The sequence below is a fragment of the Varroa destructor genome, unplaced genomic scaffold (assembly GCF_002443255.2).
Source record: "Varroa destructor unplaced genomic scaffold, Vdes_3.0 BEIS01000004.1, whole genome shotgun sequence".
NCBI classification, from domain to species: Eukaryota; Metazoa; Arthropoda; class Arachnida; order Mesostigmata; family Varroidae; genus Varroa; species Varroa destructor.
In genome coordinates, this window is record NW_019211457.1 from 65132 (window position 1) to 137220 (window position 72089).

General features: G+C 40.1%; 1 protein-coding gene and 1 long non-coding RNA gene across 4 annotated transcripts in view; one reads left to right on the forward strand and one right to left on the reverse strand.

Moving 5' to 3' along the window:
- Positions 1–24979: 24979 nt before the first annotated feature.
- Positions 24980–38876, reverse strand: LOC111249562 (uncharacterized). Its single transcript, XR_002672973.2, has 5 exons — positions 38736–38876; positions 31136–31645; positions 30457–30582; positions 29899–30073; positions 24980–25650 (listed from the first exon to the last, which is right to left on the reverse strand). It is a non-coding gene; the product is annotated as an uncharacterized LOC111249562 (long non-coding RNA).
- A 28055-nt stretch (positions 38877–66931) lies between these two features.
- The window catches only part of LOC111249803 (uncharacterized), a 40798-nt gene continuing 35640 nt past the window's right edge, over positions 66932–72089 (forward strand). For 2 of the 3 annotated variants that reach the window (XR_015326512.1, XM_022804143.2), the window contains exon 1: positions 66932–68151. Coding sequence is in view for 1 of the 3 variants with exons in the window: in XM_022804143.2 (XP_022659878.1) it covers positions 67806–68151 (346 nt within the window). In the remaining 2 variants the exon portion in view is untranslated. The remainder of the gene's footprint in view (positions 68152–72089) is intronic. The other variant, XM_086987254.1, reaches the window with a different exon arrangement.

Genomic DNA, 72089 nt, shown 5'->3' on the forward strand with positions numbered 1-72089 from the left:
TAGACGATGTTCAGATTTAACTTCAATTTTGTGTCATTGCCGTATCAAAGGAATCATGACTGCTACAATGACGGGAAAGATAGTTTAAAAGTACGCGCTTCAAGCTTTTAATTTGGCGCTACGGGCAAGCACTTAATTGGCTGCTACGGTGAGATAGGTATAGTTTCAGCTTGTATGTGGCGCGAAAAGGGGGCAGCTAAAATTCTCTACCGTTTTCAACCCATTGTTAGTCCGAAGAAGCGATACAAAACGTTGTACCCGGTAGTGTATTGTCAATAGTTGTACATGAGCAAATCATGACTACGAGTCATAAATCATCTTGTATGTTTTGAATTTAATTTTATCTATTTTTCCTTCAAGATCTCATAGTTGCTTACAGTTGAATATTAAAAAAGACAGGATCTAAATCACTTTCGTTCACTGCACGATTACATTTTCCCAATGTAAATATCCTTAGCACCCATAATAATTGTTTGTCTATTCAAGACGTTCCGAATTTTCATAAATAGAATAATTTCATCGAAACGGTGAGTACCGAAACTCAACAGTCCGTGGCGTCGGCAAAGTCGACTCGGCCTGCTAGAGCAGCTCTTTCAGAATGCAGGAGAACGTTGACCATTATGCTTGCTTGAATCTTCTGAAGAAAACCCAACGTATTATATGCATAAATAGCCGTTCTGATTGCTTTGCCCCACGGGTGCATTTCGCCTTCCCGTTTGCGAATTCCTGATAGCGACCGCGGTAACCTAGTCGAACTACCCCCACTGATATTCGTACAGATACTAGACTAAAGATATCTTACGTGCCATTTCTAACAAGAAAAATATCTTTATAGCGTTTGTTTACCAGAAGATAACTGCTTGCTCCACCTGAGGCTTCCTGCCGGGCATTGTCAATATTTGACGCGGCCGTGAGAGTTCGGTCCATATGCGAAGAAGTCGATTGTACGTATAATCCTCAAAACAAATGATCCAAGACGTGTGTTCCACCTATAAGCTTACTAAGTTACAGGTCAGCTAGCTTATCCGAGCTGGCCGAAGGGATCGAACCGCACAGACGTTGGATCAGGCGCCTACATAAATACTATTGCCCACAACATTGCTTGGCCTGCACTCGAACCTTTACTGATTGATCACTGGTTAGATGTGCCAGGAATCATTTACTAGAGAGCTGCACTACAATGCTAATTTACGCATGACTTCCCCCTGTACAAAGCATTCACAAGGGCATCGAGATGCATAGAGCTGCAAGCGATTTCCATGCGTCATTAATATGAGACGCATCGAGGGAGTACAATAAAACCTTTTGCTTATTATATATATACAGCAGTGTTTTTGTAGTACGTGTACGACATTTTGCATTGGCATAGCTACAAGCAGACTATGGTTGAACTACTTTTATGCAGCCGTATACTTGATTCTTTGAACATCCAACTGTTGATGGCATGATCGGACACCCTATAATTGCCAGATCAAGGAGCTTATGGACTTATATAGGTTTATCGAACGAACCAATTTTAAGTTCGGCTGAATTAGAAATAAGCCCCGCCTGAAGAGTCATAATTCAAAAAATAACTGATAGTTACTTGTATTCACATGTAGCTACTGCGTTAAAATAGCCTTGATTTTCTTCTAGCTAATACATATTTGCCCCTATCTGGCTAACAAGATTATATATTTCTAATAAAATGTAATTTTAAGGCGGTTCTCACAAAGACTCCGCAAAATATATATAACTTTTTGTTGTAGCTTTTTGAAAATACATTTATTAGATGTATTTAGTAAACTATCTAGTAGTATTGGCTAGAACTAAATAATAAATATGTTCGTTAAATAGACTATATTTGTTGCGTTTGATTTATGTGCTGAATGATATATTTTATTAAATGATATATAATAGCAACGATTTGGGGCCTAAGCGTGCCTACTTCCGAACCAGTTAACACAAATCTGTCCTTTAGCTGGTAACGCTCAAAAAACGGCCGATATTCTCTTACTTATCACAGTCAAATGGCAACTATGATGGCTAAAAAATGCGGTCCGACAGAAGCCGTCCCGCTTAGTGCTTTTTTTCTCTTAAACGACATGCCTACGAAAATACAATGATTTTACATGCTTTCATCGCCCAACGCCGTGAAATCGTCTCGACAGATAGTACTGCTGCGAAAACAATGGTATTACCAAACGATAGGCGCTCTTTACGTGCAAAAAAAAGGAAGTAGAAGAAACAATAATCAAAACGTACGAAACATATACGGAACCTTAAATGGTTCTCTTAGGTAAAGCGTCCCGCACCTTCTATAAGGGGCACTAAAATTGAACGCCTATCTGTGGAGGAGCTAATATATCGAGGAGACCCCAAAATAAGAATATAGCCTCTGCATATCTGCGTTTGCGGACCATCGGTAGATGGTGGTGCCCTTCTCAATGATCTGATTCCGTCAGCGCGCTCTGTAGCAAACGTTCTGATGCAGTTCGTTAATCCTATTAAAATCAACTGTAAGTATGTCTAAGTATAGAGCATCTCACTATTTGAACAAGATATTTCTCTTGACCTTAGCATATCCACTTGTAATCATTCTTATGCATTATATATCGGCTAGCGCCGTCTTTTAGCGCCTGCTTGTAAAAGCTGTGAAAAGACCTTTTTGAAAAAAACATGGCTATTTCTTTCCTCGAATCGCGCCCTGACAGGTGCAGAAATAAACTGAAGTACATCAAGGTTTTACGCAATCCATATATACTGCCTACTGCATTCGCTTGAGGTGTTAAAGTTTAGAAAGGGCCCGGAGAATTTTTTCATGTCAAGGGGGGTCTTCACATGTAGTCGAAATGTGCGGACACCGTGAACCGTATAGCATATAAAGATTCTGTTATCCAAAGTTTATTAGCCATACTAGCTGCTCCGAAGCCTAATAATGGCCACCCAAGCGCGTCGACATACGGAGTATCTGCGCGACCTACAGCATAGCGTATGCTTGAAATCGGCGGAACTTCGAAAAAAACGACACAGCGTTTGTGTCATATAGGACAGAAAAGAAGAGTAATATCAACTACTAGAGATTATGAACAATCGAAGGTATAGTCTTCTCTTAGATATTCACACAATTTAAATTGATTTAAAGTATTTATAACTTGGGCTTCGCTGAAGACGCTTAAATCAGATCGCAAAATAAGCTGCCCCTTATTACGCTAAGAAGTCGTTGTTATTATGGCTATTTGATGATCGTGTATTTATGTGCAGTTAAAATCGTGGAATTAAGTCGATAGGGATTACACATATCTATGAGTAACTATTAGTACTTCTGACTGACCCACAAAGTCCGCCCGTATCGTGCAATTGATACATATTAAAAAGTACCGAGTGAGAACTTTCATTCAAACAACAGAGAATAGCATTCATACACATACATGGTTATAGATGTAAATGTCGAACGTCACTAGTAAACCTACCTACAAAGGTATCTGAATATACCCAAATTAGATACCGCATTAATGACCGATATACATATAGAATATCAAATGCGCAACATTATTTCTAATCTTTATTCGAAAATCTTCTGGCGCGCCTATCAACCATAAACGGCTAGCAAAGTTTGCCGACTTCCGAGACTTCCCCTGTCTTATTTCCTCTAAAATCAATCTCCAGCGGCATGGTCTACTGCCATCGGTTTCCAAGTTCGTCAGGCTTATCTCTCGCTATGCTTATTGCTCGTTCTCGCTCGCGAACAGTAAGAGCGGCTTAGCTCAGATATGTCTCATCATGATCCATCTTGACCCCCCTGGAGTAGGTCGAAATGTTCTATGTGGGGTGCTCCTAGCTAATTCAGCGGGTTGTTGTTACACGGTTTAACTTGTAACTGTTCGCCCCTCCACCAAGCCATACACATGTCTAACAGGCGGAGGAAGAAGCGTCGAGGACCGTCATTTATCATAGAACTGTGCTGCGGAATTCTAGATTTACCACACTTTGACCGAGGAACATTAGGGCGTCAGAAAGCGCGGCGTTTACTTACGGAAGAAATGTTGCAAGGGCTACCATCAAAAATTAACTTATTTGATCTAATGAGTAGCCAGTTAGTGGCGCCAGCAACTAAATAAACACTCGATTGTTGACAGGGCTTAACCTTCCGGATAAAGTAATTGTTTTTATGGTAGATGTAAATCATAGCAATTATGGGTCGCCTATAATCTATAATATAGCCGAGTGATCAGATCAGGTCAGAATCCTAGCTACATTATATTTATGCCAGTGCATTTTAAGAACATCAGAATTAAGCCTTCTTAACCTCTAATTAAGCTTAAGTCAAAAGCAAGTTCAATTATTTTTAAAAATTACCTTTACTGTTCTAACTGTATTTATAAACGCATGTTTTAATAGGCGATACTTCGATAATTGTTTTGGAAAGTTAAACTTTGGCTAGTTCGTGTAGTTGTGTACTGCTTTCAGCATTTCATTTCTATATATATTGCACTGCTTTCCACTCTAAGGGTTTCAGGACAAAAAAAAATTTATATCTGGCACCTTCGTTTTCATCGTTAGAAGGTACCTTCTCAGTTTCGTTAAGAACGTCTTTAATGACAATAAACTTACCAGCTCTTTATCTAAACAAATGTTACGGTTTGATTATCGTTCAGAGCCTAACAGTCGCGTTGATTCTTTTATCAATGAAAATATTTACCAGCTGAACACTGACACGCCACTGAACTGATTCAAGTTCCCATAGAACAATAAACTTAGAGGTAAAAAATGGGTAATCAACCGTTTGAAAGAGAACTTCGGACTTCAGTTTGCTTTCATAGTACGTTTTGAATCTGATATGCGCCACGGTATTAACGATAATAGTAACAGCACTAATTATATATTATTAATGTAAGTAACTGCTGCTATCATATGTGTATGTATATATATATATATATATATATATATACATTGGTGGTAAAATTACACTCAGAATACAATACCACGGCGAATTCAAAGTGAAAAGATGGTTGGTTTCGGCGTATTGCTATTGCTTTCACTGTTAGTTGTATACCGAAATTGTCCTGTCTGCTTTTGTCGATTAAGTTATTTTCGGGACAATGCCATTCGTCTAAGTTGACTTCTCTCGTTTGTTACTATCCGGATCCTTCAACCGTGTTCTCAGCATTTTAACTTAGCATGCTTGTCCTTTCTCGTTGCCTTGTTTCCCAGACTTTGCATCACTGAACTCTGCCCCCCGAACTTGAATCGACTTCGAATTTGGACGCCATCATTTTGTTTATTGCCGTCAGCTACCAAAAGTCTGTTATGCTGAATGCGAGGAGTCTGTTGCTACCATGAGAATGGGGTGGGATCGGCTAGCTCGTTCGTTACTTGCCCTAAAATGGCCTTTTTGTGGTCAGAGAGCTTCTAAGGGGAATGGGGAAGAACAAAATAAACCGAAAAAAAAAACAGGATTTAGAGGGATGTCACGTCTAATTTAAAATTAGTTTAAAATTTCGCTCTGTCGATATATTTAGGCTTCTTATATTGTTTCTATCTATGTTGGATAAGTACTTTTAGGGTAGATAATTACTGTAAACTTGATCAAAATGTTTGTGTCTATTAAAATGAAAAAAATACACCCGGAAGCCCCTGTCACTGCGAAAATGGCTGACTGTGCCCGAGGGATAATCGGCTTAATTTTGCAAATGCGCTATTGGTTATGGCTTTGATCCATATATATGCCCTGAAAATCCAAGTGCCCAATCGGGCTTGAAGGGCATTGGATACTTTTCAGAATACTACGCTAGGTGACGCCTTGCATAACTCTCAGATATAGATATGCGAGTCAATATCTGTAAAACAGCACGCAAAATTATTTAAGGCTCTGTCGAGCGACCGCACCGGGCGTAAAACTCGAAACATCTACATACGAAAGGCATTTCGGGTGTTCTCTATAGGAACCCACAATTTGACTTGAGAGAAACGAGTGTGTTCTATTCTCTATGGACCAATTGGTGGGCTTGCCTATTGCCAAACTTTTCCCCTACTCACAAGCTTAGAATGCATTTAAAATGACACTATCCTCATAATAAATAGGTAGGAAATTATTTCCCAATGGCAACAAGTGTGATTTTTACAGATGAAACCCTGACACGAGACCTAGCATCAGTTGGAAAAATTCAGTTGGGGCACAGGACGTGGAGTGCTCTTCGAGATATTGAACAAAAGCCCACAAGCCTATCTAGGCCCTTTTAATCTTCGTAATTTTCCGTAAAACTGAACAAATGTATTAAACTCGCGAACAAGTTATAGCGGGTGAATTTGAAGCTGGGCTGGATCCAGTAGCTAGCTATAAGTGTAATCGGAAATAATTCGCGGTTTATTTATTTTTTTTTATTGCACTTCCGTTTATAATTAGACGAAAGGATTACAAATCATCTCGACAAGGATTTTTATTTTTTTATATATATTTATATATATATATATATATATATATATAAAATAGATATGCGAGTCAATATCTGTAAAACAGCTTATTTTTATTTTTTTTATTTTTTTTCAGTTTATTCAAAGTTTACTTCGAATCGGTCATAGATTTATAATTGCCCTAAGCGCTTTTTGGCCAGACCGCAGTTGAAAGAGCGTTCATAGTTTCGTGCGTTGGCTCGTGGGAAGAATATTACTAACTTAATTAATCCTACGTAATTCTTTGCTTGCTGATTAACTGACGTATTCTTTCTAGCAGTTACCTAATGAGAGCTTTTCATGCTCAGTCACGATAATTCACAATTTTAAAATATGAATGTGCATGTTTTTACCTATCTGTCATCGCAAGTCGTACAGATTTCAGTCAAGGCTATTTTCTTGTTCAGGGTGTACAAAAGCATGCATTTGATTCATTCTAATACGATTACTATTCTTTATGAGGAATGGACCATGCATATACTGTTGTATATGTACGGTAGCTCTTAATGAGTTCCAGAAGATCAGAAAGGGAGGTTAAGTAGCTACTGTGTACTAGTATCGAGTAGTTTTTATTCTATCAATGGTGTACAGACTTCCTCAACAGCCCCACTGCGAAAGGATATCCCTTGACGTTCTTCCGCTTTTAAGCGACGTGTTTTCGCGGCTTGAGAACTAGTCATACACTATTATTAAAACACGAGAACACTACTGAATAGGACTTTTGTCACTTGTAAGTTTTGTTCTTTGATTCTCAGATATGATTCTGACCGCCCTTGTGTATCATTTATCGCAAGGCCAGTGCATTACCTTCATCTGTATTGAACAAGGTAACCGGGTACGGCGTTGTACAGTCGTCATTACTTTCTCACGACGACTGAATCTTAGAGTGCCCTTTCGTGGTATCATGCCTCACTAATTATTTTCATTTCAGCGGGCTATCTAGAAGCTTTTTTGCGGAAGCGCGACGTCTCAAAAACACCCATGAAGGAAATACTAAACATAACGGCCGGTAACCTGAATAACCTTGACGGTTATGTACAAACGTCGAGGGGAGCGAGTTTGTGTAGCAGTTCAAATTGTCAATCTTTCAGCAGTACTGAACTAGCAGTTTTTATAGTCAGGTTTCCGTTGTGCAGGTTCCATGACGATATGGCTTGTAGAAACCTGCGATTTCGCTAACTGAAGAAGTTCCGTCATAAAATCTTTAGCTATCCTACAGAGGTTATTTGATTTCCCAAGTACTCCTAGAGCGTACAATGCCAGCGGCATTAGACAACTTGCTTCCAATGCGCTGGTGCTTAATTTGATGTGTGAATCGCTGCTATGTTAAATTGAATTTCTACAAATGTTCGTAATTATTAGCGAATTCGTGCATATGTCTAAGCCCTGTGTTCCAGCCTAGGATTGATCCTTTTGAAATTCTGATTCGTAACTTTGCCTTTTGCTATGTCTCTCCGACAACGAATCGGAGCTGTTGCAATTTTAGTACTATCCTATACTATGTCTTCATAGGTAGCTATTGATTTCAAGATCCATTTCAATATCGTCGCATTACGTTACATATACAATCATAAAAATAGCTCTATGTATACGGAATCATTTAGAGTGAACCGTTCGTAATAGGTATGTAGTAATATTTCATTATACAGTGCCGTTGTTTTTTACGTCAGGTTGATTTAATTTTATAGTAATTCTTCTAGGTGAATCAACGTATGTTGTCGATCGGTTAATACTTTGGGTCTTTCCAAATATGGAGCTCGTTTCGTACACACACCATCGAAACATCGATCTATAGGACACTTGACAACATTTAATAACAAGTAAAAAACAAAACAAACAAATATAAAAAATGCGCGCACGAAGGGAAATTGAGTTTTCCCTTTTTAACCTACGTACTATTTTGACCGAAACAGACGTAATGTTCTGAAAATGGACTCTGTACTAGCTTGCATTACTTACTTTTTATGCCTCAGTTGTATGAAAAACAATATTGACAAGGAGAAGATGTACTTTAGCTGTCTGGTGGTTTTTCAGTAGGGCGCATTGTTAAATAAATATGAACGAGAGAACAAATAAGTGTGAACCCTTTTTCCCCCATAAAATGTGTTTTTGCTTCCTGCTTCTAGTAAGAAAATGTTGCTTTGCTTGTAAGCACTACTGCATGACGATACATGTTCCATTGCACTACCTTGAAACCACGACCAACTTCGCCAGTGACCCCCCCCCCGACGAACCTTCCAATTGAATTGGTTGAAATGCGCTGTTCGAGGGTTGTTAATGAGTCTTCTTTGCGATGCGCACAGCAGAACAACTAGAACAAGCCTTTTTTGTGGTATTATGCTCTATTGCTGTTCTTCAACAAGTCACTGGTCGAGCTTAACAATGAACCATTTTACTTCCTTGCAGTGTTTTAGATTCAATATCTCATAAGTTATTTTCGGAAGCAGAAAGGTTCAATTAGACAGTTAGATACGTTATCAAAATACAAAAAGCTGCAAGCCCAGCTGTGTTACTGCAGTTACAAAAATCATGAGCTTCGCTTAGCCATTTTGAAACGATAACGGCATTTCGGTAACGGATGATCTGCTGAAATACCGTAGAATTATATCATCAGTAGACTTGGCGTGGTTGTAGACGACAGGCGTCATTATAACCAATATCTACAGAGCGAGCTTACAGGTCAAAGTCAATTTCTTTCCTGCGTAATCAAAGAAGTGAGTTCAGATTTTGCTGCCGATACCCAGGGAGCACCTTTGGATAACTAACCGTTTAATGTCATCGCGCAAATGAAGTCTAAGGGGAGCTGCAGATAAGGAAACAAGTTGCATATCGATAAAAATCAATTATCAAATGTGTTCGGTCTTTCCAAAAGAAATTGGAGTATATTTCGCCTTGTACACCTAAGCTGATGTTATAATAAGTAACGTAACGTATGTATATTGTCTCCCTGCTGACGCTCAGCTTATTTTTCGTAAATATGTATTTTCTGTCGTTTTGTATCAACACGTTTTTTGCTATAGACGTAGTTCCGTTTACAGGTCTGCTTGCACATTTATTGACATCCCTGCATCAAATCAATGTTTGTATTATATAATGTCTGTTATAAAGCTTGCATCAACGCGATGTTGTAACATCTAACTTTTTCATACTTTTTAAAATTAACTGTTTTGTTAAAGAAGTATAAAGAAACGGTAAACATGAAAGATCGAAATCATAATCGTTACCTTGTAGCTACTTTTGAACGCTTTTTGACGAAGAATTTCGCTATTTTTACTTAAATCGGTTACTAATCTTTTTTTTTTTCTTACTTCTGAATTGATTTCCAAATCCCAAATGAATAATATGTTGTCTTTCGTTGCCGCGTCTTTCATCTTAGTCTTTACTTTATAGCCTATCGAAATTGTCGCATCTTAAAGAGAGTAATTCAAAGATTAGAATTCCATGTTTAATTTTGTAACAACATGTTGGCAGAATAAGCAAAGAAAGAGTTTTCCAATTGTAGTTAATAGCAACTAGTGGCAAAAAGTATTTAATCAATAATAATAATGGCAAAACGTACCCACCATGCTAATTTATTGTTTTTAGTACTCATTAACTTTTTAAAATGAAATTGATTTCTCGCAGATATTTAAAAAAGGGCTCTTTTATATTTTTATTCACAACTCAGAGTCAAATTAGATTATTGCACTTTTAGAAGGGTTGATTTGATTATAAGATGCGCTACCGGATAATACGTACAGGATGAGTGGCTTGACTCCGGACTTTCCTCTTTTAAGATGTTTTTAAAATCGTATTAAAACAAAAAACAGATATACTAATGAAATGTTAAAAATGCGTTTGTGTTAATATACTCTCTGTTCACCGTGACTACCATTCTGAACCGCTCACAGATTTACTTTAGATGTCTATGTTAAAACTGTACAGACGTCTTCACAAGTGAACGAGGCGATATAGTTGTGTTTACTTCAGAACACGCTCGGACTCTCCAGCAGCCAACTTTGTACGACCCAACTAATATGAACTCGTGTGCCACCATGCTGAAAAGTTTCTTCCGGGAGATGCTTGGTCTTCTTTAGGAACTATAGCCTGACATGTTTATTTACTGATGATTTCTCCATTATATGACAGCTCCTTCACCGGACGCCACACGTGACTTTGAAGGTTCTACTGGCTTCACATGTAATATATATAGTAGGCATATCCATATGAAGCTTCAGCGCTAGAAACCTGACCAAAAGAGAAGGATTGTCAAAAATGCATTCCTGTACAACGTCGATTAAGTTTCGAGTCTGTACTTTTTTGTTTAATGTGCATTTTCTGCAAATCTGTGCCAGAACCATTTCTGCTTCTTCCCTGCAGTCGCATAATTATTCGTGGTGCCGTACGCTGCGCACGATCTGAGGCAACCGAAAAAACTTAATGTCTCGGGGGGGGACGCTGGGCATTGAGAGATTAAATAATAGCTGCTTTCCGCTTAAAAACAGAGGACGAAGCGCCGCTTTCTGTCATGTATGAAGGTTTCTTCACAATTTCGTTGAAAAAAGCGGCTTTTGGTAGACGCATTTATGAGAGTGTGCATAGCCAGTCAAAATAAGTCCAAATTTGAGTTACCACATGTACAAATGAAAACAAAAATGCTCGACAAATATTTATCTGTCATTCAATTTATGGTTGAGTTAAGCGCAAACGTGAGTATGGGAAAAAATTTTATGTACTACAGAAGCTGCTACCCAAAATTTGCTTATTCAAGATATTTTGTTCATCGTATTGAATTAAAATATGTATAGAGATGACCGTGTTATTTCGAAGTATTTGACAAATCGAATAGAGAACAAAGACCTTGCTGTTTTTTAAAAGGTTACTATTAGTTTAGTTTTTGAAAAAAGATCATCATAATTAACAATCAGAGCAAACAGATACTAAAAAAACATTCTTAATAGAGATTCAGGCTTTAGCGCATTTAATCCACCAATATATAATAATAATAATAATTTACCTTTCTAGCGTTGAAGATCCATCCACACTTCTCAAGCATTTGAAGATCGAAAGCAACTCAATTATGCAAATGTTCGCACTGTGTAAATCTTGGCTGAACATATTATACAGCTTAATAAATACGACGATTTTTATGAACTGGTTTTTATAAACTGCTGAACGATAAAGGTTGATCTAAGTTTACACTTAATTAGGCATTTCTATCGATGCTTTAAAATAATTTTTACGCTTTGATATTCGGACGTAACTGTAAAAAATTTCTACGTCAGAATGGTCTCCTTTTGCTGTTCAATAGGTATTTTCCTACTGAATTCGCAGTACAGTGGCTGCTCCTAATTTCACGCTAATAGGCGCAGATGGCCTAGTCGAGTTTCCATCTGCTAGCCTTCTAGTAATCCTAAGGTTGCGAAGGCTGTACCCAACGTTTGGCAAAGCCTCATTCGGTTACTTAGCTGCTATTGATTACACTGACTGCGGCCGCAGGTATGTAGGGTTTTTGGAGTAAGACAGATTGGTGAAGTTTTACCAAAACGCTCCCCGCCAGCCGTGTTCCAGTACTCCGGCGTTCCCCCGTCTCTACCGGACTTCGATATAGCAGCAGTAATACTTCTAAAAGCTCGAAGCGCTTTTCATTGTTGAGTCACGATTTGGCTGTACGCGCATTCAGCTTCCGAGTCGTACCGTGAAACGCTCAAATGAAACACCATATGTAAAATCAAAGAGTAACTATAGGCGTTTGAATAGTACTAGGGATGGATACTTCGGGTTTCTAATAGAACATGCACTTCCCTGAACAGCCATATCAAGTTAATGGGTTAATATACGTATAATTAATCAGTGCGACCTTTGCATTCGGTTGGACTCATGCATGATTTTAATAGTGTTAGGTGCTACATAAAACCATGTTCAATAAGACGATAGAGGGAGGAAGGGACTAGTAAGGCGGAATAGTTACCAAAATCGACTGCTTCATGCGTCGCTTGGTTCTTTTAGAATGGCTGCAGATCAGTTAACTAAAGGGCATGGTCTTGATAAATTGATTGGCTATGGTATGGCTAAACCGTTAATAACAAGGACAGAGCTCTAACGAAGCTCTGGGGCACCTACTATATCCCTGAAGCATATATCCATGTTAGGTGCGATCAGTGTAGCAATGTGACTGGAGCACTGCTGGAATGGCAAGTCCTGGGGTACGTCTAATAGTATTATCCCCTGCTACAGGAGCCACAGGTTTGCAGGACTCTGTCCTGTTTTTCGTAGTGCGGTACGGATACTAACTGAAAATTCCAGAAAGATAAAAAGGGAAAAGAAAAATAAAATAGAGTGGGGATAGATTGGGATACATAGCACACTGGAGGAATGCGCTATATAATCAAGGTAACTACGACAGAAGCCTTAATTTACGAAAGAGCCGCAGAGAAATATGTTAATCAAGAGTCGTAGTGTCTCATTTCAGTTCGCTCGGATCTCTTTCAGTATATGGGTAGAAGCCGGGATTTTACGTCTGGGGCGGCAGCAGCAAGGCACCGGCGCCGAACAGCCAATGGTAACGGCAACCTAGCCGATCGGGATCAGAGGCGCTAGGTGGTTATAACATTATTAAGACCAGATAAGACCCGCCGTTGCCTTTTTGGACACTAGCGACAAGCGGCATTGTGAGCGTGTCCCGTGTGCGCGATGCACGGGTACGCCTGTAATCGGAGCAAAACTGGAGAATGTGCATTGTGTGTGTCTTTGTGGAACACCGTAAACTCGAATGTGTTTTATTACAACAGTGACCCGCGTTTGACTGCACTGGTGCGTTTGGCTAAGAAACTAGTCCACAAAACAGGGTGCGATGAAATTGGGTTGACGGGAAATGACGAACAGTGTCTGGATGAGCGGACATTGCCCCGCTCGGATGCAAGAAACATGCTCTAGGGGCGCCATTTACTGTTGTAGTTAACGGAAGCCATGAAGCCAGCCTTATAAGTTTTGCCGGGTCTCCTTTTGGCTTGGAGGCAATTTTTTGCTGAATACCGTGTATTATAAAAAAATTTACAGGTGGCAAGGCGTGTTTTACTGAGCATTTCCTGAAGATCCACATCTAACAAAATACATCCGACTATTCGGCTTACCTCAGGCATACATGTTATACGGGTGCTAGCAACCGTAAGATTCAAATTTATTAGAGAAATTCTATAATAGGAAAATTTCTGGGTAATTCTGTAGAAAATTCAATAATATTAGACCTTATATATTAGGCTGTTTAATTGAATGGACCGTTTTTAGAAACGCGCTTCGCTGATAAGAAAAACTCTCGTTTCTCAAACAGAACGTAGTTTTTCATTCGGCTGGATCGTTAACGCGAGTTTAATATTAGTAGATAATTATGAAGTTTCTACTTTTAGCAATTAGTACATTGCTGTAATTCGTTGAAAGTTAGTCGAGCTATTAAGTTCAGCCGCCTTAGGTGAACGCGTAGCACGAGCTCGATGACATGTACATAAAATAGAGAAATATTAATGCAAAGAAGTTAAGAAGGAGACTCGTGTCAAATCCTACGACTGACAAACTGGTCTACAGGTTCTAAGAAGCTTTCAAGTAAAGCGAACCTTGAATCCTGGGGTTTCTGTTGACTGACACTCATGGGCCAGTGGGCTAGCAATCAACAGTACACAATGCGACTATCAATGACAACGCGAAACTATACTGAATTGGCTGGAATTAAGGCCATAATCTAGGACTCTAATGCTAAGCATCAACTAATAGTGACAATCATTGTGACCATCGCTCTGCATTCATGTAAGACATTATAAGTCTCCATTGATTAACGGGGCAGATCAATGATCTACATTTATTTGCACAAATGAACGTATATACTAAGTGTGCAACCATTTTTTTATGAATTAATGTTTAAACAGTATGATTTCATATGAAACGGCCTAATACAAAATGCCATAAAGGTCCACATAATTTCATAAAGCCTTTATTTGTTAATAAAGTGATATAAGTATTTTTGCTTGTTTGACACATGGGCAAATAGCGACTAACAGAGACATTTGGTGCAAGATAATAATAAGTGATTTAGTTACAGTACAAACTGATGGCTCCTGCTGTCGGAAAACCGTCTGCGTAGATCGGGTTTCGGTCAGATGTAACCGAGTGGAAGGCGAATATAGAGAAATCAGTATACGAAAAAGATCTATCTACTATTTTTTTTATAACACATGCTTCCATTATATCATTTTTTAATGTTATAGTCTTTCAAACTCAAAATTGTTATTCTATTATAACAAAAAGAGAAGGAACGCTAATTTCATTTTTTTTTTTGTAAATCTGACTTCTAACAATATACACTGACTGTGAAATCCATTGACATAATGGCATTAATAGTAATTATTAAGCAATGTGTCATAAAAAAAATATTCATAAAACGATGTGTCCTCGCGTAAGTTCGTAAGCAGCGTTGATGTGATCCATCCTGTTAGGCATTACTTCTGTATGAAGTTACCCCCTTCAAGTAATCGCACCCAAAGGGAGCATCACTGTACCACAGATATTGAGCTACATAAAAAAGCTGACTAATATCCATGACCTTTTTCGTCAAGAAGATGAAAATAATAAGTAATAAAATGCTGATGGTAAACTTATTTTACGGATAGAGAACTAAATAAAATAGAGTCGTGTGTAAGCAATAAATCCCTTTATTGTACCTAGCGGCCTGCAGATGCCTAAAATGTAACAACCATGACTATTTTCCTTCCCCTAGTCTGTGTGAGCAAGTGAGTCAGATGAACGTCGTCCAGGGACGGGAAAAATACCTCGCGAGTTTGCGATGTCGGCGATATGAAATGGGAGAAATGGAGGGAGCTCCAAAAACGCAGCCCAACCAGCCGATCCTAGAAGCCTTCGCAAAGTGTTTCGGCCTTTGCAAAAGCCTCGATGCAGAAAGGCCCAGAGAATACCGTCTGCATTGTCAATGATAATCGCAACGAAGTTCTAAAGACATTGCTGTACATCGTAAATCGACTACTACGAAGCGGGGAGGCAAATATGTCCCGACTGCCCCGGTAGAGGAACCCCTCAAACGAGCTCTAACTAAGGATCGCTGAAATTAGAGAACAGGGGCAAACCGAAGCGTTTTCTCGTAGGGTAATGACAAATGACTGTCACTATCATATAAGAACACAGATGTTGTGCAAAGAGTAATCGAGGTTATACAGTCTCATTGTTTGCACGTGATTATCGATTGAATTGAGTAAATAAGGTAAAAGGCATAAGCCACTCATAAAAAATGTGGCAATTTTGTGCGAACTACCTTGAGAAATATATTACAGTATGCGACTTTTGCTTCGCAGACAAGCGATTGTCAGCAATAATATTAGTAGAATTTATATGACGGAATTCAGGCGTGGTCCTCCGGATGATGAACTCGTCGTATATTGTTTTTATATTATTTCTAGCGGTTTGAATCTTACCGATCTAACAAAATTTTTCAAATTTTACATACCATTTTACTGCGCTAACAAGGCTTTGTCGCTCAGACTGTTGGCTTTCTTTAGCCCAAACCGAAATATATCTGTGTACGCATGGTATATATATGGAAAAAACATCTATATCATGTTGTTATTACTATAATTAGTCGTTTCCTAAAGCTTAGGAATGACTTGTACTCAGGTAAAAGAAAAAGTTTACGAACTAGGTCTCCGTACGATTTTTATTAAACGAGGAAAACGTGGTTTGTGTCACACGCCGAAGATACATCGATGGCTTGGATATGTTATTGTATTGTAGTGAGCTACTCCAACTAGTTATTATTCTCGCTAGACCACTGCAGCAAATCTTCGCTTGTTCGCCCTAAGTACACGACTAGCACACTTCAACGAAAATATATTCAGAGATTGTGCAAGTTTATCATATATATATATATATATATATATATATATATATATATATATATATATATATATATGTGGGTCGAATAACGCATGGCAATAACATGCTTCTCCAATTAACCAGTCGGGAAGATACCCTGGCGGGAATATCAGTCACACTGCTTGCGGCCGCGTGAGCATAGCAGCATAATCATCTAATGAACACACAATGCTGTGCGTGACATCTTGCGAGCCCCCAGCTTAACTGAAACCTTAGTAAAGTGGAATTGTTGCCAGTCGAGGACAAACCCAGAGTTTACTGCAGATCTTCACCCACCTGATAACTCTAGGTTCTCTTCTCCAAGAGATTCCTGTGCCTCTTGTAAGGGTAGTCCTGTACGGAGCGGTGACTGGCAGACAAATCTCACGGACTTTTTCGCAGATGGGACAAATTCATATACCAGCTGATGATCGCAGGCAATGATAGTTACTGGAGTTGGACGTGGTAGCAATAGCAGCCGTTTGCCGAATCGGCCCTGTCTGAAAACGTTCCGCGTGATCTAGTCGTGTGTTGCTTGTCTTCCATGACCTTCTGATGAACTTTCTATTCGCTTGATGCCGAATTCGATGAGGCCAGACCGCTGAAGAAGACTGCTTTGGGTCTACATACTAGCACAAGCTTAGAACAGAATAAGAGGGGCAGGAGAGGTGGGAGCGAGGACAAACTGGGACAACCACTGCCTATCGCGTTGGTACCAGCAGACATGAATTGCTCAAAGAGCTACCGTAGTGTGTCTAGCAAGAAAAGACGAAGAGATTAGAGTGGGAAGCAACAATAACGACGAGTCAAAAAACTATGGAACATCGGCATATCAAGGAGGGTTAATTGCGACTACCAAAGGAGCTAACTTCAAAGGACAAACGAGGAGTCCGGTTATAGCTTGTGGACGGAAGAAGAAAACGAGTGATACGCCGCTGGTACTGGTGATTTTCATTGGGGTTTTGCTTCTAGATGAGGCATGGTATATAGAGCGCGTAACGGTATGTGGTCTACGAGAAGATCCATTGTACGCAGTAAGATTAATCGATGACACTACGAAACCCAATACGTGTTTACGCGAGAATATGACTTCTACCACACCACTTCAACGCTATAATTTTCACATAACGTTGACATATTACCGAACTGTCTCGTGTTAAGATAATTAAAAACCCGGAAGCAGATGCAACAGTAATTCCTTGTAAGGTCATACAGAAGACAAAAACATACTGCGGAGAGAAATAATTAAGAGTTGCAGCGTTTTCAAAAACTGGCAGCGATAAACAAAAAACTCCAATAGGATGTTTGATGTTTGACTTGGGCGGACAGCGCTGATTTGGTTGTTGATAGGAGTCAGGCTGTTCTCAAACTATCGGCGACATCTTGTAGCCGGGTGCGATGCAAACACTGCGAAGATGCTCAGATGATCAACCGCTCCTGAATTCTCGTTTTGGGGTGTTAAAAAATAGTTTCCTTCCATGTTGATTATAAACGTTTGCTAAACAAAAATGTGAAGTACTTTCAACCCGCAATATTTTCATCCTGGTTTCACAATATCAATGATTTCTCGCACTGTTATATTGACCTTACACGCCATTGTGAACACTCAATCAAATGCATTAGAAGGTGGCATGAAGTGTGGAAGTTTTGTGATATCTTTAAAGTTTAGATCAAATACTGTGCGCAAATGCTTAGTCCGAAGAATATGACTCGTGAAGGCTATGGACCGTAAATTTTAATTTCGTCCATGAGAAAACAATCTATTTCCTATAGCAATGAGCGAAGCATGTATCGTTCCCATCGTAATTACACTGGTTGGAACAGATACGTTATTGATTTTCGTTAAATTTCGAAAATAATCAGCAAGCGGAAAAATTCTAGTCGAGATCTTTCATTATTTATACACATTTTAATGGTGGCCAAACGCCAGCGTGGGCAGAATCGCTGGTAACACTATTGTCTGCAGTGGATGATTGTCATCATTTTAAACTGCAATACCGATACTATCTCTCCTTACCAAGTAAACGACATCATTTGATAGTTTGTGATGAATATCGTGATTACCGCTTTTGAATCATAACAGATAGCGTCCACTATGAGATTTCGAAAATAATTCGTGCACTTTAGGATATCAAAGTTCTGTGCATTTAAGTGTCGTATTGAAACGCGTACGTCCAGCTTCCTCGAATACTCTGTCTAACACAAACTTCGACTGGACGAGAGAAGTTTGCGTTTACAAATAAGAAGTTATTAGCCAACGACTCTTATTATAAGTCGTCCAAGAATTATATACATGAACGGCCAGAATTGAAGGCGGTAACCTCTTAAACTACTCATTTTTTAATCCGCTTTCTTTCGTCTTCGTACATCCGAACTCTGTATCTGTTTAGTTGTTACAAAAATCCTGACATTTATCTCCATATAATATAACCGTAGTTCACACCTGCGCGTGTTTAGACCGCATAGGGCCACTTTGGGAACCCAATAAGTTCCTCAAAATTACAAGAAGAGTACGGCCAACCAGTTCGCTGCTTTATGCGAACCTTACATTCTCTCCTTGATTATATAAAAGTATGGCTCCACACCTAAATGTTGATGAGCCCCTGCGTTGTCCCTTGTCAGTCCGAAAGTGTGTCCAACGCTCTTGTATCCTCGTGTTCTATGACGGCCTTACCGGATCTGTCTGGTTCACCCATTGTCGTCATAAGCAAATTGTACTAATGGCGACTGCAATAAAAGGGGCACAGTCACTGGAACAAAGCGCTATAACCTATCGATTAAGAACTCGCCGTCACTCTATACAGCAGCAGCTGCATGATACGGTGCCGTCGTCCGTGACGGACTCGTTGTCGCCAATGCTTCTTGGCGTTACCGTCAGGGAGGAAAAAAACCCGATTCTTGTAGCGGTACGCGCCATCCATTTTTTTTTTTTTGCCAACTAACGCTTATCATAGATGGCGCTGCTGTACTTTCTGATCGCTAGAGAGAGAGAGTTCGCTGTGTCGCAGGAGTGAGTGGCGAAAGAGGTTTCGAAGTAAATTGATTTTTAGTCTGAAAGCCGTCTTTTTTCAGGAAGATAATAGCCGAATAAATAACAGACTGCAATGTCTTACTTTTTTGGTAAGTGCAATAATAATAGTAATCATGATAACAATAATACTAACGGTAACTATATCAACGGGCGATATTAATCGAGATATAAGCAGGAGCTTAATTATAGTCTGAGATGTGCGAGTTTGAATATCTCATAAGGTACCGTGAGACTTAAAAGCTAACCCTAATCCGCCTGAAAAGTTTCGCGACAAGGAGCTCCAGGGCAACAGATATCGTATGTGTACAAACATTCATGTATGGTCCACATGAAGCTCGGTAGAATTGCATGAGCAAGATACTCATTTTTTTTTGTACACGGGAAGACAAAATCAGGCCGCTACTATCATCAGGACAGATGTCTGCAGTTAGTAGAATTACTTCCAAAGCAGCAACTGCTTCAATTGTTACTCTGCAAGCACACACTTTACGAAACTGTCAACTCTAGCTATAGACAAGGCGATCGAATTGCCGACCGGATTTACGGAACGCTTGTTTTCGACGCAGGCTCGCGGCAAATGGAGAACTAAACATGCCGGTATTATGTGTCCGATCAATTCAGTATTTGTCCAGAAATGTTACTGCAATTGGATTCCTAGATAGGCGATGTGCGACAAATCAATGAACGAATAACACCAGATAACGTAGGCTATCTTCGTAAAGAACGTGCAGGTCACAGAAAGCGAGGATTATTTCAGTTACTACTAACTACCGAAATGTAAGGACTGGCGGAAACTAGTTCTGCTATCCGAATTAAGCTGGAACGTCCTCTGGAAAGAAAAGGATCGCCTGACTGCGAAAAGAATGCATTAGCGAGACTGCGGCTAGAACTCAGAAGATCGAACGATTCGTTGAACGACCATGTAAAGCATGTAGAGTTTTTTTCATTACTCCAACAGTATCTAGCGTAGAACGAGATTTGGGATTCGATTAAATTGATTATCAACTTCGAATACTAAAACGTTAGTAGATCTGACGAAAAAAACATATAGGAAAACGGCAGGTGTTTTGTCTAACTTGATCATGTGGAAGAGAACTGGCCGATAGCTGCTAGAGGAAACAAACGATACCTATAGTGTGTTGCTCCCTAGAGAACGGAGTCAACCTATTTTGATTAGTACTTATGTTGTTTAAAAAAAAAAAATTAGTCAAAGTAGTTATAATCTCTACTGTAACCAGCGCCGCTTAAGGAGGAAGATAAGATATTCAGCCTAATCTGGTATCATCGTCTTGTTTATTCATCGTCCACAGCTCGCAGATTATCTCAGATACGCGCCTGTGTTACTTCTCACGTCCACATAGTTACATACATATCATGCGTTTATTCGACTGTCTATTTTCCAGTATCGCTGTGAATAAATGACGTCTGCTACGTCATTGCTGCTCTGAAAAGCTGGTGACTCAATCTCTGTCCGCGCCTGATTTCAAATTTAAACCATTTCATCACTGACTCTCGTTACATTTAGTGGGCCAACACTTTACTGCACCATCAGTAGAGTCCGCCTGCCAAAGCCTCCGGCTCCTGCTTAGCTTTCTTTTTCCGGTTTAGCATTTTAGTCAGCCTAGAGAACTGGGCCCGCTTTTTTTTTTTCATTGGAAGGGGGATTTTTTAGATTGTATCATGCCACAAATGACGATGAAGTACGATCCCTGGTTTTGTGAGCCTTTATAGTAACTGAAAAAGGCGTACACAGCGCATTGACTCCAATCGTAAAAACACATACACATCAGGTGTCTTTCAGAAAACGAACATAAAAGAAAATATGAAAAGACCCCCAAATTCCTTAATAAAGGAAATATGTCAAATACATTGCTTATGAGACGAAAGGGAAAAACCCTGTTCAGCAATAATATCACGAGCGGAGTCCGTTATACGGTGTTCAGTTTGTCGTTGCATTCGTCAAGAGGGCCTGATGAATTTGGGATTACAGTGGGAGTATTCGAGCATCAAATACACCTGTAGGCCCATGTTAGACGACGCTGAAACCAACAATTGGTTCACCTATTTCACCTCTAAGGCTTCTTGGCCCGGGAATTTCCACTTTTTGCCAAAAAAAAAAAACACAGCAGCAACCAGCCGAACTGAGCGATGCTGTAAGCTTATCCAAAGGGTACGACCACCTCTCTTTGCCCCTTGCCTACTTATGACCACCTGCTGCTTGACAGTCGAATGTCGCAGAAAAGTAAGGTGTCCAATTTTGTGTCGAGAACAAAAAGAGATTTCCTTTTGAGCCTCACATATGTATGTATGTGTATAAGGAGACGCGTTTCCTACAAGCTACAAAAGCAAAAATAGCAATTCGTACCTGCTGAAGGAAATACCTAGAGCCTAATGATAATTTTTAGAAAAAGGAATTTGAAAAAAGCAGGTGTCTGTAGTGGTTGTTACCGGTAGCAAATATTTGTTATAATTTTTTTAGTAGTTCCTATTATATGGAATTGACCCATGTTATTGCAGTCCATATGATAAAAATGGAAACTTACCATCCTTTGAACCAGGTCACATTATGATTTACAAGAGAGAGGCATAAAAAACATACTGTGAAAATGTATGGGACATGAAAAACCTTAAAATATTCAGTCCAGCATACGACGAAGGGTAATAATAAAGGGAGACGTATACCCCATATCGACCCTATCGATCATTGTTCTTAGAATCAAACCTTCCCGACTGTCTCCTTTCCTTGATAGGGTATCGTGCGCCGCTTCTTGTAGAGAATGTACTTCGCAGTAAACTAATGAAAAATTAGTAGGGCATCAGTTGAATAGACTGAGCGTTCGCAAGGGCTTATATACAAATATATATGTGTTTTTTGTTAGTATTGAATACAACATTGTCCAGTATTTTTACTATCGCATCACTGTACCCCCTGATATTGATCTCGTTGGCTGTTGAGTATCAGTTACACAACCGTTGAAATTTCTTTAAACAAATTCAATATTCTAAAGCGCTCATTGCTCACAACCTGAAAGATGTGAACCGGAGGAACCCTTTTTCTTTACTTCTGAAACGTCCTGCCTCATTATTCTTCCGGTTCATGGAACCGAAAATAATAATATTATCAACAAAATGTAGACTTTATTGTTGTGCAGGAAAGCGATCCATGATAAAAACATTTTCAGCAATTGAGCAATAAAGCAATTGAGAACAATCAACTGCTCATAACCTCTGAGTGATCATTAATTAGTACGGTGATTAAACGATCATTAGGACTATATTTAATGAAGCGACCCTGAACAAATCACTAACACCATCACAACAGGGTGTGTTGAGTAAATCTGAAGGCTAACCGGCATCTTCGCCCCTGAAATGATTCTCTAATGCGAATTTTATGCTACGATGAATGTTCGTTGAAGACGTATAGCGGCCACCAGAAGACAAATTGATAAAGCACGCTTTTATCGCATTTGGCCTCGGGACAGCTCAATCACTTTCGCGAACTCCTAATAAATGATTAGCAAAAGTTCGTTCATTTCGCATTTACCCCTAATCTTTATCAGTCCTATCAGTATATTAGGACTCTTGCGGCAGTCGTATGAGCAGTCAAAATACAGAGTGATGCAAAAGTCTGTTTCCAGTTTGAAAAATTTTTGCTTTATGTGTGCCTTTTTGTACAGCGTCTACCTGAGATATGCTATTACGACCGCCGAGCGAACGAAGAAGTAGTGGACATCGCCGGGGGCGTTGGTAGCGGGAAGATTCCTTGAACATTTGCTCCTGGCCACAGAACCCAAAGGGACTTAAACGAATTTATGATTGCTATTTACTTGGTTGCACAGTGGATTACGGTGGAGCTGATGTGCAAACCTGCTTTTTCTAGAAAAAAAGAAAGGAAGAGCAGGTTTGCAGGCAGGTACTTACTTGAGCTTCACAGCACTTCCGTGTGACAGGAGGCTCTACGTAGTATTACAGTATCGTCGCTGTATGACTGATTTCGTGGGAAGACCAATTATGTTCTACCTAGAACATAGTTGGTCTTTCTACCTACAAAGTTAAATCTCGATCAAGATTCACCGTCGCCATTATTTACTGTAGTTATATGCTAATAAATTAGCAACTATCCTACGAAATGCGGCCATTAGTTTTCGACAACGTGAATTGCGAGCTCCTTTCATGAATGTGTGTTAGCGCTAAAAACTTCTTGACCAAAACGGTGATTTTAAAAAAATGCAATATTTCCATTTTTGCTGCAACTCAATGAAGCAGAACTTTATAGGATTATAGCAGTATCGTTAGCAAAAACACACGACGTCATGTTAAGTTTGATATTTCTGGAAAAAAACGATCAGAAACATGGAGAAAAACACATTCAAAAATCATTTCAGACAATTCACTTATTTTCACACTACTAAATATGTGTGGGCTTAACTTAAGTGAGGGCTCACGGCATCGATGGCAATGCTGAAGGCCACTTAGTAAAAAGAAAATTTGTTATGTAGATAACAGACCTGAGGAAAATTGTCACCGGAGCAACGCTAAATATTACGGATGGATGGTAAAAGCCGATTAAAGCAAACAACTTGATTAAAAGCCTTCTTATTAATTAATTAGCTGCCTCTAACAAGGTCCTAAATGTATTTTTTCTATACTTGAGTTCGTCTTTCAGTTTATAAATAAAAATCATTTAGCAGTTTACTTGAAATACTGTGTTGTCTTTTTCTATATATATATATATATATATACATATATATACACATATATGTATATATATATATATACATATATGTATATATCTATATATATATATATATATAGATATATACATATATGTGTATATGTATATATATATGTGTACAATGATCTATGCATTCGTCTGGGAGAATCTCGGGAACCACTGCAGCTATTTTGGCTTGACCTGATAAACAGATGCTATAGGGTAGAGGTCTCGCCTCTACGAAAATTAATCTTCGTTTCGACAAGGCAAATATATATTTTTAATATTATTCTAAATATCCTTACAAATTATAGTTATGAACTTTAAACTTACACGCTGAATACCAAGCCCCTTACTTAACTGTAATAGTAATTCCAGGTATTGCTGGAACAGGCCAGTACCCAGCGACATCTATTAGCTAATTCCGTTCCCCAAAGACAACCCCACCTCTGAGCACCGTTATCGAAAACACCTGGTAAAGCTTCTTTTCATTAGCTCGGTCTTGATACGTTTCAAGGGATCTCTCAGGAGGGTGCTGAGATTGCTCTGATAAAAGCCGGCGTCCCCAAAACAATTGAAGTAAAGTAGTAACGACTCATTAAATAAGCGTATTTTTGTCTCTTTTAGAGTCCGTCAGAGCTATTTCCTTTGTGCGTGAATCGATCAGAGCCACTACACAAAGACCAGAGATTTCTGAAGATATCTAGGCAGAAATACTATATATATATATATATATATATATATATATATATATATATATATATATGTAAGACACGCAAGAGGTTGCACCTGGCTAAATTAGGATATTTGTTTAGTTAGTTTATTTATATTTAAAATTTATATTGAAATGAGATTCAGTATTATCTGATAATCCACGACCTAATAATTGGAATGCGCACTTCTCATTCACTAAAGCATGTAAGCAGTTGGTGCTATTATTTATTTATTATTATTATTATTATTTTTAGGGGAAAATAAGTGTGAGCTAAAATTCGTTTTTCCGCTTAAGCACCTCAAAAGAGGGAAGGCCTTTAAACATATTAGCTACGTAACGAATATCGATCAGCAACAAAAATAGAAACATGTAGATGTAATTCTGTAACTTGTTTGTTTCATAGTAAAGATTTTCAAGGCTTCACACTTCGCGCTGTTTCCACAATTACCTCGACGCGTCTAGCAGCGCTATTCAGAAGTAGATGTCAGTGCGTGTTGGAAAAGTTTTGCGCTTGTTTTGATTAATAGGACGAGAACTATCGTCCTTTCTCAATTTCGTCCCGTCTTTATTTGCCACTTGTAAATATTGCTCTGCCTTTTCTCCCTGTCTGAGTGACTGGCTATTAGCGACATACATACAGTATTTGACACTCTTCCTACATATATATATATATATATATATGTTTGCTACACATCCGGTGGAGGTAAACGATATTCTACCGTCTACATTTAGCTGGTTCCCAACAACATCGTTCCCCTGTGTTCCGCAGTGTCTGAAATAGTGCTCAATAATTTAAAAACGAAGACGTGCAAAGAGTCAAAGGCCAGGTTCGGGACCCCGTGTGCGATCCTTAGGGTCTCTCAATAACTGAAAGGGCATAGGAAGAAAACCACCACGTTATGTCCGGACAGAAAGAAGCTTTACGAAGAGAACAGCATTCGAAAACATTCTGACCTGTACGGTCCTTTGGATCGCACGTCATAGCTAATGCTCTTCTAATGCATGCTAAGCGTATGAATCACGCGTTAAGGGGAGCGACATAGCATCGAAGTAACGACAAAACGAGGAGGCTTAAAGACGTTGCTGTGGTACCTGGAAGGGGGCCAGAGTTAAATCTGGATAGGCTTTGCAGACAACAACCCGAATAAGAAAGGCCGATAGTCCCTTACCAATAACTATTGTCGATACATTGCCGGCTAGAATGCGGGCAAAGCGTTTGATTGTTGATTCAAAATGGTGCAGTTGTCGATAGAAGCAAGGTTATTGTGCCCCCGTGAGTGGGGAGGTCGGATTATATGCATTGTAATGTCATTCTACTAGCTCACCAACATTATGCTTAAACGTCCATATATATTGACGTAGCCACCAACATCCACGAACATATGACCTATTAGGATCATATTTGCTTGATGATCGTTTTGTTGGGAGACGCCGTTCTACGGCCTTCGAAATATACCGGTCACCAACCTGATTAATCAAAACAACTATTTTGTTTTCTAACTTGAACATCTAAAATTTGCCATTTATATCCTATCAAATGGAGTTCAAACCCATGAAAAGCTAAAATTCTACCTAGTAGAAATATCCACGCGTAAGATTAGATAGATCCATCAGATTTTTTACATATTTAGCAAACCTTTTGGGTTTGTTGGCTAAGATCGATTCCTGTATGCAGAGTTGCGAGGACGTGACCCGGTCATCGTTGCCCTTAGGGCAAACTACTCTAACCTACCAAGTTGGCAATTATAATCGGTTTGTTAGAGAAGAAACAACACCGATATAAAGAGTAGAGGTAGTAAGCCAAGGGTTCCATCGGCTGTCCCTACTGTAACCTGTATTAAACAGGTCCAACGATTGATGGTAGCGTTTCGTAATAACTGCAACTCGTGCCATACGCAACTGGCGCTTAAATTAGTTGTATAAGTCATTTCAGGTGATCTAGGCTACAGACCGTGTGTAGAAATCAGTTTTGCAACACTTGTGCTGTCTGTTCATTATAGTGCAACGGTAATGAATAACTACACAAAATTTACATATACTTTAGGTTCCTAAGGGCGATACCAGATATAAACTTGGAAAATAGAGAGAGGTGGTCTAGGTTCGAAATCGATAACGGCCCAAGTTATAAAGACCCGAAGCTTTAATGGGTCGAAGCCCCATACATATGAAAAGTACCTTAGACGCAAAGATTACACTACGGTTAAGCACCAAATCCTTAATATCCCAAATAAAAAAACAAAATAAAGAACGGCTTTATGATTGATTTTCGAGATGGAGCAGTAGTAATGCCTTTGCCGACCTAAGTGTGAGGTCGGGCGTAATCACACTTCGCTTCACCCTAAAAAGGATCAACTGTCTGAAGCAATGCTGAACGCTTTAACTACCCGACGTACGACTTCGAAACCAGTGGCGCATAGGACCATATTTTTCTGCGCTGGGAAAAGCGAGCCATCTGGAGTACCTGAATAGCTAACGGAAGTATCAGACATGAAAAACCGAAGCATTTATTCTCTACTGTTTGTGTTTATCGAACTATTGTATGTATAAAAAGGAACTGATGGAGCATGAACGCCATGATTGTTCTCTTATTTCCTGGCTAGCACAAGCAACAGTAGCTTTTGCTAGATTCATCTAGCTATAGCAAAGCCCATGTAATGCTCTGACGCGTACTATAATAGCAAGAAACAACGAGCGTACATCCGAAGTTTCCATCTCAAGCTCTCCAATGAATAATCAGATCTTCTTTCATCGCAATCCGCTACAAATAACTGACAAATATCATTTAGCCAAGCTGTTACTTCAGCTCTCAACGTATGCATCTTCAATTGTTGCATTGCGCAGATCTCGTAATACTCCAGCCAGTTCCCTATTCTAGCTCGTCCATACCTTTGTCTGCCTAATCTTCATTGTTTACCTGGTGGAAGCAGCATCGCGCCTTTATGAGGGAATTATAACAACAAGGGAAGGAATTATCGGAGAGACAAACAGACGCAGGGTGTAGCGAGAGAGATCTCGCCTGGTCCACTATATTACTAGCTAGTAAATTGGCTAATCAGTGGATCTACCCCTCATTCCACTTCTATGAAAATTAATCCACCCAGACAGGGGCAAGATGAGATACTACCGCCATCCGAGTCGTAAGCAGGAAGCAGAAAACGCTGTTATACTCATCGGCGACAGAACTGATAATAATAAGCTTGCACAAATGCAATGGAACTACTCGCAGACAGACACATACAGCCGAGCCCATTATAGTAACCTGGCTAAACAGATAGCTTCCGTTATATGTAATGACGCCTTGCCGACGATGACACAAGCGAGCTTATCACGGACCACTGGCCGACATTACCCAGAGATTAATTTATGGTCAGGACGATAACTCTCTGAGTCGTGTGAAATGAGTCTACGGAATCACCCTGCACAGTGCAGAAAGGTAAACGAATCTGCGTAAAAGGGAAAGTCCTGCTCGATTTCTGATTGGACTAAACAGGGGAGGAGGAGAGCATCATATCGTCCCAAAATATATGTAAAAGACGAAAAATGAGAGCTGGTCGTTCATGCTTTTATGACCGTCCTTACACATATCATCATGGTTACGTTGCGAAATTGGAGGCATAGTGAAGTCGAATATGACGAAGAAGTGACGAAAAGTTAAGATTTCGTATTTCTATAGCGTTTCGGCATGATGATGTGGAACACATTGTAAACGGGAATTCGTACAGGGAGCAGTACAAAAGAGGGATCTCTACTACTGGGGGTACTGTGTAACAAAATGGCGTACCAATTTAACAGAGGGAAGAAGAAGAAGGTTGCTATCTGCTTGTGTACCCGAGGCGTTTTTGACGCTTTACGCAAGGCGAGAGGTTATGCAATTTTTCTGAAAGCAATTGCATAGGCTCTATCCATGCTTTCACGGTAAATCCAATACTAGCACGTACAAATGATGCCGAACGTGCAACAAGCAAAGGCTACACGAATAGTGTAAGTCCTTACAAACTATAGTGAAGTCATTGTGTCGGATAAGTCCAGACTTGGAAGGATAGGCTTTGCATAAAGAACCGAAGCTGCGCTTGCCGTTGTTTAGTATATACGACACACACTTTTATGTGTGCCAGACTGTTTCGCAATAGATATAGAGCGTCAAAATGATAATTTCGAATACTGTGTTAACTAAATAAAATGAATCGGGGCTATTTCAATGAAAACGCAGCACTATCCGTTGCCAGTTGTTTACCGCATTGCTTATAATGCGACTGAAAAATTGACGGAATCGGGGAAACCATTAGTTATTGATGACCGCTTTATCAAAAACCTTCAAAAGAATTGGGGAAGTTACTGTTTCGAGTCGAAGCTGAAATGCGGTTGAATGGATGCATCTAGCAGAATATGCCCGTAAACAAACCTCTATTGTCGTCCATTGAAATTCAGCTGTGTAATACTGTCTCTGTCGTTCGCTCATTGATGACTGTTAAAGGACAAGATCAGGCGGGCTCTAGAGCACGCCTTTCACCGTGTCTGCTTTAATGTATGGCAGGATGTGCTATTCAACTGAGTAAAGCCAACACTAAGTCGAGCTGTATCAGATGTGAAAGCATTTCTGAATACATTCCTGGCGCTTTCAACGGCTGAGAGGCGATCATCACTGGATCACTCAGGCGCATTGGACATCCCGTTGGTCCTGCTAGTCGGAAAGACGATTTACTTTGTTTGGACGAGGTGTTTCGCCACTCGATGCCGCAGCTAAGAAATAGAAAATTTTGATCATGTTTTGGGACGTAAGCTTTTCTTTGAAGAAGCACATGCGCACACCTTCATTGAATACGAAACAGTAGATAGGAACGATTCCCTGTAGTGTTTTAATCGTTATTACGATTATATGGATACTCTTATTGACTGTATTGTTACATGTGAATAAAATCAGTTGCTTCTACTTTGTAGTGCTAAGCTACACTATAATATATATATATCTATATATATATATATATATATATATATATACATGCGTTTGTAGTCGATACATCTAACACGTTTATTCATTCAAAAAGCTCTATTCTAAAATTTCATTTGATAAGGCTCTTTTAAGGCTCTCCGTACCACGTTCGACTAATCTCTGACCTGTACGAATGTTCCGCATTGAATGCCCGACAGTGTCAATGGTCTATACTGAGACCAAGTCATTCATTTGAGGCTACCCAGCTCCGCCCTCGTCGAGACTGCCTACGTTCGGGCCAGATGACTGATGAGCCGTTGCCTTGTAGGCAGATACCTCCTACTCGACTTCTGCTGTCACCTGCGGATTTACGTCGGTTCACAAGTAGGGAAATTTGTCTGTGAATGTCTAGTGAACGTATCGGCGTAGGCAGGAGCGTAGGCGGGTTCTGCTTTTCTCCCGTCGGGTGACAAACGCTCACGCAAGCTTAAATCGAGTCAATTGAAGCTGCAAATATTTACACGCGGCTAACTCAAACAGGTGAGCGGGCAAAATTTAGCGTCATTTTCAAATCATGATCAACAACTGATGGCGAAGCTCCATTGGTGTGTGAGTATCTCAATCAACAAAGTAATTATTACCTGCTTGTTGAATAATGATGAACAGGTACAAAAAAAATTAGAAAATTCCCTCTAATTAGTTAGAGGCTAGAAGGTAGAAAGCTTTATATGGCTGTAATTTACCCCGTAATCGAGCAGACAATTTGGAGGTCGTGCTTCCTTCATTGTTGGCGTTCTTTTGTACTTTTCATCACGGCAATGTTAAGGTGGGGCAATTTACGGTAGAGAATACCGTGTCCCGAGTTCCATCTGTGATCAGTATAAACAACGAGACTGTAACTGAGGCGTAAGAAGTTTTCTTAGCATAAAGCCAAAATCTTATCGAGCTTCGCGACAAGCGAGCTTTCGCGGCAGTCCTACTGGCTTTTATTTCCCTCGGTAAGTAATTGGTCATACGTAGACGCAAAGGAAGTCTCCATAGACATTCGTTTTTGTATGCTTAGCGCGGCACCGCATAGGTGGATAATAGATACGAACACTTCTGTTTTCCAAACCAACATGCTATGGCTTTAGTTTATGATGATTATATCTTTTTGAATTTATTTACTTCTTGCTAACTTCAGTTTTTTCAGCCGTGCATGTTCAGTGACAACTGCCGAATATTAAATACCTAAACAAATATGGAACGACATTAATAATAATAATAATAATAAATGACACCAACTCGGCTACATAAAATATCATATTGTTAGAGCATGTTATAATTAACGAGTTTCAAAATTTTAAATAGGAAAATTAGAATTTTTCACCTTAACAGAATTCGTATAACACATCTGTCTCTTTACCCAGTAACATATATTACCGTTTCGTTATCGGAACAGCTTCTCGTTTTATTTTTTTGACGCCCCATTTTCGCATGCCAGCACGGGCCACCGTCCAGCGGCCATCGTCACAGCGTGGGAACGGCTTCATGGGGACTGCGTGTGTCCTATGAAAAAGGCCACAGTGGTCGGCTCTTCCGCTCCACCGTGGGGTTCCTTATCGAGTACCATGCTCCTTTGCTCTTGACTTTCGCCACGACGCTATCCCTGGTAGGAGTCTATCTTCGCCGGTTAGTTGTACTACTGTTGTTTCCGTTACAGGAGTTTTACCGTCTCACTGGCGACTGGCTACGCTTCGTTCCATATCCCTTTATCCGTTATTCGCGTCGACTGTTTTTCGGTCGTTTTGGTTGTTGGTGTCTGATCGTGGTGCCATGTTTCGCTTTTGCGACAGACCGTGGACCCATATATGTGCCTATCTGTCTGGCAGCTTCGGTTTCCGGATGTTGTGCCCCGACCCATGCTCCGGAAGGCATACGTTGGCGTGGTGGCTGTTATGCGGCAAAAAGGAACAACGACATCGTTCGTCAGCCTTCGTAACGGAACAGAGCAGACGGCTTCGGGTCAGGCGCTAGCAGTTTGATATCATTGCAGCGTTCGCTCGTGAGGTTCTTTCAATTGACGTGTACGTCGTTGAAACTAGAAGCTCCGAGCTTTTGTGGGGATGTTAACGCCTCGCTCTATTGTATACTGTTGTGACCCATAGTCATCTGCTAAATGGGTTGTTATTTGGTGTGAAGCACTTATGATATTAGCAATGTGCTGAGTTATAATACATGTGAACTGCGACTTCTTAAAGGGACGGTTAAGCGCTTTAGCAATTGGATAATAGGAATAATGGATTTTATTTGCTCTTCGTGTTACAGTCTATTTATGGCATACCGGATGTAAAACTGGATTTACTTCGAAATTGAATAGCACAATACAGATATGAACATTTTTCGCGTATTATCCATTGGGTTCACTTGATAAGGTCTTCTTTCAACATATACGGTGTTATTATCTCATTCGAGACGGACGCTGCTGTTACTATGACAACAGAACCGTCGTAGCATTACTGTACAGTTCACTCTATTGTAAAGTAACCTATGAAATAGTCGGCTTGAAAGTTGTTCGAGCCGTATTTATAATATGACTCTACAAAGCTTACCCAACTGGGAATTTCTGTGTAGCTCGAGAGGAGCGTTCGATCGTCTCGTATGTTCTTCATGTACGGCTTCAAACTCTTTATGGCTTCTAGTGTCTGGCGATGGGTAAAGAAAAAGATGTTTCCAACATATTGGTAAGAGATTTTCAAAGACAGACAAAGATCTATTTAGAGACAAAGGTTTGAGCAAAGATTTGTTCTGTGTGTGTGTGTGTGTGTGTATGTGTGTGTGTGTGTGTGTGTGTGTGTGTGTGTGTGTGTGTGTGTGTGTGTGTGTGTGTGTGTGTGTGTGTGTGTGTGTGTGTGTGTGTGTGTGTGTGTGTGTGTGTGTGTGTGTGTGTGTGTGTGTGTGTGTGTGTGTGTGTGTGTGTGTGATCTTCGTCCTGCGATTTGTTTTCCATAGAAGCTGAAGCGAAAAAAATCTGTACCTTACGCCCAATGGACTGGTAACAGCTGTTACAAAGGGAAATGGGCGGAGACGGAATTCATGCGGACGAGCGGTTCATCTAAAGATGACTTCGTTTAGCATAATCAGTAAACTGTTTCGACATTAAATGCAGCGACATATTTTAGCTGCTTTTAGCAGGCAAACGGTGATCGAAAAACATGGGATTGTGAAGATCCTTTCTGCAAGATACCCTCTGGAATATATAAGCGTTATGCTTTGGAAGACCAGCTCCATCCATCCCTAAACAAATTTCGACTTCCTTACTTGGTAATCTCCAAATTAAATAGAGAAGCAAGCGAGGCAGCTTCGGAGCTGCGTGTCAAAGGACGTGGTGCCTGGTGTGAAAGAATTAAGAAATGATTAGAGCGAATTGTTGAATCCGGTTGGCTTGTGTTGTTGTACAGTTACCACGTAAACGGTCCGTGTGTATATCTCCTTGAAGACGACACGATACCGTGGCTGCTAATTATTCCGGCCTGCGTAAGAAATAAGTGAAGCAAAGAAAACAAATAAACGTCAACAATCATCTTTTTTTTTGCGTCTTAGTAATTACATTGATCCGAACAAAGCAGGACGTATTAGCGAACTTCCTTCTCGAATAACTGAAATGACGAATCAAAAAATCCGTGCCGCTGCTTGATGAACGCGGTGCTTTGGCCTTAAAAATAATTACCGTTAATCATTGTTGTTTCAACCGAAGATTGTTTCAGGAATGATCTAAATTAACTGCCTTCCGTGTAATCGGATAAAACAAACGGATCCAGTCGATCATTCGTGGCAGCTTGCACGTTGTGAATCGGCGTCCCATGACCATTAATGAGTCAGACTAATAAACCATCACCCAGCGCTCGTAGCCCCTTGCTAGCTAAGGCCAACCGTCGTACGGAGCCTAGTTAGATGTACTAGCATACTGGTGCTTTGGTGCACTGGAGTAGAACTATATGGAGCGTTTTGGAGCTTTCATGCAGCTGATAGACGCTGGCTGGTACAGGAAGGGGGACAGATTGGATCGAATTCTGTTCACATATTTTGATAAACAGCTGCAATCTATCGAGTCAGTGAAGGTAGGCTCATTGGCCGAGTAACCCGGAGTAGGTGCTTCGGCGGATTCGGTCGACCGACGGCGAAGGGTGCACTTGATGACAGAACTATCATAATCGTTAATGCAGTGGTATTTAGTGCGGAACATAATGTTAACGAACTTCAAATTACCCGAAATTATTCAGAGTTTTCAACAAGCAATAAACTTTATGTATACGTATCTTATGTGAAGATGTTTTTACATTAATACTTACGCGAGTCACTCGCAGTTGATTTGATCTGCCTCCATATTTGGAGTTCTACGTCCGATATCGTTGTTAGGCGTATCATCAGGCTCCCAGCACGAAACGAAGTTCCCTATTTTACATTATATTCATGTGGCTAGCGAAAATCTACTCACATCTAGGTAGCCTATTTCCTCGCTATACTTACTCTAATATGGACGTTATATTTAGAAAATGACGAGAGACCGTATGGTATGCGTTTCTAGTATACTTACTGTGTTATATTGAATGTAAGCGCCGCCTATGCTTTTGTCTATCTATCTTTGAAAGGCAGGAGGATATCGGAGTTGTATTAGTCAAAAGACATCGATTGATTAGTACTTTTCACATTGGTTTCAGTTGAAAAAAGAGCGTAACGTAAACAGCTTGTAGCATCATTTTACTATGCAGCCATATACTATTGCATTTTTCACTCAGAAAACTAATTTTTAAGGTTGGAAAATACGAACTGCACCGTCTGATTATTCAGGAACCATTTTCCATACCATAACTAGTCGGACGGATGTTAGCCTAAAATTTGCATATATTATCTAGTTTATCTAACGACCCAACTGGTTTGTTCGCGAACATCGATCACATGTACACTCATACATTATGGTAAATTGAACATGTATTTAAAAGTGTTTTTTCTTTTAAAACTATTAAAATGTAGCAACAAAATGATATCAACGAACTAGCAACTTCCTATCATAATTTTGACAACACAGTATATTACTCTAAAAGTAAAAACGTTTACTTCTGTATGTCGAAATAGGATTTTTCAGTGTTCTGCTATCAAGCAGGACTTATCATGCGTCATGATTTGACCATTATTTGGTTAGTAATGAGACTGTCTGTATAGCGAATTCTGAAGCGATAGCCAATAATAGGTCAGTGGTGGTAAATACGAGATTTGTAGACTTAGCCATAAGCAGTACGGTTAGTTAAGGACGGGGGCTTTTCTTTGTTTTCGTTCAGTACAACAGTACGGTGTTCTCACGTTTGTGTATAGAGAACTTTGAAGACTGTCGACGCTTAGCTCGCTATGGAATAACTTGAATGGGTATGTATCAATCGTTTCGTGTTTTTTTTTTTTGTCTAGAGGTTCTCTGTGGTAGCAGCACATACATACATACGTCTCCTCTCCATCGATAAAGGATAACAAGAACATACAACAATAAAATACCGCGCATATATATATATATATATAAGAGTACATCGAAAAACACCAAAAAATAGCTTCTGCAATCCTATAGCCACCTACATCAGATGGGCAGGTATTCTTGGAGTCATGTGTTCTTACGTAAATCTATGAAAAAAAGTATCTGCATCACTCTTCCCTTGTCTCTAAGGTAAGGGAGCTACGGCGTCAATCTTTTGCGGCTTTGTAATGCGCGATTAAAATCTACAGCGGTATGTTACGACCCTAGGAAAAAGAGAAAGGGCCCCAGTCATCACTGAACTGTGTTAAAAAATACCATGTGCGTGTAAATTTGCTCAAATTTTAATAATCTTATTACACCTGCTTGTTATCAAAGTGTTCAACTTGGAAAGCTAAACTCACGTTCTGTTTTAAGCGCCAGTCAATGTTCTTAGCTAATGAGTTAGGGCAACCAAAAATCTGAGAAATTAATAACATCAAATAGACGTTCGTTGACACCTAATGAAATCTGATTGGCCGCCATTTTTAGCCTCTAGGTGTATATGTCTAGCTCTGTACTGTTCTCCGTTGAGCCCAAATAACGTGGTGCCGTTCTCCTTTCTTCGTTATTGAAATTTTTTGTCCACAGTTCCATAACTGGCTACCACGTTTATGTGCGACAGACAGATAAAGGAAGTCAAGGCCAAGTGAAAATCATTGTCTCCTCGGTTATTGTAGTACCTTTTGGTACTTACTCGGGTAAGCCAAGACTGAAAGGCCGCGCTGACTGTTACTGCTGTAATTTTCCTTATCTACACGCATCATGGCCAGCAGAAGTTCTGCTACGGAGGTAATGTTGAAGATCCAGTACTCGCCAAATGCCTTTCATATCTTTCGATAAATCACATTCGATGAGGAACTGTCGAAGACCTGGACACTGCTGCTCAAAGGAAATTGAAAGCACTGAGTTTTGCGTGGTCTTCAAAAGAAGTCGGTTTGCAAAAACTCGGCTAAACTGAGTCTGCTCCCGTGGATCTACGCAAATGTGCGGTTGAATAGGATAAAAACTGTTAGCGATTTCGTTTTTTTTTTCTAATCTTCTTTACTATAACGTGTACATAATCCTTAAAGTTAAACTGCTAGTACTGGTAGAAAATAGGAGTGCTCGAGTTCATGGGGTACGCATCCGACAGTACGGAACTGCACCGCGGTATTCTACCGTTTTGGAACGGGATCTATTCAATCACGAAAATCATTATGATACAATTTGTAGACAAATAATGAAAGACTGCGGGTAGAATTGAAGTTTTCTAATATATTATATAGTTGCTTTGTGACTTCTAAACCAAACTTAGTACGTAAAAACGTATCTGAGAGACAAAGTGATCTCTACTGTGATAGGATCGGTGACATTCAAAAACTCCGTAGCACTTTCGTACCATTTTTAATCTCAACACTGGCCTAATTTCTATCTAAGCCCTTATGCAGCGTTAACAGAATAGTTCCAAAATAATCCAACCCAGGCGGTTCCTTAATATCGATGTACCCTATTCAAATAGAACTTATTGCTAACGGAACAAGTAATTCACCTTTAGCCATTTACGTTCAAAACTCCGCCTTGAAAAAGATAGCAATTCAGTTAGAGTCCCATAACATTTCCAATATCCAATTTAGGTGGCCGCGACCCCTAAATTGTAAAATGTGGATAGGTCAAAGTACCAAACCCCTACGACACTCGCGTTACTAAGTAGAGACTGTAGCCTGAAAAGCAGACGCACAACTGATTACAGATAGGAATAATCAGTTCAACGTTAAGACGAAGGCGAGACGCTGTAAGTGATAGACAAGAATCGGTCGTGTGGCTTTGTTTATTTAACAGACGGGTAACCAATGCCCTGCCGATGCAGATAGGCATAAACCGTGCAGAAACAAGCACAAAGGATTTGAACGGGGCAGGCGGTCAAACAGGCGTGTTTAAATATAAAGTTAAATAATGCTACTTCGTGCTTAGCTGAGCGAGATAAGGGTACGCTTGATATAGGACACAAATAGACCAGAACATAGCCTGGTCCTGTTTTGATAGTTCAAAGGGCCATTGACCTGATATTGGATTATAAAATCGAGCAGGATGTTTGTCCCAGTTGTCGCTCTATTAGGATGCTTTGCGACAGGCCGAATGCGTTAGCGATCTGACCATGAAAAAGAATAATGAAAAAAAAAACGATAAAAAATAGTATCTGAACCTTTTAGCCTGTTTTCTTGTTTTTAATCGTAATTAATTTTTTAATTAATAATTAATTTACAGATTTGTTGGTAACGTACTCAAGAGAAAATACTAAAAATTATCCTACTACTTGAGTGACTGAAATTATTGAAATATACAGTTAAAAAGATTGGGAGAAATCAGTATCACTGTACACTTGCGCTCACTGTTCGTGAGACCTTTAAAAGAAGTTATTCCTTTTGTGAAGAAAAATATTATTTATAATTTGTTATTATTTCCCTTTAAAGTTTGCATTGGTAATCTTACTTTAATTCTGTCTTACCTCTCACTCTGCCCCGATCATAAGTGATTTCAGGCGACAGACACATACAACGCTAAACCTACCACCACCGATCAATTCGACCATTTACTAAATTTTTATACAAATTTAAGTGTTATAACCTCATTTAAACGTTATTATGTGGCCATAAAATTTACGTTTAATTAAAGGAACAGTAACTTTTTACAAGGACCGGTTATTTTAATGGGTACAGTAAAGGAATGTCTATAGGTTCAATGTTAAGGAATGGATAGCACATTTTTATCGACCCACATTTTTTGACCAAAGAAAAATTTGTATTTGCCATGTGGCAGTTAAGATAACATATTGTCCGAGACGCTGGCTTTTCTTAGACTCGTGTTCGTTCTAAAAGACTATTGCTGTCATGGCATATGCAATGTTTTGTGTTTAGCAATCATCAACCCAATCGTATTGCGCAACACCATATGGTCGTTGAAACAGCCAATGATCCCCCTTAGTACAAACCGAACTGTGGGTCTTTTTTAATTTTAATCCACGATCCCATCTCGTCACGTATTTTTAGTTTATCTGCCACACCTAATAACACTTGACGATCATGGAGACGTGCTAATCCCGTTTGCTACGTGCCAAGAGTGATTTTAGGTTGAATTGAAAACCGCGTTATATATACATATATATATATATATATATATATATGTACGTGCGTACGCCGCGTACGTTTTATTTCTCTTTGTCTTAAACGAATTACGCAGGTTTTACAACCTTAATCGTACTTCTACCATCTTTCGCTAATATTATTGTGTGAAGAAGTCCTCAGATCCATTTCTTCGGTATAGGATCAGGGACTGGCCTCAACTAGAGGCTCGAGATTACATAGTCTTGCTGGATCTGTGTTTTTTTCCAATAAGCTTATAAAACGATGTGATTACAAGCATTTGTCGAGGCTGAAATGTCAACCAGCAACGCATGTTTAGCATGGCAATGTATTCAAATGTGTACGCATTATGCACCTCTACCTTAGTCACGTTGAGTGATCCTTTTGTCATCAAAGGCTCATCGATTCTTGGGTCTTAATTTTTCGCTCCTTTTGCGGGGGTAACTGATACGGTTAGGCAAGCACATTCTGCATTCGTTGTTGGCGTTCATTAGATTACAGGATTTATAGCGAGCTAACAGTGATAAGACAGATCTACTCACTATATTGAAACGACTATGTCCGACAGGAGCTTAGATTGAGGTTGTCATGTTGGCCGAGTCCATGTACCTCACGCCTTCAATGGCTAGCAATAAAGTCTAATACGACCTTAGAGCCGATGATGTTATCTAACGGTAGCATATAGTGTGCAAACTGTGTTTGACAAATAAGTCACAGATGATGATGATGATGTGTGCAATGAGAACGGTGGCCGCACACGTTATACCTTTGCATTAAAATATCTTTGGAATGGTCACATTATATAGTTGACGGAAAGAGATTACGAAATACAACTACACCCTCCCAGTTCGCTGACAAATCCATTGGAGGTTACGCTTTTCGTTATGTCTGAATCCTGCGAGAAGTTGAACGACCAGCTGCGGGTTTATTGCCATCAATTAATACGAACATGTAAAAATGAATAGCGGAATGACTTTGTCTAACTTAACTATCTGCATATCTGATCGATTTTTTTGGGGTGAATAAGCTAAGCAGTCGTCACGCTACGAAGTAAATGGCTCTACCTGAAGACAATAGTTGCTTTGTATGCGGAATCCCGCAACGCCTTCAAAAAGCCGCAAATGCGTGAGCCAAAACTGCTAGATCTAAGTTCACTACTCTAGCATACTGGATAGAAACAAGTTACTCACGAATTCGCGTTTTTTTTTTGACAATATACACGTGTATAATAATCGATTTATGACAGAGACAGACGGGCATTATGAACGCAGTAACAAAGACGTTTGTCACTGTGAAAGACGTTTGAGCTTAAGTACTTTTAAGGCTCTGGATGATAATGCCGTGAACAGCACCAGGTTGTCTGCGCCAACTTAGTCCGAGCACCGAAATATATCAGTCATTGGCTAATTGTTAAAAGGTGGCAAGTCCTTTTTCAAAAGCATCAAAAATACAGCTCAGAACCAGAATAAATCACTTTAAATGATCTTGAAAGTAAATACAGAAGTAGGGCCGGCAGGCGTGTTTCCGCCACCTCTAATCAGGATGCAAACATTTGACGACTGCAGGGTATAGAACAGGTTTTAATGTATGAATGTAATGGAATTGACAAATCTCTAACTTGCAGATTGTAACGTTGGTCGTCAACGTCGCACGCGGTTCGGAGAAGAGGCCTCGATTTGAAGGGAACACGCCAATTATAGTAAAAATATTTGATTTTGAACCACGTGCATTTGTATCGCCTTTCTAAATCTCAGATTGGGTTAGGTTCGAGATTCTAAAGGTAACCTTTTTTTCTGTCAATACAGCCTGTCTTCATCAACCAATTTTTCACGTCTAGTATTACCTTAGTTAAACATTACTCCAGATAGCAGGTCCTTTCTGAGATAAAATGAGGTGCAGGTACAGCCGGGCTTAGCCCGACTTCGGTTCTTGACTCCCACGTGCTCCTAAGTACAATCGTTTACGTATTTCAGGCCACAAGCAATTAAAATTCCTTTTTACCAGCTCTGAACATAATGTTCATTTAGATCAAGTTTGAGACCTCTCCAGCGGGCTTTGCACTATTCAAAGGTGCACTCGATAGATTTAAAGCAGAATAGAATACTTCCATAACGCTGCCCGGAGAGATGATTATTTCTATAACAGGTTTTAGGTGACGACGATTGTAGTCATCGATTTCATCCGCAAGCGGACAGTTCCACCTGCTAGAGGTCAGAATGAACGGAGAAAATTTCAATTTACTAATATTTCGACGACGGAAAGATGCCATGCCGCACTGGTACTTAATCTGGCTACAGCAGAAAGCCTTTAACAGTAGGAAAAAGAGCCTAACATTAACAACATGTAACCTTCTGAAACAGAATCGGCGTGACTTCCCCATCTATGGGGAATGTATTGTTAGCTTAGGCAAGCGATCAGTGGCACAGGTCAGGATGTTCCGTATGAAGAACCGATGTTCTTCTAATTATTACGAAGCCGTGTAAAGATTTCGGGTACATGGTGCTGTTTGGATGTGACTAGTTGTTGATCGACAAGTTGCTATTTGTAACAGCTTAACTTAGTAGGCCAAAATAAACGTCTTCACAACAATTCTTTTACACAGGCCGTTTACTGCTAACAAAACGTTCGCTCAAAGTGAAGCTCAAATATTCTCGGCAGTTGCCTTTGGTTTAGCGAAAATCACACTTCAGCTTAGCATTTTTTCTTCATTTCGATCACGTTCTTGGGAAATATAGCTTTTTTCTTATAACAAGTCTCTACTAGAACTGCGTTTTCGACATTTGTACCTAGGCTACTTATGGAAAAATAAAAGGTACAGGTTTTGCTGGTGTTATTGCTAAGCTAAAAAGCGATTCAGGCACAACCCGGATCAGACGACTGCGCAGTTGAAATGGGTTCTCCTCTAGAACAAACATCGTCTCTGAAATATCTCTTTCATAAAACCAATACGTGCTTGTTGTTCTTATAGTTTATTCAGACGCGTAAGTATTAGCAATAAGCATTTGTAAGTACTTGCAACGAATGCTTGTTCAGTGTATATTAGAAAGAAACACTCGGTTTTTTCATTGGTTTTGTTTACTTTTTTTTTTTTTTGTAAAAGGGTTCAATTTAACAATAAGCTTCCTTATTCATTATAAAAATATGTTTTATTCAATTTTCCTTAACACCAAATAAAGATAGATATATTTAAGCAAACCTTCTAACCATAAGATTCCGAACGAGTTTCTGTTACTTGATCTAAAACCAGCTTTGAATTGAAATAGAAGTGATAGAAAAACCCCTGAAGATTTGCCGAAGCTCTTCTTAGCAGAGAGATACGTGAGTACCAATGCTTACTTAATAACTCATCATTGCTTTATTCATATGTGTGGCCTTTGTCGATAATTCTAGTTTAAATATAACACTACAACAAGGTCATAGCCGCTAGTGTGGGCATGTGGACTTGTCGTTTAACCCTGATGTCGGACAACGTGTTTCTACAATTTGCTGTATTATATTGATATAGGTAACGTACAGAGACGATGAAGATAGTTCTCGATTCTACTTGCAAAAAAAAACTTCAGCTTAACGTTAGAATTGCACTAAACTGATATGGCATCCAAGAAAATGACAAGGTACCTGAAGCATCCTAAAATATGATGAATTGAAGTGTTATCTAAACGATTTATGCGAATTCTAGCTTAACCTACTTGTCAAAAAGATTGTATGTATCATAAAATGAGCAGCTTTTAGATAGCATTGATATAAAGTTCACGCGCGTTATTCTGGAAAAGAAAGAGCTGTCTGTCCGCCACGAACACTCAATGTTTAATTTTTTAGCTGCTTGTTTTAAAAAATGACCGACAAACCAGAATGAGATTCGGGGTCAAGTTCATGCAAGTTCCATTTTCGAGAATAGATGCGATAACTTGTTTGTAGTTGTTTGGCCCGATCAGGAATTAGCTAGAAATTAGAAAGCCTGGACAGGATTCGAAGCTGACCCTATCTTGAAATATACGAAAAAACTTCATGACTAACTGTTGTTTTTTTACTTGCAAAGAAAAAAGGACGGACGACAAGCGACGTCTAGCATTAACGTGTAGTGCTCGAGGTCAATTCGCACTTACCTTATTCATGAAGGCTGGACGGAGTATATGCTTCTTTTACCCCAACTAACAGCTAATGATCGTACAATGTACACACAAGACAGGCAACCGATTGACCGCTGTACTGCAAAACCAGGCTCGAATTCCCTTCTATTTCAACCAGCAGAAATACTGGCTTGCGGGAAACGCTATACTTGCCTGTAATCGAGATAAACCTCCTCTTCTGTATGCAAGCAAAAAGGGTGCCCTACGCGCTCCCCGGGACCAAAGCTTATTGAAATCCTAGAGGGGATCGTCTGTCTGTCTTAAGAATTTAAGCACGAAAGTTAACTCGGGGTTCTCTAGAGGAGAGCAGAAGTGCTCTGACCGCCGGTTCCTTGACTGGCTAAGGCAACGAATTATTGATCCTTTAACAGGACAATAGATTTCTCTAAAGAATAAAGAAAGGTTGTTTAAATTTGCATTTAGGTATGATGCAGTTCAGCGAGGTGATCATGCGTTCGCCAGCTACCATTACCAAAACTGGTTACTTTGTATTTAACCAATAATCAGTAAAGTTGCAAAATTTAAATCCCTGTAAATAATGATCAGTTCCTTATTACTACTTATTAAAGATTCCTTATTACTATAATAATAATGATGCGGTTATTTAATAAGTACTTATTCAAATTGAACTCATTTTTTGATTGGTCGGGCTGAAAGAAGTTCTGCATGCTATATTTCGATTCCAGTTTAGCTTGATCTTTTTTTTTTGTTTTGGCGGTTGCAAGATGACAGCCGTGATCTACCCTAAGGAATAGATGACGGCCGGCCAGGCAAACCAGGAAATAATATTAAAAGCACGTTGTCGCTGATTCCAAAATTACAATGGCTACTAATCATGTAGAATGTAACCTAGACATAAACCGATCAAACTTCTCAACTGAATGATTTACAATAATCTGTTTGGAAAAACTTGTTAAACCTAAAGTCTACCTCCTAAACCTAATCATAAACCCTAGCAATTGTTAGATAAACAAACGCTGTACAACAAAAGCATGTAGCACATTCAAGTAAAGTCGATTGCATGTGTATTATACAACTAAACAGAACACATCCACACCAGGCTTTTTCATTTTTGTGCCCTTCGGTGTGTTTCGCCAAGACTACCATTGTTTTGGCCTGGCCACCGGACCGAGGACATGTGCAACCGAAAAATTCATCACCAACGTAGAATTTACATCAGGCCAATGTCGCGTTGAACCTCATTTCGTTAGCATACTGCTTGTATAATATATTGATATTTGCAAAGAAACTGTAATTACTTATAAATAGGCTCAAATGAGAGGCAGATCATTATATGTATTAGCGCAAAAGATCCAGTTCAAGACTGGCAGTAGAGTAAACAGACGCAGGAGCGTTGCTTTGTTATCGCCTATCCTCGTATAGACGCAATGCCCTTTGCATCGAACGAGCCTCATTTGATCATAAAATGTAGGCATTAGGGAATATATGTGTGCATGTGCCCCGGTGTGTAAACATTCCCTAACGGGGAAATAAATGAAAGCGATACGTTTCAAGGGGCAAATTGATACCGTCATAGACGGAGCTCATGTTAAGAACTCGCGTATAATATTGTGTGAAAGTGATGAAAAGCGACCTACAACAAACGTTTAATTAAGCAATTCAATAATACAATTATTTGATATGAAATTCGTTCTGAGTTTATTTGTTAGCATCTTACGAAGTACCTCATGACTCAGCAGAATTACAGCCTATCGAGAGTGCGTTCAACTGGTGCGGCTCTCGAAAGATAGAGCAAATCACTCCCCTTAAATAGGTTTTCGAAAACACCTATATTTATCAAGAGGTCTCACCTTCTTTTGCATTCTCTTCCTGCAGTAGCCTCCAAATTTCAAAGCTTCGTACCTTACCCAACAGGATCAGTAAAATACTGTCACTACTACAAGCACTATCATACGAAATGAACGTAGGTCAAATGTGTACTTCAATCAGTCATGAGGATCCGTGCGCGAAGAACACACGAAAAACGCGGCGATTCGGCATCTGTCACAAATCGGAGAAGAAACTACGGAGCAGGTGGGGGCAGTGCGGTTATTTTGTATGCTTTTGACAATCGACAAGTACAAGGCAGAATGTCAGCAACGGAAAAGTTGACGGCCCATAGCAGGATCGTTGCGGCTATGAAAGTGATCGATTTCCGCACACAGGCTTCGGAAGATTCATACGGCGAGATGCCACGCAGCAAAGAAAGCTCTTACGTCTTTACGATCGTATGTTCTGATGGCATTCTCCGGCCCATAGAAAAACTCTTCTGTATCGGCCGATTACTTCAAGGCGCTATTCGCCGGATCGTTGATGGAAACGGAATCAAACAGAGTGTAGTTCATGCATGTTTCCAAAATGACGATGACCGTAGTCCTTGATTTCATCTACAAGCGAACACTTCCGCTTAATGCAGGCAATGCTCTAGAGCATTTAGTACCAGCTCATTCCTTACAAATCGCCGGACTAAGCCCAAAATGTTTAGACCTAATTAAACTTATGGTCAACTTAGACAACGTCGTTGCAATGGCAGACAATGCCGATCAGTGCTGTTCAAGTGAACTCCGCGATATGGCGCTCAACGTTGTGTTAAAGCAAGTCGCCTTACCAGTTCCCCTCTTGGTGAGGTAAATGCCAAACTAGTGTTTACGATTTTACAAAGTGATGATTTAGTGGTGCCTAGTGAAAACTCAGTGTTCGAAGTTCTAACAGCATGGTCTAATGATGACCGTAAAGTCAGGACGAAGTACGTTGATGGCTTCCGAGAGCTAGTACACTTTCCGTTTTTAAAATTGGAAACCGTGGACCGTTTAGAGAGAACACGTGGTTCACTCTGGCAGAATTCAACGCTACTGGATGAAACCTGAAGTTTCCTCTACAAGCGGAAATACATAAAGGTTAACTGTCATCGGGTGCGTCGTCAACAAGCCTCGCTGTATTTTACTAGATAATACCTGGTGTTGGCCTGTAACGTTCTTGGCGGGTCTCTTAATGTCCTTTGACGCGGCCATTGGAGGGAAATGCCTTGTCTGTACGATTTAGAGGTTAATGGGCACGCGATGTGCCCAAGGACAAGCAAATCGGTTCATCGTTTCAGGGCTCAAAGGGGACTAGAGTCCACACCAAAAGAATCTTTAGAACTACAAATGATCTCCAATTCAAGCCTCCCCTTTCAAGGTAAGGATAGTGTTCTGCAGATGATTCCGGAACCAAAGCCTCCCAAAGTTTACGAATTCAACGCAATAAACGGTCCTTTCGAAAGGTCGACGACGGGGGCCAACCCGTTGCTTTCTGCTGTCTCCAAGTTGCCGACGGACCGCTTATTTTTCTATAGGATGTACGATCACTTCGTCGATCCCCAAACTGGACGTTTGCAGGAGGTAGATAAGCAACCAACTGGGAAGTGTAGTTTGCTTTTGCCCAACGGGGGGACACTGCCTTTTTTCGGTGTCATTGTCACACCTCATTAATACTTTGAATATATCGAATGGACAGTGGGGTTAAACAACCAAGATTCCTAAAGAAAATATTTTGGATCACGAAATACGCTCGGAATTAATTCGTGGAAAAATATATATGATAGCCAATTAACGTAGAAAGACATAAACTCGATGAAGAGAGTCAAGAGTTTCGATCGATAGACAAACTGCGGCTTGTGGAAGGCCGTTTCATGGGAATGGCGCCTGTGAATATTGGTCCGCCTTGTGCCATAGACACATGGCTTTCCGCGGAGATCCGAAAGCTTCCCGATAAAACACTAGCTCAGTGGGCCTTCATTGAGCAGCTCCGCGGGATATCCGGCTAGACAGGGAAAAGTAACGTCAGTTCGATGCTAAAATCAGTTACCTGTTAATCAAGGTACGTCTAGGCGCAGTTTTTTACGGCCCTTCTTGCGCGGCAACAGCCTACGTACAGGAACCATTCGCAGTGCGATAACATTGTATTTTGACCTAATCGTCCAACACGAGATGGAAAAAGCTGATCGTGATTTCTGTATCCCCCATCAGAGGACCATTCTATAGCTATTACTGAAAGTTGTGGAAACGACACACTTTGTAAATATCATGCAGTACTCAAACATGGCTTTGCGAAGCGTGACGGTAGCAACGACCTTGACTATAAGCCCGTGGTTATATAGTCAAGGAAAAATTTCATTTTTTCAAGTGCAACATGTCTACTTGAAAACAGGATAAATTACAATATCGTGGATTGAGCCTGCACTTCGATATTGTCAAGTACATCGAAAGTTATTATTAATATGTCATGGTTAGAAAAAGACTTGTTGTATAAATACAATAATGGAAATTTGTGTTTATTCAACAAAAAATGGCTTAAAACTTAATGTGTTAAACAATAAAGGTGTTTTATTCTTTCCACTATAGGTTAGCTGTTCGTATAATCTTCATAGATTGAATGATGTTTCTCGTCAGCGGCCAGATGACCGGAGAACTTACAAGTTCACCTGAGCGGAAAAACCAAAATTAAGAAAGCTACATAGAAAATATATAGACGTTTACTAAGAAAAAATATTTCCTTAAGATGGCCTACGGAGAAGAGTAGCGGAGGCACAGTACTGGCGTGCCTGATGGCACAGAAGGGACGCTGAACATGATCGATACTTACGGATATGGGCACGAAAAAAATTACGAGTGAAATCAGTCTAATGTAAAAAAAACCTAACCTATTTTACAGATATGAAACGCAAGCTAATATGCGAAAAAAAAAAAAAAAAAACTCCAAGTATTAAAGCAATTTCGTATACGGGTCGTCCAGCTAGGCACATACAATATTTTCTAGATAGATTAATTGATTTTTGCCGACCAGTAGTTTTTACTGAACTAACTGGTGCATACATAATCATTAGTAGTGGGATTGGGGTGTTTATTCATGATAGTAATTAGTCGAGACGATTGTAAAGAAAACAAGACAAAGTAAGTTTTGCTAGCCAAACGTAATGTACGCGTATTAAAAAAATTAACAGATGACTGGTTACCTATAGGTGCGTCAACTAGTCCCAGTTTTTTTAAATGGACCCCACTAATACTATATGTATGTACTATATATGCGTGCCTCTAAATAATTTACGCCTTAAATAGCATTCCCATTTCAATGCCTCGAGTATAAAAGAATATAATAATAATAACAATTATACTGGATATATTTAGAAGTATAAAAATAATCGACCTGATTAGTCATAAAATAAGCAGATTGCTCAAATCGAAGCTCCGATTTTCTGACACCCGACTGAAAAACTGAATTTTACATTGATAACATTCGCTTAGAACTAATTAATAAAAGTGTCGACGTAGCAACATCGAAGCAGAACGGTACCTTCTTCGTCGGTCATCTCGCCAATGACAATGGATCACTTTAAAGGGTAACAGAACCAAGTAACAAAAATCAGACTTGTAGCAACTCGGACATCGACGGCAGAATGCAGACAACTGGTCATGCTTTTTTACAGGATAATGTTATCTGCTGTTATAGAACCTTCTTGTTCTGAAGGCACGTGAGATTCCGCGAACACACGCGAAGTTTTCGGGACGGAACGACATGCCAAATGGCCTCCAATGAGCAAAGGCAACGGATAAAAAACATTATTTATTAAGATGAGAAATCTCGTTATGTTCACCGTTTAGACGGACTAACCCTTCTATACCTGGGCGAGAGTGAGTTGAATTGAGGTACTCATTGCAACACCTTTTCTATTTTTTTGGTCTATACCTTTAATCATATCTTCACTTTTGCGCCGTTACGTCTACCGCTTATGTAAAAAGTTAGGTTGTCTCGAATTGACTAAAATATTCCAGGCCTTAATTCTTATGAAATGTCATTATTTGAATTTTGGCGCGCGTTGCACTCATCTTTTATGATAGCCCGTCATGATCCTGGCTGAAATCCTGAATCGCGCTTGAACATTTTTCTCGGTTTGAGCTAAAATCGCACACGTTTTGGTAGAGTAATGAAAACAGTTCTGATCATTCCATTAATCAACCTATATAAATGGAACAAGTCAGATGCTCGACATGCAGAGTCGGCCATGATTATTAATACCGAATAGTTAAATCTTCCATTAGCTTTTGCTTTGAATGGGTGCGAAAAGTAGACAATCCTCGACGAATTCTGAAGTCATCAGACCGAGTCGTCCTCATTGGCAAATAACCTTGCCTACCTTCTCCGACGAAAGAGCTATAACTGCAAATGTAGAAGACCGAGCATGTTCGATACTTCCAAAAGTATCCATATATCGAATTTAAGATTCAATCAACAACAATTAAGCAAACTCTTCGAAACAATAACCTTCTGTCGAGTGCAACGTACGCAGGAAACGAATGCTACGGCTTTAGAAACAACGAAAAAAACGTAAAGGAAAGGGTTATCGTGTTTATCAAGGGACACTAAACAATAAGGGCCATATTATTCAGTAAAGTCGACGATAAAGTAATGCGTGTCATTCTTGAAAGCGACGATCGTACAATGCCTCATGAAGACTTCGTATTCAAGTTTCTAGCGCCCTGGCTAGCTAAGGACAAAGGAACTAGGACGATACACGCGGATTATTTGATGCGGTTAATACCGCTTCCGTTCCTGAGGATGAGTAGAGTGACACATCTAAAACGAGCATTCAGGCCGATCAGGGCTCCCTAGAGTGGTGAACAACAGGATGAATTATCAAGGTGCCCGCATTCAAATAACGAACACTGCGGACCACTAACGCACTTTACGAAAACGAGGAGAGCCGTTAGACCCTTACCGCTTCGTGACCACTTGCAATCATGTCGGCTATCATAATGCATGAAGATTGAATATATATTTTCGATGCGTACGATTTAATAGTGGGTGGCCGTATCACGTATTTGCGACGCCATCGATTTGTCACCAATTCGAATGGACGAAGGAAACTGGGCTGCCGTAAACTTCAACCTAAAAGGATCGCCAATTGTCCCTTTTTTCAGCTCTTCGAAGATGCGCTCTCGTTTTGAGCGTCACGCACACGCTGCAGGACCCGACATTTTTGGAAATTTACTAATCAAACACAACGACCGAAAACTTTAAAACGGTAGGAATTAAAACGGCTGTAACCCCTCAAAATCCGAAGGAATCGTAAAATCGAGTTCATTTCGACTCATTATACAGCTGGCTTGTAAGTTACTTAACAGGACGTTCGCAATAAGCTATAAATATAAAAGATTCAGTACTCCGTACCCCAACAAGGTGATTTAGCCTTTGTCTGGTATTTTTACTTCATCGAGAACAGCGATTTAATAAACACCCTAAATAAACCAATAAAAACTCCAAAAGAAGCGATTACGACACATATGTATAAATAAGTCAGGGAGCGTCTCGCTGAAGAAATCTAACCGTTTCAACTCGCAGAAAAACGGCCGCTCGAAGAAGATACTTCGTAGATATTACAGCTGTTGATATTATCAGCTTTCCTCAGTGAACATATGGCTTGCCGCCGAAAACTCAAAGCCAAACGGCGCTCACTGAGCAGTTGAGGCAGCTTGAACGTCAAAAAATATCCCAGTTGATCAATACTAGCTTACATTATTATCAAGTGTTAAGTTATCTCTACTAACAACAAGCAGGTGTGTTTTCAATAGAATTCATTAACTGAAAAACCCTAAAACCTAGAAAAAAATATCGCCGCTTTTGTGTCGATTATGTATTCAAAGGCCGAGTCGGCTAAGCATTCTAGAAGACATAGCTAGCTACAGTATGACAATTCAATACCGCAGAAGTTTGCGGTAGACCATTCGGGTCGGCATATTAGTCGCATAAAAGAAGGCAGTGTAGCAGTTTATAGAAATAGGACGCGACCAATTGTATGCAATACATTGTGTGCTAAAGCTAACAGCCATTAACAGGTATAACAACGCTTTGCCCTGTAGAGGCTTCTAAATTTGTAGAATGAGATATTTACTGGATAATTGATTTGAATTACGACAGCCCTGCTCCAATAGATACGGTCTTAAAGTGATGAATGAAAATTGAACCGTGCTTTCTGAACGCATGTTCGCTACCCTGACAAAATGGGCCATGGTGCGTAACAACGGAACACTACAAGTAATGATTGTAGTAATGTATGTGTAATTATCTCTGGTACCATAGTTTCTAAGTGGGGGGCCTTTTACTCAAATATGCTTCACGTTATATTCACTGAGCACACAAACACGAAGCTTCGTTTGCTCTCCAACGCATTCAAATTGGTTTTGCGTTTGACGCGTATAGCTGACCCTCTCGGGAGTGAAACTGAAACAGAATTTCAGAAACAAACCATCTTTCGTAAAGAGACATTACAACTCATACTCGAGTCGCAAAGCTCAAGCGTGATCTATTCGTCTAGCCAAGGTATATATCTATAACGTCGTCTCGTCTGATATTGGTCGCATTCATTTCTACCTGGTGGCACATCTATTCAACTGCTTCGCTTGTCCGGACTTCCGGAACTATATAATTAGTACCTCCGCGCAGATTACAGTTTACGTTCCAAAAATGGCTGATGGAGTAACAGGAAGTTTTTGTTCTCTCAGATCTCTTCTACCTCGTTTTTTGTACTTGTACGTGTTTGCCGTAGGAAGGCGGTTCCACAGTGGGGGATCGCTAGCGACCCATGGCAAGGGGAGCCTTTACTTCATTTCGTTCACTGCTAACTCGAGTGGGCTGCTGGGAAGACAGAATAGTACACGCAGAGCATCAGAGCTTTTTTGCACAAAGGCAGAAGCCTTAACTCTGGCCCCATCACCCTAAATGTAGGGTAACGCCGAACAACCGCAACGTTCCAGATAAAATGACTTCAGTCAACGATAATCACTGAAAAAGCTGTACATCAATTTGCATCCCTTAATCTTCGGCTTATCGCTTTCACGATCGGTTTCAGCTGTCTCGGTGCTCAAACGACGCCACCGATGAAAAATCAACTGTTTTGTCGAGTTAATCGAATGATTAAGATCAGCTACTTACAGTGTGTTGGAAAATATCTTTTTACATTTACTGATGATCCTATCTTGCAGTCGTTTGAATTGCTGTATTCGTGCTCACATTAACCGAATTGATCGACGATTGAACTTGCATGTAGCACCGGTGATACTGTGAGAGAAACATACCCGTGGTCCGATACCTGCAGTCAGAGACTCCACATTCCTGGAAGAACAAATCAGCTAATCTGAATTTGGTAAACTGCGAATATAACACAGAAGAAAATCTTCGTTAAGTTCTATGCTACACCCAGGGAACGGTAGGATACACGCTACTTGGCTGTTGGTGTGAACGAGGTCGATGAAACGAAAATTTCGAACATCTCCCTGTTTCGGGTCTGCGAAATAAAGCGGGCGTCTGCATGGATTACAAGTGGAACTAACAGCGACAAACGCTGCGCGGAACCTATAAACCGCCTTGTTAAACTAGCTATGTGCATTTGTCTAGAAGACGCCTGTGTAACGTCAGCAAGCGACACTTATTAGGATTAATGTAGTATGCAGTTCAGCACGCATGAAGTACAAAGGCGAACTTTGAGCAAATGGGTAAAGCCGTTGAGTTTTACTTAAAGTAACTTGACGAAGCATTCTTGACAAATCGGGCTAGACTGGCAAACGAACGTCCGCAGCCATACAGCATTGCTTACTAGGAAATTATCAGAGCTCGGACTATAAAAGTCGCACGTTAAGATCGATTCAAATATGTAACTATCAGTCGTGGCCAGACTTGGTGTACTTATCTAGAAGTCGGCATCGAACATGTTTTGAATTTAGATAGTTTGTATCTGAAGTCGATTTGACCAGATCGGTGTTAGCTGATAAAAACCAATCATTAATTGATGCATCGGGGAGATAATCAACAGGAAATCACGAAATGTCATGCTTAGCTTAACTATCAATCGATACTTATGTTAATAAGAGTCTTTTCTACCCCCTTGTTCCTAATTCATCGTCTCGTTGCCTACCTCGCTCCTCCTCTATTCTAAAATAACAGAAAACGAAGACGATAATGCTCTCCAACACTCAAGTGACGCCCACCATCACACACAGAGGTGGCAATAGAAATTCTACTACTTGCAAAAAGTTCCGGGAACAACAAATTGTGTAACACGCCGCCAAATAACAGTGTGGATATCGTAAGCGGCTTTGCGTTTGCTGCTGCTGCTATAGCTAACTGGTAGGGTTATGCTGGCTGAAACATAAAAGCGAAAGCGGTTTCGAGTATTTTAGATCCGCTCGATCCTGTTTTCGCGTCCATATAGGTTACTCAGGCAGAAACTTTTTGATCCAAAGGCCAAAATTTTCTGTGAGACCCGCGATTCTCAAAAACTAAAGGCCCCGACTAAAAAAACGGCGTTGAATTTATCGCTGTGGCCATCAGCATCACACTCCCTCACGGACCCCGTATATTCGTAGACGTTTTCTGTAACGTTTATATCTCTGTTTGCTTCCTCCTCCTACCACTACAGCCACCATAGGGATCTCATGATTGAATGTTGTTTCTGTTTCCGCTGCGCAAAGAAGGCGCCATTAGGCGTAAAGCGACCGCCCCTCACCATCGCCACCGAAACTCCACCAAGTATCCAGAGAAGGTCCCAGGAGGGACCACTGTACCGAAGCTGCATAACCCATACTCGCATCGGCGCGTGCACCCCGGCAGCTGCCGATGCCACCGCTATCAGCTGGAACACTGCAAGCAATGAGGCAGGCTGAACCCTCGATAGCAGCGGAATCAAGTGGCTTTCATAATTTCATAAAACCAACAAGCTCTAGCCTCAGGCAGGGGGCAAGGAAGCAAAGGCGGGGGATTACAGTTGCTATGCACTGATATGTGGCCTGTTGGCGATCCGAGGGAACGGCTCAAGTGCGATCGTGAGACTTGTGAGTGTGTAACATATGCCCGCGTCCGGATAGGTTCGATATTACGTAGTGCATTTGTAAAGCGGGAAAAATCGACTTTTCGTGAGTGTGCTGGGCTGAATGCAGCAAGGAATATGTATTCAATAACGATGATAAAAAAGGGATTGAAGGAAAAGTCGTTTCTGTGGGTGTCAAACATAGTCACAGTTGCACTATCTGTTTACACAGCTTGTTGTTTGTATTTTTGGGATTTGTACGTTTGTTTGTTTGTTTGTTTGTTTATGTTGGGTTATATATTGTTCATGTTTTTTTAAATAATGAAGTTTCATATTGAATAACTATGTAATTTGTAGGGTATTACCCGTTGAGTGATCTATGTAGCCTGCCTTTGATACTAGCTTAAATACAAATGACGTTCGATTTAATAGAAATGAGCTAAATAGTCATACAATCATGAGATGATATGAACGTATTATTAACGTAACAATAATAATAGCTAAAATAACAACCAGCTCTCTGACCGCATTTTGCTACCCAGGTAACTTCCTCCATGAGGGTGCAACGATAACGGGTGTCTCTGATAGAAATCCAGGTTCGAAACCGTCCATACACACGATTCGGAAGCCATGTAACGCAATCGTTTACGGTGATGCCGGACGTCAAAGATGCAAACGTATTTTTCTGCGAGTCTTATAGGTGATTCTTATCTTGTGTATTCAATATTTAGTCTAATGCAGTTCCCACGTTAGAGAGAAATACAGTTAAACGTTATGAGCATTTTACGCTATTCAATTTTCATTTGTTACGCAGGTCAGCGAAGTACATTTGATCGTTCCGCAATGGACCATATAATGTATCAGCAGAGCGAAAACATCTTTCAGTGATAACTTAGGCAAAGGTTTGTGAGGTTGTCGAACTCTTATTGCGTGGTGTGTAAAGCCCAGGTTTGCTAAGGTTACCAAATGAAGAGGTACTATTTGGAACGTTTGTTTTTCAACATGCTGTGGTAATAACGTGAGCCATCTAGTAAATGTTTGCACAATCCATCTAATCTGTTCATGGAGGCGGTGTAAATCTCTGTAACTCTTTTTTTTTTTTCATGTTCAGTTATACAGAGCTATTTGGGTTGTTATCGAAACACGTCCACAGAATACAGACAGACGTGAATTGTATTGCGTATGTCACAGCAGTTATGCTGTTTTCAATTATGTCAAGTTGTTTCTATTGAACTTTAATTTTATGTTTGTCTATGCAGTTTTTTACGTTAGTTCCGGGTAGTAAAAATGCTCAAAGGCTTTCTCTGATGATTTCGACTGTCCTGAACACGTTCGTACCTTCAGCCCGCTACAGCAGTTTGCTTGTTCTAATATAGGCTATAGGGTGTTTAAAAAGTGCTGCTAAGGCTCATCGAGAGAATACCTGTACAATGATCAACAGAGTCACCGAAATAGTAACTGTTGTTCGGGACGGTATAACACAAGTCTTGCACCTATTACCGATGTCTAGACCAAGACTGTACAACGGATACTGTGCTACATTTCTAAATAAAAGACTGACTTGTTTTGCAAGGAGAGCAATAATAAATAATTGAGAAATATTTGAGTAAGGTAAGTAGAAGACTCTGAATCTGACCTGACGACCTTACTGGAATCTTAAAATGAGCTTAGGTTCAATGGAGTACAACGGATAACCCTGGCATTGAAGATGATGACTTCTTGACTCTAAATTGATCGGTTTCCTTTAGAAGGAAACTGATCCTACTCAAGCATACAGAATCCTTTACAATAACCCAACGTACGAAAAAAAAACTCCCTACTATTAATGCTAGTACTAGTGGAAGGCGTATCCTACACATATCTGCGTTGTCGTCGTTTGCATTGAATTGTATAGAATTGGGGTAACATTCGTGACATTCTGACATCTACACGGATACGGACAAACCACAGGTCCATATCAAAGGTCCCGATCACATCTCTCTAATGTTAATTTCTGATATGGGTTTCACACCCATTCTCACCTGCTCTCGTTTCACTGTGTGACTTCGCAAAGTATCCATACTGGTAATCGCGTCCACAGATCTTTAATGTGACTTTGAGCTCTATTTGCAGAATAGACTGAGTCGCGTTCGGTAAGCTTAACACTCGAAGCGATGCGACTACAACGGCCTGCAGCGGCCTGCAACGCGCAACAAGACACGGTGTGGCGTGGCATGCTTGTGCTGCCCGACCTGTGGTGGAACAAATATCTTGTAGATTGGCCTGCATGGTGAAATTAAAATTTTCAAAAGCACATGAACCTCGACCCAAAGAACGGTCTTAGAATATTTTCCACCTCCCGCCGGTGGCCATAGGATATACGCGCCGCTCGTAGCGTGTCGCTGCTCCGTATGCTAGGCTTTTAAATCCGTAGCTTGCACACTTCGCAGGCGTGTCGCGGAGTTCGACGCCCGCCACGCGATGCACCTATCGCCTGCATCTGCTCGAACAACGGAAGTAAGTAAAAGTCTAAGGCCATCTGCGAGACTGTTCGTAAAGAACTGAGTGGTTAATTCCTACAAGTTTTCTCTACAGGTTCATATTAGCGGCGCCGCTTATGGGGCACCGCCTCTGCTTTCTAAGAGCGCACAGAAATCCAAGTCAAGATTTGTTTTATCTATAAAACTCTGCTGCTTAAACACCCATCTTTTTCATTACTTGATAACGTGTGGGTCCGATTTATACTGGGTGGTTAAGCCTATGGCGAGGTGGCTTGCACGTTCTCAGATCAGGTACCAAACACTGATGCATCGTTGAGCTAAACTATACCGACAGTATTGGCTGAGCCCATCGCCATAAGATATTCATCGTCTAGCGCCAGTTCAATCTGTACGAGCCTGCTTGTACTAGTCAACTAACTCATTATCTAATGGAGCGCGTACAAGCTAAACTTGTGTTTCAATTATACGGGACTCAGTCATACACAGACGCACACAGAAATACATACATGTTCTCTGCTATACGGGTGCTCTACAGTTTCTTTTTTTTTTTTTTTTTTTTTTGAGACAGACCTTCTCACTCTACTCCCTCAGATTTTTATCATTAACCGTGTTTATATACAATTAACGAGCTCGTCGTCACGTGTTCTCGTCTGCATTATTTGTGGTAGAACGAGTGCCAGTGAGTAAATAAAGTGTTTAGTCGGGAGAAACATCCGCGACGACAACACGTATGAGCTTAGTGTTGTTTGTTTGATGTTCATGCCGAGCAGAGACATTGCACAAATGCGGAGACAAACAATTTCGAATAACGAAAAAGCGAAAATCCATTAGCGATCTGTTTGTTACATCAGAGACCACTGAGGTCATCGGTTACGGGTACGGGCTCGAACGACGGACCCGTGAATTTGGAGAAAGCCAAGTATTGTACTAAGCTAGAGATAAAACATGTAGGTAGATGAAGTTCGCGTTCTCCCCATGCTCACAGCTGGCCTCAAACGTCCTGTTTATGTATACATATTTAGGCAATATTAAAATAATGTTTTGTCTGATATATGACATTTTTAAATAGGTGATCAGCTTTAAAATGAGCTGCAGTCCAGACTGCACAGGGAGAGACGCGTAGCATGCGCCAAACAAAGACCGTCCCACGCTACGACTGTAAGGTAACGTGGGGCGATCTATCTAACCTATGTATACATCTAACGATATATATTAATTTTTTTGCCCTATATATATATTATTGCTACTGTGACTAATGCATAGCCGTTATAGCAAAGTACACGGTTGTTTGATAAATATTCGTTTTTTGGAGAAGATTTTTTGCCCTAATTAATAATTTATCTAATTCATTTACTCGCATCTTCAGCAGTCAATAATAGTAGTACGTGACGTTCAGGAATATGTTTGCTAGGTCGCAACTATAACATTGCATGAATACCTTTAACATGGTCGCCCTTTAGCCACGTTTTTTGCCTATCTAATTAGTTAAAGGGCCGAAGAACACTGCAATTCAATTTTTCACACGGGTCGGCTCTATGTGTAGATCGTTGTGTAGCAACTTCTAGAGGGTGTGAACGGTCTTCAGCCGTGATATTATCCATAAAAAATTAATAGAAACACAATATATATCTGAATTATCAAATAATTTGCTTGCGTACTTAGTGAGTACTTTGTTCATAACGTTATATCCTATATTCCTGGGAACTAATTTCAAAAGCTCTTAATATTTTGGGTTGGCTAGAAGACAAATAATTGGCAAATAGGTCAAGAATGATACACATTTCTATATGGAAAGAAATAAATGATAGTTTACGCGCAAGTTGCTCATTTGACCGTTTTACCTTTACGTGAAAACGAAGCCTTGCCGTGAAGCAGCAGCGTGAAGAACAAACGTAAAAATCAAAGATCAATAACGATTTCAAAATGGCCACCTCTCGTGGAAGCCCTTATTCTGTTGGGGGGGAGAGATCGCTGTATAAAGCACTAACGTTTCACACATTTTCAAATAATTTAAGCCGAAGAGCTGAACTAGCCTTAGTTGTACTTCTGTTTGTAACAGTGCAACTATTAGACGTTTTGTAGACCTCGTACTTAGTAGCGACTCCGGCACACAACAGCGCACGTAAAATTTGAGATACACCGGATCGACGGACATTTGTTCTAATATGCAAAGTTGCGTTCTTGCCCAAAGTCACAGCGACTCGTCCGTTATTCTGGTCAGCGACAGTGCTTGGTTTGTGTCATTATCAACGGTTGATATTTAGCGGGTGTCTGCTTGGGTGGAGGATGTAGGCCTCGGTGTAGAACATAAGCCTCCGTGAAGGATTAGCAAAAATTCTAGCCAATGATTGCCTGTCGTACCGTTAAGGGCCGACTTAGCCACCGAACGATTAACCAGCCGTCTACGTATACTACATATGATGGTAGATGCGTATTAGTCGAGTAGTGGTAGTTGCTCTTGTACGAAGAGCAAAGGGCAGAAAAGCGGGGCTTTGCTGTCTGCAGGTGCATATCCTCTAACTGATTCGGGTAGATGCAACTGTTTGGGAGAAGTAAACCAGAGAGATAAAGTTGGTCGAAAGCATTCCCTTGGGAGACCTCGAGTCGAACATAAGCGTTGCACGTAGTTCTGTTGTTCCGTGGGCAGTGGAGTGGACCCTGCCGTTGAAGCAGGACTGTTGGTTGTTCAACGCGTGTGTCTGTCTGATCCACAGGCGTGCATATGAAGCCTGGCCATCACAGGAACTCATAGCTCCGTTTTAACAAAACCGAAGTCATGCTTTGTTCCCTCTTTTGTTCATCAAGGAGGTACAGGCATCAACCGCCTTCCACTCCACCCCTTGGTGGTCGATTTTTGGGGTGGAGATTGGGCTTTTTGAAGGGCGGGGGAGGGGGCGAGGCTATCCTTTAGAGAAGGATGGCGTTAGTTGGACGTTCTAAAATATACCGTATAACGCGTTGTACTGTACGTAGCGATACTTAGGTATCTATGATCACGATAAACCCGACGTACATAGAGAGACACAGGACATACACTCTATGCGCTTATAGACACTTTGCGCGTTCCATGTCCCTTACTAAGCGTTTGTAGAACACTGCCTTTGTTCCTGCTAAAGGGTATTTGAATGGGTGGGCTCAAATCCCTCCAAAGTGCCATGTCCGTGCAGCGCGCAAAATTCTCATCGCCGGCTTACTAAACATCGGTGACCTGTTGGAGCGCGACCGTAGCGTGTGCATTGCTCATCTCGCGCGGTGGATGCCCCTGTAACAATCTACCGCTTCCCCCTATACTCGTAGCACTAACTGATCTAAGTCAATACAGACATTGGTCGACAAGGTTTCGTGTCGTGGTGCTTTCACAGAACTAGCGGCAGGTTGGTTTGTCTCTGCTTTCCCTCGCTCCGTGGCCCCGCACTTGTTTGTTCCCTAAAGGTCAGATCCGCTGTCAAGTCAACTTGGTCGTCATATCTGCTCCTGAAACAAACGATTTTGCATATCGTGTGGAAACATCTATGCCTATGGCTATACCTTCGATGGGCATTGAGGGTAGATCAGCATCTAATTCCGTACTGATCTAGTTGACACTGTGGCATATTAAAATATAAACACGGATAGCGAACAAGCTTGGACGTGACCCACGTTATGCAGGAAGTGGGCAGTAAAATTTTTGAATGCAAGTCGGGGATCCGCATATTCCTTCCCATTCTATCTTAAGGGCTTTTCAAACGTAGGCAAGCGAACAGATGTACCCTGCAAACGTATCGTATGTTCTCGAGTTGTTCGTTAATGACCCGTGCCGCGAACGGCTCAGGCAGTAATTCACGTTGTCGCTAGACCCGAAAGCGTAAATATAAAACGGAAGCAAACAGCAGTGGAACAACAGTACGAGAAGAACCACCGATTCGGCGCTTGTCCATATATTTTCGTTCAAAATTCGATCAGGCTTTTAAAAGACAGCCTTTCATCAGTAACTGCTATCGGGGATAAGTAAAGCCTAAAATCTACGGAAGTGATCCGGCCACTAGGTGGTGTCGGGGTTGGTGTTTTGTCGATCTCGTTTGTCGGTCCTTGTAGCCTCACGTCCAACTTTAATTGATGGCCTGATCATTGTGCTGTAACTTCAAAAGTATTCATCCAGTCTATCGTTGGTTTTTTTCGTTTCGTCGATAAGAGTTTATCTCTCATATCGTGAATATTTTTTACGAAACGCTAAACTACATTGCTAGGTAAGATTCAATTATAGCTGTGATATATATATATATATGAAAAAATATGACTTGATGTACCCTAACAGAAGCTCACCGAAAAGATTAAGTGTTTTTTCGACAGTTCATATAATACAGAACGAGACTATTTGCGCATTTCGTAAATATTCCCTTGATGATAGCTAAGCCAATGCTACCGTCCTTTTCTCCTAACTTTCGTCTCACAGAAGCTTGATTGACTTTTGTCATTTTTTTTTTTTGTACATTTCAGATAGTGATAAAACGGGGTATTTTTTCGATTGATTATTTATTTTCTAAACGTACATGTAACGTACGCACGTTTATCACGTGCGTACGTTACATGTACGTTTTAAGATTGCGCATAGATTATGAGACGGTAAGACCCTTGGGAGGTTCCCATCTAATTTCCATAAATAAACGTCAAATGTCTTCAGAAAAAGCGGCAACTTTGTTGCAAAAAGATAAAATTGTATTTGATTGCTAATGAAGTGCGATTTATTCGAATATTGACAGCTAGTGTGGCTTTGCTGTATTCAATAAGCGTAGGTGAGTTACCCCCCGCCCCCGAAAAATCAGACTTATCAAATGGCCTGTCCACGTTGTCCTGTGGCCTAGCTAACGTCTAGCTGTTAATTCAGCCACACTAAAGGACTAAAAGACACTGCTTAGTCGTTTGCGTCAAGTAAACAAATGACGTATTACTGTCCTACACCAAAATAGGACCTCTCCTACCAACAACGTTTCCTAATCATAAATTCCTATGATGAAAACCTAAGCTAGTAAGTACAATCGGAGTAATAATCGACGCTCCGAAATGCTACGGTTTTATTATTGAAGTGTGCTAACTGGTGCTTTATTGCATTAGAGCTATTGATGCCAGTCAGGACAGAATTAAGAATACAGTATATGTACAAAACAACTTCTAGACCCTTGAATTCCATCAATTTACAATAGCAGTTGAAATACATGTTTGTGACATGAAACACTGCCGCTAGACTTCGACACATTTGTAAAAGTGATATTGATTCAAAATCGAGGGTAGATAGACCTCGTTTTATGCTCTAAGAGGCTATCTGAAGTAATGCTAAGTTAAACTAATAGAACCGAATGTAAAGTACGAAACACTTGTGTAGCAATTTCGGTACTATTTGCTCTCTCATTTGTTGATTTCTTGTGTGCAACTTACATGCAAATAGGCATCGCGCTCGAAATAGCAGAAGTTGCTTTACGTATAGAAGTTCCACGGCTACGAGGCCTAACCCGCGAGTGCAGTCATTCATTTCATAATTACTGTAGTAAAGTCGAGAGGAACTTCTAATAACAATATGGTACGCCTATATATATATATACATAGATCGTGAAGCATTTTAGGCCGACTATCGGCCAAAGAAATGACATTCCATCTATACAGCCTGTCATTTTACTAATAAGATTGGTAAAACACCAACTCATATAGCTACTTCGCATAAGAACGAAATAGTGTTAATGGCAAAGATCATAAGTGCGCAGTCGGCCCAAATTGTTCATTCACGCGCTGCACAGCCTCTATCTGATCACTAAATAACGAGCGTTTTTTTGGCTAGACTAAGCAGACCGGGTCCTTCTGGCTTGTCTTTTCTATTGAGATGGTTGACGAATTGAAGGCGAAGTAATCGACGGAAGCTAGCCTAGAGTTGGAAGACCTTCGACCTGTCTAGGTCTATTTAGGCCAATCTCTATGAACGCTAAACGATTTCAATATTGAGTTTATTTGCTTTCTGCTACCTGTTCACGCCACATAGCAGAGCATTGGTAATAAAAGCGATCCTAAATAGCAATGACTTCACAACAGTACCTGCGGTGATGCTAGCAACTGAGGAAGACCCCACCGTTTGACCGCTTGCCAACCCATTTTGCTTTTCGTCGAGTTACCTTCAATTTCTGGGAAAAGTGACAATCCTCCGGCCGGAGCTGACGTCATTGTTAGAGAGACATCGATAAATTCCATAAGTCCAACTTCAGCTTGGCCCCTTGTTCAGGTAGATTCGTTCGTTCTTATATTGAAAAGTTGTTGTCAATGTTGATCTCGGATCGGCGTTTGAATAGGCTTCTAATGACATCGATGGTATCTCTGAAACTCAAGTAGACGAATCTCGTCGGAATGTACCGTACTCGTTCAGGCGCTATAGTGCAATATGAATGAAGTAAAAAAGATACTATAGAAGAAGTAGCGACAATTAGGGAATACAAAGTAAATTCTAGAACTGTATAACATGTAAGAGGTAAAATGATTACGTAACGAATGATAAACGCTGTTGGGAAAGGTAAATATGATGTTCCTTCTAATCAAACAGCAGATAAGGCAGTGCGTCGAAGGTCGACTGTGGGCAGACAGGGTTGGCTGGGGTATGGGTGTAATTTTCACTCGACCTGTGTGTCGAGTGTGTGGGAGAATAAATTTCTAAAACGCGATGAGTATATAAACTTTTTATAAAGGTTTTCAAAAAACGTAAAATCCTATTTCTGACGAAGTAAAATTCTTGAATTATATCTCAGACATCATAAACCAAGCGTTCTGACGAAGTACTAAGCTTACGACAGGTTCAGCACGGCAAATTCATTCATGCAATTAATTACTGCGTGGTAAAACAATTTTTTTAGAAAGTATTTTTTAAAAGACCTTAACAAAAACGAAGTTATCTTTTTAACGAACATTTCAGCAAGAAAATTTTTTCTTCTTTCAGGAGTTTGCTCTAATGCTATCAGCCATACAAAATCTAGAAAGATACACCAGTTTATACAAAATAAACTATATTAAATATGTATAATATTAGCGTCATTCTAATTGCGCTCGGGCCTGAATTGAGTTACGATATAGCGTTTAGTTTTTCATCGAAACTATGATATTTAGGGCCTTTATAATTATCATTTGGTTGGACAGACGAGCATAACCCCCCGACAATCGTAAAGTAGCGATACAAATTGTAACAAACAATCTTGCTTAGAGCATCACTCTCTCTCGACTGCAGACCCAGAAGAATCTCTGCGCGACCTTTCTAGAAAGCGAACCGCTTTTACTAAGTCCCATAAATCTTTGCGCTTAGAGTACATTCATAATCAGTTCAAATGGAATCGATTCTATGGTACGTAATTACGTCATCTACGTTCTCCCTGGTACTCATACATGATCATTTGCTACGCAATAAACGTAAACGATGAACCATAAAATAGCTAAAACCCCTGAGCGTTCTGTGAACCCCTTATTGACAGACGCTTGTCGTCGCTCGACCAAGCTAGTTAAAAACCTTCAGCTTCAACTGAATGTCAACGGCGTGTTTGATGGCCACTTCAAAAACTTCAGGGTTCGTCGATTTCAGCTTCAGACCAAAAAATCATTTACGCCCATGCACCAACCATTTTTGGATAATCGCTATGATACCGATACGCAAGCTGAACATGTAGCTACAACGGAGTAAGTAAAAATTGCTCGAGTCTCACCTTAACAATACAAAATCGGCTTCTTCCTTTGTTTCGCAACAAATTTGCAATATTCCGAAGCTTCGTTTGACCTTCTTGTGGAACCCCTCACGCGGCTTTGGCCTTGATCTCCTCCGCTCCTACAGTTCGTTCTCCTGGAAGTGAAGCAGCGGCAGACTGAGTGGGGTGCACGCCTGTAGGTCGATCAAGCTGTGTGTACACGAGATATGGATGAATCGGTCTTCTTCGGCCTTGACGAGTAGGCAAAATTCTCTCCGCTGGAACTTCTAACAGCGATGGTTTGGCTTCTACATTGTAGGATAAGACTTATATGGCGAGTATAAGCTTTAGAGAGTCTCTCGCTCCCTCTCTAACTTCGCTTGCTCGGAAAGCCCGAAATCCACTGTCAATCTACAACGAGCAGTTATACAGAACTATGTAATGTCAACTCAATAGTTGTATAGATGTCCTGGATTATTCACAAGGAATAGCCGCAGTATGAGACTGAATCTAAACGACGATTAGTGACCGTTTTCGACATCGATCCATTTTCTAGATATTTCATATTATAAAATAGAGATCTCTATTATATCTGCGTATCTACGAGTCTTTGATTTGAGAACGATGTATATGGCTTGAAGATGTGTTTGCTTCTGTTCGGTGGGTTTGCTGTGGCCTATTTCTATGGTTGTACCATTCTGATGCAAAACATGGGAAATGTCTGCGAACACTCATTGTTCTTAAGGAAAGAAAATGGAAAGTGCTTTTGACAAGTTTAGTGTCTTGTGGAAAATATTAAATATGGCGTATGGTGAATTTTTTCTCGATTCAGAAGCTTGTGTGCGGCATCTTTTTAACCGAATGAAATATCGAGAGAAAACAGGTCAGTTAACAAACAAATCTGACTAAGGCGAGTATCGCAGAGTCATGCGAAAGAGATCATTTCAAATGAGCGTGTTCAGCTTTTTAGACGACTGGAATACAATCGCAGCGGTTACAAGCCATTGTTTTAAGGCCAGCTTTCGGCTTGGCGGCCTTGCGCTCAGGCCGAAGCAAATTGCTTAAGGAACAACTCAACTACTCAAAAGCAGAGGTTTTTATTAGTCTCCAATGGCTCACGAAAGCTGGCCGACCAGATAGTAGACGCGATCAACAAGGATCAGGCGTATTATGCTACATTATAACCTTGTAGCCTTTCTCACGGTTAAGCTAAAAGTTTGCAAAGCAGGTGAAAGCAATGATTTTAAACGCGAAGAACCTTAACTAGAACAACTGTTTGCTATTATTAAGTAAATCATAAACGGTCCACCCTTCCGTACATGTCCTTCATCCTTTTCAGGTACACGATTGTTTCTCCGGTGACGTTTCCAAAAAATTTAAAGTGTTTCCACGGCTTGCCGGTCCCCCAGCGGCTTGAGTAAGACACCTCTGTTTTCTAAAATATATGGCGATGTTCGAAATAAGATCGCAGCTGATTCAAACTAGGAAATTACTGATACGACTTACGTTAATTGATAAAAAAAATGGCTTGAATTAGTTGCATTATGCATATATCTCATCTTTGATTTTGTCTTCAGCCTTTTTCGCCCCTTTCCTTGAGATGTCGTTAGTTTCGAAAACGGTCGTAACGGTTATTGTTGATGGTTGGACCTAGTTTCACAAAAACCCTGCGATGAAGAATGTATGTTTAAAAAAACCTATTTTCATCCCTAAAGCCTAAGTAAGTTATTCCAAATTTTCATTGTGCGCATTGGCTCGTAAGCTTATGGCAAGGCAAAACGACAAGCTATGTCAGATCCAATTCGTAGATAGTTATGATTAACAAGTACAATCTTATAATAATACCAATTAATTGTCAAGCTGTAACTTGTAGATTGTTCATCATCGAGGTAGAACTTGCTCGCTATCTTCATTGTCGATAGCTGTCGTACGCATGCTTTTTACCATTCTTTGCATGAACAAAAACAAAGCAATTGTTTTTACCTATAAAAAAAAATGGACGGTTCGTTTTGGTTTTAGTGTTTAGGAATCAATGTCGTTAATCGGGATGCTGTCTGCAAAAATGAAGAGTTGAAGCCCTGCAGTAGCAATTCGATAACCGGCTCAGCACGGCTGTAGGTGATCTGTAACGTAAAAGTCGCAGGTCTATTGAATTTCGTAGTTTTCGAACGTCCGGGATTTCACTTGCTCCGCCATGCAAATACGATTCAAGGTAATCCGTTAGGACTGAGCACTAATTTATTTACGCTCGTAATATACAATCATTTCCAAAAAAAATGCTTCTGGTCAATAAGGGCGATTACAAGGAAACCGAAAGATCTCTATCGGACGGATAGAACAAGCGAATCTAAGTAGAGATTGAAGGTGCGTTTATTAGGTTTATTTAGGCAAAGAGAAACATATAACAATAGGACGCGAGTAAATAGAAGTGAGACTGCCAAAAAAAAAGTACAAATCATATGAGGTCGCGCAGCTTCCTATTACAAATTGCAGTTTTCAGGTTTCTGTAGGAACTGAAATCGAAGGAATAATCGAATCAAAACAATTGGATCGTTAGAAAGTGTTTAAATAGTCACAGCCACTCAGCTTCTTTCCATTATTTCCTATACATTGGTTGTGAAGGCAAGTTTAAGATTTTAACCGAAGCTGACCCCTTGGTGTGTCCTATAAACCCTTACCGGTAAATAACAAACCCAGGAACTTGTATAAAAGCTTTTTCTATAGATAAAATACATGTTAATATAGAGAACGGAACAAAAATATTCGACAGTTGGAAAAAACTCGTTTGACAGTGTGAGTCTTCATCTGATATCTGCTAAAGTAGCAAAGAAATAGAATGTAGTAAAAATAAGAATTAAAAGAAAAATTAACTGAAACCTCTCGAACTATCAAGCGGTCCTTTCCTCTCCCCAACTTGTATAATGTTTACGTGAGAAAACAATCATCAATGAGAAAAGACCATTTGCCACAATCAAAATCCTTTGGCCCCATCGAGGCCCTATCTAGAAACGAATTCCTGATCAGACATGGCATACCAACCAGTAGGCCAACCAAAATCCAGTAGATTTAGAAGAGCTTCCACATTCAAGACCACCTCCAACTATACCTATCAGGTAATAGAATTTGCGATTCTAGTTCTACCAGAATAGACCTTTATTACGCCGCTCTGATCAAGGTGCAATTAAGCCATTACACACAAAACTATTACAGCAGTCTTCCTATAGTCCCTGAGGGCAATCAGTAGGAAGTAGCTGTCTCGGGCTATCGCCATAAATCTACCCAACACGGCCGGTTCTTTCCTCGTCCATCAGGGCAGCGCCCTCCCCTACTGGAAAGGGCAGTCTGCATAGTTGAGTATGGTCCATGGTCTCGTAAGCGCCCCCTGGCGAGCACGTGAGCATCGGGACAGTCTCTTGGCTGAAGTCAAAGTGAGTCGCAGTCCGTTTGACGGGTGGTATGATGCCTCCATAGGTTAATACAGAGAGGAAGACCGTGAAAGGAAAAGGAAAACGTGTGATAAAGTGATGTGTGCTTCTTGGTGATGAAGTTGGCGCTCTTGGGCGGAGTAAGATACATTTCTAAGTGGATAAGCGATGTTCTGTTGTTGTTGTTGTCGTCATCGTTAACAATTCATTGGGCCTCCCCCGAGCTGTCAAATGTGTTCACTATATTTCTAAATTGGGCTGTAAATTTGGTGGTAGTTATAGGCAAAGTGTTAACTCTAATGTGTGCATAGCTTTAATAGTAAGTGGTATTCGCTTTAGCTGGGACAAAGATGTATACTAAGTAAATATGATTGGCTGTTTGTGTAGCTCGATATTAGCCATTAACATTGGTATAGACTATGCGAGTGTGTCCTTAAAATCACCGGCTAATTGTGTCAGTGGAAATAATGTCTGATGGCTCATCAGCGTAACTTTAGCTTGGTATCTTGAAAACTGTGATCTGCCTTTGTAGCCAACAGAATAGTCCGAAAGCTTTCATAGCCAAATACGAAAGTCCAGCTTAAAAGTTTTCAGATTTGGGATTTTTGTTAACTTTATTGTTCTTGCATCGGACGTTTACTGTTTTCTGCTATGCGGAACAGAGCGATGTGTGTCACAAACTATGTCGTGAAGCAATATGAACCGTGAAGCATCGGATAGTAGACTCATCATCGAAAGAGGAGAAATGCGGAAGTGCTAATAAAGGCGTGCGTTCATTAAAACAGATGTATCGAGTGTAAAAAGACGTAATGTTTAATAAAGGCCCTTCCGCGTAAAGGAACTGAAGTACTCGCCGATGTGAAGATTTGCGATAACGATGATGCACCGGTGGATAAGGCACGCGCTTTATGCAGTGGTCCTCGGTGTATTTTTCGAACTCACATGGAGTCTCGGAGAAATTCATGCGGCAAGGCACTATGCCGGCGACAGTCGGGCAACACAACTCGGAATAAAGTGGGCTAGTTACCGTGGGAGGAGAACAGCCGGGAGGTCCGTTCAGTCAATACCTGCCGGAATCCCAAAACTTTCAGAGCAAGAATATGAAGGGATTCGAGACCAATCACCTGTGGTTAGTGCATTGGACAGTATTAAGGATGATGACATCTCGCAGGAGCTCATTTTGCCACCGGAGTTAGCACCGGCAGATAGTGATAAAACTTTTGGTAGGTAAGGACAACGGAACAACTTTACGTTGTTGCCGATGTCATATATATGGTCATATCATACATATGGTCTAGATTCTACGGGAAGTTAGTTTAAATTGAAATTTGAACTAACAAAACAAATCTCCATATATACCAAGAGATTTAACAGAACCAGTTTAAAGAGAGCTTAAGGTTTTTTGAACTAACTTTTTGCGGCATCTTTTTTTGTTAGAACACAGATTCAGATCTAAGAACAAAGAACTGCTCTGTAATTAGTCGTTTTTCTTTTTTTTGCTAAAATCATTTGGTGTGGCTCTTCTACTTCAAAACAAGGAAAACAATATATTGGACAAATCCGGATGCAACACGAATATAATAAAAGTCATCCTGCTGAGAATTGCGTGTTTGAACAACGTCAAACAGTCACTAATTCCTCTGGCTAAAAAAAACCGTGACTAGCTGTTTAATAGCGGTTGTGTGATAAAGGTTCTCCAGTCTTCCGGGAGGCTTCATCATTTCCAGAGTCTCCTGAAATTGAATTCAACGAAAATTCACAATCGTGGTCCACAAATGGTCCTTATAAATCTGAATGATTTTCTGATGCCAACAAAACACTGCGAGATCATTGACTCATGATATGGAGACTTTTGTTTATAAACTGAAAGTGTAAATATCCTTATAAAAGATGGCCAAATTATATGATTTTTACTCTAATTTTCAGTTTAATTAATGCTGGCTAGAAACACTGTACAGAATAGGAAACTCCGAGACATGACCTTTACAAATCTAAGTGTTGCTATAACACACAAATTCGATAATCATAATAAACATCAGTGGTCAATAGTCATTAAGGCTGAATCAATCTCGAGACGTTTCGAGATGTTTCGAAAGACTTAGAGCGATAAAACTATGAAAGTTCTAGAGATGAATTTTTTTCCATCAGATCCTCGTTTAGCAACGATTGGAGCCGCCGGCGATACCCCGGAGCTTCTTAGCGTAATCGGTTAGTTACTGTATCATAAACGGGCTAGCCTATATTCATGTACCTGTCACTCATGCGATATAGATAAATCCATATAATTATCTCAGGAAGTTTGTGTTTACAACAGAGTCGAACGCTAAATTTTTTCCCAGAGCGAAGCCGGTGCCAAACGGCGAGTGGTAACTGGGATTTTCTAATAAATCCCCTACTATTATTCCCATTAAAACACTAAATCCATGAGTTCAGGGGATAGGTCGTATAGGTTTATTAACTACTCACGATGCCAACATATTCACAAGGTAAACTCTGTAGCAATCGAGGACGAGCATTTCTACGAATTATAATAGTAAACATATCACAACTTATTCATTTTGAATAAACTTTATTTCCGTTAATTTCCATATGGTACTACTGATGGTACTAGAGACATTTTACGACAAGATCGCTTAGTTTACTATATATATATATATATATATATATATATAGTGAATGGTTGAAATAATACTTAAAACAAAATGAACGCAAATGCAATATTTTATCTTTAAAACGATGTTGCTAAAACTAACAATACAGCATCATTTCGATTAATGGTCTTCTGCTGTTTTTTTTTTTGGTAACATTACAGTCCCGTCATTGTAAACCTCCTGTGATCTTTAGGTGAAGAACTGGCATAAGTGATTTTTGCATTTCTTTATTGAAAATAAATTAGCACGATTCTATTATTAGACCGAAACAGATGATAGTAGGGCGTTTGGCCTGTAGGGTGAATGAATAAATAAAGTTTTAAATACGAATTGCCGTTGTGGACGACACCCGTGCTGTCGATTTTTTGAGTGACTTTCTGTAATCTTGTTCGTTGTGGACAGTAAATGTCCGAATCAATCATACCCCTAAGCAGCAGAAACTTGTAACTTCCTACCTCACCAAACAAACAAACAAACAGCATCACCGTCTTTTATATCAGTGCAAGTTTAGCCACAGATTGGGTAGACTTTGCCCGCTTTAGCCATAACCTTTTTCGCACATTATTGTCCTATATAATTAATTTTTTTTCATCACCCATAGCTCGATTTCGCTACGGTTCTGTAAGTTTAACACCTGAAAGCCCGACTGTGTTTGCGTCGATTCACGCGGCACCCAAATATCAAGTTTGTTTTTTTTTCTTTTAGCAGCCATCCTTCTTCGTATGGTTCAAAACTATTGCATCGCGGATCATTGGCTGCTTGGCGATGCTGTAGGTACAGGCAACAGTTCATCAACTTTTATCGTAATTTGTCGACCATCCACAAAAAAAACATCGACAGTAAAAGCGCCAGAACATTTTGATCACAAACAGCAGAATAATGTTATGGGTCTGGGTGGCATTTATGCCCTTATCGTAACAAAACTATAACATGTAGCAAATTGTTATAGCAATATTGTTCATTCTCAAGACACTCACCTTAAATCTGGACAAAATCATCGCAGTAGTTTGATAGCATATTTACTACAGTCAAATCCTAGCTTTCTTTCAATGAGTATCAAAGTAGAACCCTTAGCGCGACTCGTACTACCTACTAACTCCTTCTACTAGGATCTACCTAGAAAAACCACGACTATTTTTTTCTAACCAGCCTAATATGTACTGGCCTATATACTTGATTGGTGTGCGTTACGTCAGCTTAAATGACACACAAATGTCTTTTTTTCTAAATCGCAGATAGAAAGGACCGTTCTTTTTCCAAGCATTAATGTTACATACTGTAGTCATAATCGGAAGTAGTACGTCTAAGTCATTGGGAAGTTTAGCGTTCATTTTATATACAACGTGCAAATATTATATATATATATATATATATATATATATATTAAATATAAATAATACAATATTATATATATATATATACTATATAGTACACATACAATTTGTACAGTCATCTCTGTGGATACATAAGACAGAATGTATACGATGTGGCAAAAATCTCCGGACAGTTTGAAAGGAAATGTCACTTGACAGTCTAAAAGTCTTCATGTTAGATTTTTCAAACTCAAAATATATGGAAAATTCGAGTGGAAAACCGTTAAGGGACTAGCATTTAATTCCCTCCGTATAATACCAGACGGTAAACCCCCCTAAGCGGTACGTTCATTTTTCGAGTCATCTGATTTACAAGGTTCATAGCCTCGTTACGAGGTTTACTGCATAGCGTCACTCATTCGATCAGAGTACTATCTACTTCACTTTTTTCCGGAAAGATACTGCCTTCCCCTCACCCCATCTAGATTATGACCTAAAATTATCGTGTGTTATTTCTAATTGCACATGGCGGATGAATTTAATAGGACGCCAGTAAATTGTCATGGGCTAAAAATATTTAATGAAGCAAAATATAATTGTCCTTGTCCATAGTTTCGTTTGACATTTTTCCCGGCATCGCAGAAAAATCTCATTACCAAATCATTTCATTCTTGAACTAATTACAGTATCAGAAGGTCCCTGATCGGACACTCCACAGCATCAGCAACGGTAGACCATGTCGAATATGGCTTATTGCAAATGTATCGTATTCTGTGCAGCTGTGCTCGCTTGACAAATAGCTCAGAAGCAAACCATTTCCACGAGCTTATAAACAGAAGTGCACCTGTTCAATTTTACCCATGGAGAAACGCGTCTTTCTCTGATTCCGTACCTTAGGGCCGTATACTCAAGACGCCGTCGACTTCTTTTTCCCTAGTATATATTTTATTATAAGGAACTTGCACTAAAAGCTAAAGCGCTGGCTAAGAGCGCATCATCAAGAAGGAAATCTTCGAGACTCTCTAGTTTTTAGGTTTTTTTTTCCTCTAAGCTGTCGCCGTCTACTCTCTATATTTATCCATCAATTTCTCCTGGAGCCTCTCGCGTCTTTCACCCAATATTTACTCACTCGTGCTAACGCACTAGCAGGAGCAATCGAATCCCCGCTGTGCCTAGATTTAGCCACTTTTAGTACCT